General features: G+C 48.9%; 4 protein-coding genes across 4 annotated transcripts; all 4 read left to right on the top strand.

Annotated features, from left to right (window-relative positions):
• The first annotated feature begins 40,039 nt into the window (after positions 1-40,039).
• On the top strand, positions 40,040-41,182 carry LOC147984166 (uncharacterized). Its single transcript, XM_087539697.1, has 2 exons — positions 40,040-40,908; positions 41,145-41,182. The coding sequence occupies exons 1-2, from the start codon at positions 40,251-40,253 to the stop codon at positions 41,180-41,182; spliced, it is 696 nt and encodes a 231-aa protein (XP_087395823.1). The 5' UTR covers positions 40,040-40,250.
• A 12,086-nt stretch (positions 41,183-53,268) lies between these two features.
• Positions 53,269-53,694, top strand: LOC147984165 (uncharacterized). Its single transcript, XM_087540993.1, has one exon. The coding sequence runs from the start codon at positions 53,269-53,271 to the stop codon at positions 53,692-53,694; it is 426 nt and encodes a 141-aa protein (XP_087397119.1).
• Positions 53,695-54,207: 513 nt separating this feature from the next.
• On the top strand, positions 54,208-55,501 carry LOC147984164 (uncharacterized). Its single transcript, XM_087539696.1, has one exon. It carries the CDS (start codon positions 54,270-54,272, stop codon positions 55,251-55,253), a length of 984 nt encoding a protein of 327 aa, XP_087395822.1. The 5' UTR covers positions 54,208-54,269; the 3' UTR covers positions 55,254-55,501.
• Positions 55,502-59,158: 3,657 nt separating this feature from the next.
• LOC147984163 (uncharacterized) lies at positions 59,159-60,685 on the top strand. The gene is made up of 5 exons (XM_087543412.1): positions 59,159-59,543; positions 59,661-59,747; positions 59,846-59,956; positions 60,073-60,273; positions 60,360-60,685. The coding sequence occupies exons 1-5, from the start codon at positions 59,253-59,255 to the stop codon at positions 60,486-60,488; spliced, it is 819 nt and encodes a 272-aa protein (XP_087399538.1). The 5' UTR covers positions 59,159-59,252; the 3' UTR covers positions 60,489-60,685.
• Positions 60,686-72,089: the final 11,404 nt, after the last annotated feature.

Raw genomic sequence — 72,089 nt, 5'->3', positions numbered from 1 at the left:
TGATTCGACCACTGCACTTTGAGGAACTTGATCGCCTTCTGACGTGTGCGGCGTTCAGCTTGGTCAAGAATGCAGACCGGATGCTCTTTATAGGAGAGGTCCTGTTGCAATTCGAGCACTTCATGATCCAATGCTCGGATTGGATCCTTGAAGCAACGGCAGAGTTGTGACACATGGAACACATCGTGAACCTGAGAAAGGTTCGGCGGAAGCTCCAGTTGATATGCCACTTTTCCACGCCTTTCGAGAATAGTGAAGGGACCGATATAGCGAGGAGCTAGCTTGCCCTTGATCCCGAAGCGGTGAGCACCCTTCATTGGTGTAACTCGAAGATAGGCCCTTTCGCCAGGTTGATAGACCATGTCTTTGTGGTGACGGTCATACTGACTCTTCTGACGTGACTGAGCAGTCTTGAGATTCTCGCGAATAATGCGAACTTGTTCTTCGGCCTGTTGGATAATATCCGGTCCGAAGAGTGGACATTCCCCAGTTTCTGACCAGTTCAGAGGGGTTCGACACTTTCGTCCATATAGCACTTCGAAGGGGGACATCTTCAGACTAGCTTGATAACTATTATTATAAGAGAACTCGGCATATGGAAGAGATTCCTCCCATTTCTTGCCGAATGAAATTACACAAGCTCGAAGCATGTCTTCGAGAACTTGGTTGACACGTTCAACCTGTCCTTGCGACTGAGGATGAAACGTTGTACTGAACGACAGGTGAGTTCCCATAGCTTCTTGGAAACTTGCCCAAAATCTTGAAGTGAATAAACTGCCATGGTCTGAACTGATAACCAGTGGAATACCGTGAAGTGAAAAAATTCTGGCCATGTAGAGAGTAGCAAGCTGACTAGCAGTGATTGTCTCTTTGACCACCAGAAAATGTGCAACTTTAGAAAGCCGGTCAATGAAGACAAGAATAGCATCATTACCTTTCTGCGATTTGGGAAATCCAGTGACGAAGTCCATTTCAACATGGTCCCATTTCCATTCAGGAATAGAGATAGGTTGCAGAGTTCCAGCAGGCCTTTGATGCTCAGCTTTGATACGACGGCAAACGTCACACTCAGCAACATAACGAGCAATGTCCTGCTTCATATTAGACCACTAGAATCTCTGGCGAATATCCTGATACATCTTGGTACTACCCGGATGGATAGATAGAGGCGTATCGTGAGCTTCTTTCATAACCTCTTGTGTCATATCATTGTTTATCTCTGAACATGGCACCACTAGGCGGCCTTTGAAGTACAAGGCGCCATCATCGGCGATAGTGAAGAATGAGGACTTTCCTTCTTTTAGATGGCGTTTAATCTTGTGGGCTTGAGAGTCATATCCCTGAATTCTCTTGATGGATTCCAAGAGATCTGGTTTGACGGCTAGGGTATTGAGGGAACCCTGGGAAACAACACGGAGGTTTATCTTGCGGAACTTCGGGGGAGGGGGAGCGAGTGCACCAAGAGGAACAAGCGAGTGCACCAGGAGGAACAATATGAAGGTTCAGCTTTCTAAATTCATCGACAAGCGAGGGCTGAACTTTGTGAACTTGGAGGTGGTTGCAGTAAGACTTGCGGCTCAAGGCATCAGTCATTACATTAGCCTTGCCAGGGGTATAGGATATACCCACGTCAAAGTCTGCAACAGTCTGCATCCATCTCTGTTGACGGAGGTTTAGATCTGGCTGAGTAAACAGATACTTCAGACTTTGGTGGTCGGTGAAGATCTCACAACGATTACCGAGAAGGTAATGTCGCCACTGCTTCAGTGCATGAATGATAGCAGCAAGCTCGAGGTCGTGAACTGGGTAGTTTTCTTCATGAGGGCGCAGTTGTCGAGAGGCATAATTTTGGGGAACGTAGTAATTTCAAAAAAAATCCTACGCACACGCAAGATCATGGTGATGCATAGCAACGAGAGGGGGAGAGTGTGATCTACGTACCCTTGTAGATCGACAACGGAAGCGTTAACTTAGTTGATGTAGTCGTACGTCTCCACGGCCCGACCGATCAAGCACCGAAACTACGGCACCTTCGAGTTCTAGCACACGTTCAGCTCGATGACGATCCCCGGACTCCGATCCAGCAAAGTGTCGGGGAAGAGTCAGCACGACGGCGTGGTGGCGATCTTGATGTTCTACTGTCGCAGGGCTTTGCCTAAGCACCGCTACAATATTATCGAGGACTATGGTGGAAGGGGGCACCGCACACGGCTAAGAATATGATCACGTGCATCAACTTGTGTCCATGGGGTGCCTCTTGCCTCCGTATATAAAGGATCCTAGTAGGAGGCGCGCAGGAGGAGTCCTACTCCTACCGGGAGTAGGACTCCCCTCCCTTTCCTTGTCCAATTAGGAGAGGGAGAAGGAAGGGAGAGAGGAGAGGGGGGCGCCGCCCCTCCCTCCTTGTCCAATTCGGACTAGGGGGAGAGGGGGCGCGCGGCCTGCCCTGGCAGCCCCTCCTCTTCTCCACTTTAGGCCCATGAGGCCCATTAACCCCCCGGGGGGTTCCGGTAACCCCCCGGTGCTCCGGTTTTATCCGAAACTTCCCCGGAACACTTCCGGTGTCCGAATATAGCCGTCCAATATATCAATCTTTATGTCTCGACCATTTTGAGACTCCTCGTCATGTCCGTGATCACATCCGGGACTCCTAACTAACTTCGGTACATCAAAACTCATAAACTCATAATATAACTGTCATCGAAACCTTAAGCGTGCGGACCCTACGGGTTCGAGAATAATGTAGACATGACCGAGACACGTCTCCGGTCAATAACCAATAGCGGAACCTGGATGCTCATATTGGCTCCTAAATATTCTACGAAGATCTTTATCGGTCAGACCGCATAACAACATACGTTGTTCCCTTTGTCATCGGTATGTTACTTGCCTGAGATTCGATCGTCGGTATCTTAATACCTAGTTTAATATCGTTACCGGCAAGTCTCTTTACTCATTCCGTAATACATCATCTCACAACTAACTCATTAGTTGCAATGCTTGCAAGGCTTATGTGATGTGCATTACCGAGAGGGCCCAGAGATACCTCTCCGACAATCGGAGTGACAAATCCTAATCTCGAAATACGCCAACCTAACATGTACCTTTGGAGACACCTATAGAGCTCCTTTATAATCACCCAGTTACGTTGTGACGTTTGGTAGCACACAAAGTGTTCCTCCGGCAAATGGGAGTTGCATAATCTCATAGTCATAGGAACATGTATAAGTCATGAAGAAAGCAATAGCAACATACTAAACGATCGGGTGCTAGGCTAATGGAATGGGTCATGTCAATCACATCATTCTCCTAATGATGTGATCCCGTTAATCAAATAACAACTCTTTTGTTTATGGTTAGGAAACATAACCATCTTCGATTAACGAGCTAGTCAAGTAGAGGCATACTAGTGACACTCTGTTTGTCTATGTATTCACACATGTATTATGTTTCCGATTAATACAATTCTAGCATGAATAATAAACATTTATCATGATATAAGGAAATAAATAATAACTTTATTGTTGCCTCTAGGGCATATTTCCTTCAGTCTCCCACTTGCACTAGAGTCAATAATCTAGTTCACATCGCCATGTGATTCAACACTAAGAGTTCACATCACCATGTGATTAACACCCATAGTTCACATCGTCATGTGACCTATACCCAAAGGGTTTACTAGAGTCAATAATCTAGTTCACATCATTTATGTGATTAACACCCAAAGAGTACTAAGGTGTGATCATGTTTTGCTTGTGAGATAATTTTAGTCAACGGGTCTGTCACATACAGATCCGTAAGTATTTTGCGAATTCTATGTCTACAATGCTCTGCACGGAGCTACTCTAGCTAATTGCTCCCACTTTCAATATGTATCTAGATCGAGACTTAGAGTCATCCAGATCTGTGTCAAAATTTGCATCGACGTAACTTTTTACGACGAACCTTTTGTCACCTCCATAATCGAGAAATATTTCCTTATTCCACTAAGGATAATTTTGACCAATGTCTAGTGATCTACTCTTAGATCACTATTGTACTCGCTTGCTTAACACAGTGTAGGGTATACAATAGATCTGGTACACATCATGGCATACTTTATAGAACCTATGGCTGAGGCATAGGGAATGACTTTCATTCTCTTTCTATCTTCTGCCGTGGTCGGGCTTTGAGTCTTACTCAATTTCATACCTTGTAACACAGCCAAGAACTCTTTCTTTGACTGTTCCATTTTTGAACTACTTCAAAATATTGTCAAGGTATGTACTCATTAGAAAAAACTTATCAAGCGTCTTGATCTATCTCTATAGATTTTGATGCTTAATATGTAAGCAGCTTCACCGAGGTCTTTCTTTGAAAAACTTCTTTAAAAACACTCCTTTATGCTTTGCAGAATAATTCTACATTATTTCCGATCAACAATATGTCATTCACATATACTTATCAGAAATGTTGTAGTGCTCCCACTCACTTTCTTGTAAATACAGGCTTCACCGCAAGTCTGTATAAAACTATATGCTTTGATCATACTATCAAAGCGTTTATTCCAACTCTGAGAGGCTTGCACCAGTCCATAAATGGATCGCTGGAGCTTGCACACTTTGTTAGCTCCTTTTGGATCGACAAAACCTTCCGGCTGCATCATATACAACTCTTCTTCCAGAAATCCATTCAGGAATGCAGTTTTGATATCCATTTGCTGGATTTCATAAAATGCGGCAATTGCTAACATGATTCAGACAGACTTAAGCATAGATACGAGTGAGAAACTCTCATCATAGTCAACACCTTGAACTTGTCGAAAACCTTTTTGCGACAATTCTAGCTTTGTTGATAGCAACACTACTATCAGCGTCCGTCTTCCTCTTGAAGATCCATTTATTTTCTATGGCTTGTCGATCATCGGGCAAATCCATCAAAGTCCATACTTTGTTCTCATACATGGATCATATCTCAGATTTCACGGCCTCAAACCATTTCACGGAATCTGGGCTCATCATCGCTTCCTCATAGTTCGCAAGTTCGTCATGGTCTAGTAACATGACTTCCAAAACAGGATTATTGTACCACTTTGGTGCGGATCTCACTCTGGTTTACCTACGAGATTCGGTTTTAACTTGATCTGAAGTTACATGATCATCATCATTAGTCTTCCTCACTAATTGGTGTAGTAGTCACAGGAACAGATTTCTTGTGATGAACTACTTTTCAATAAGAGAGAAGGTACAATTACCTTATCAAGTTCTACTTTCCTCCCACTCACTTCTTTCAAGAGAAACTCCTTCTCTTGCAAGGATCCATTCTTAGCAACGAATGTCTTGCCTTCGGATCTGTGATGGAAGGTGTACCCAATAGTCTCCTTTGGGTATCCTATGAAGACATATTTCTCCGATTTGGGTTTGAGCTTATCAGGATGAAACTTTTTCATATAAGCATCACAATCCCAAACTTTAAGAAACAACAACTTTGGTTTCTTGCCAAACCACAGTTCAGATTGTGTCGTCTCAACGGACTTAGATGGTGCCCTTTTAAACGTGAATGCAGCTGTCTTTAATGCATAACCCCAAAATGATAGTGGTAGATCGGTAAGAGACATCATAGATCGCACCATATCTAATAAAGTACGGTTATGACGTTCGGACACACCATTACATTGTGGTGTTCCAGGTGGCGTGAGTAGTGAAACTATTTCACATTGTTTTTAACTGAAGGCCAAACTCGTAACTCAAATACTCTTCTCTACGATCAGATCATAGAAACTTTATTTTCTTGTTATGATGATTTTTCACTTCACTCTGAAATTCTTTGAACTTTTCAAATGTTTCAGACTTATGTTTCATCAAGTAGATATACTCATATCTGCTCAAATCATCTGTGAAGATCAGAAAATAATGATACTTGTCGCGAGCCTCAATATTCATCGGACCACATACATCAGTATGTATGATTTCCAACAAATCTGTTGCTCGCTCCATTGTTCCGAAGAACAGAGTCTTAGTCATCTTGCCCATGAGGCATGGTTCGCAAGCATCAACTGATTCATAATCAAGTGATTCCAAAAGCCCATCAGCATGGAGTTTCTTCATGCGCTTTACACCAATATGACGTAGTGCCACAAATAAGTTGCACTATCATTATTAACTTTGCATCTTTTGGTTTCAATATTATGATTATGTGTATCACTACGATCGAGATCCAACGAACTATTTTCATTGGGTGTGTAACCATATAAGGTTTTATTCATGTAAACAGAACAACAATTTATTCTCTTACTTAAATGAATAACCGTATTACAATAAACATGATCAAATCATATTCATGCTCAACACAAACACCAAATAACACTTATTCAGGTTCAACAATAATCCCGAAAGTATAGGGAATGTGCGATGATGATCATATCAATCTTGGAACCACTTCCAACACACATCGTCACTTCACCCTTAACTAGTCTCTGTTTATTCTGCAACTCCCGTTTCAAGTTACTAATCTTAGCAACTGAACTAGTATCAAATACTGAGGGGTTGCTATAAACACTAGTAAAGTACACATTAATAACATGTATATCAAATATACTTATGTTCACTTTGCCATCATTCTTATCTGCCAATCACTTGGGGTAGTTCCGCTTCCAGTGACCAGTCCCTTTGCAGTAGAAACACTTAGTCTCAGACTTAGGACCAGACTTGGGCTTCTTCACTTGAGCAGCAACTTGCTTGCTGTTCTTCTTGAAGTTCCCCTTCTTCCCTCTGCCCTTTTCTTGAAACTAGTGGTCTTGTCTACCATCAACACTTGATGTTTTTCTCGATTTCTACCTTCATCAATTTCCGCATTACGAAGAGCTTGGGAATCGTTTCCGTTATCCCTTGCATATCATAGTTCATCACGAAGTTCTACTAACTTGGTGATGGTGACTAGAGAATTCTGTCAATCACTATCTTATCTGGAAGATTAACTCCCACTTGATTCAAGCGATTGTAGTACTCAGACAATCTGAGCACATGCTCACTAGTTGAGCGATTCTCCTCCATCTTTTAGCTATAGAACTTGTTGGAGACTTCATATCTCCCAACTCGGGTATTTGCTTGAAATATTAACTTCAACTCCTGGAACATCTCATATGCTCCATGACGTTCAAAACGTGTTTGAAGTCCCGATTCTAAGCCATTAAGCATGGTGCACTAAACTATCAAGTAGTCATCATATTGAGCTAGCCAAACGTTCATAACGTCTGCATGTGCTCCTGCAATAGGTCCGTCACCTAGCGGTGCATCAAGGACATAATTCTTCTGTGCAGCAATGAGGATAAACCTCAGATCACGGATCCAATCCGCATCATTGCTACTAACATCTTTCAACACAATTTTCTCTAGGAACATATCAAAATAAACACAGGGAAGCAACAACGCGAGCTATTGATCTACAACATAATTTGCAAAATACTACCAGGACTAAGTTCATGATAAATTAAAGTTCAATTAATCATATTACTTAAGAACTCCCACTTAGATAGACATCCCTCTAATCCTCTAAGTGATTACGTGATCCAAATCAACTAAACCATGTCCGATCATCACGTGATATGGAGTAGTTTCATTGGTGAACATCGCTATGTTGATCATATCTGCTATATGATTCACGCTCGACCTTTCGGTCTCCGTGTTCCAAGGCCATATCTGTATATGCTTGGGTCGTCAAGTATAACCTGAGTATTTTGCGTGTGCAACTGTTTTGCACCCGTTGTATTTGAACGTAGAGCCTATCACACCCGATCATCACGTGGTGTCTCAGCACGAAGAACTTTCGCAACGGTGCATACTCAGGGAGAACACTTCTTGATAATTAGTGAGAGATCATCTTATAATGCTACCGTCAATCAAAGCAATATAAGATGCATAAAAGATAAACATCACATGCAATCAATATAAGTGATATGATATGGCCACCATCATCTTGTGCTTGTGATCTCCATCTTCGAAGCACCGTCATGATCACCATCGTCACCGGCACGACACCTTGATCTCCATCGTAGCATCGTTGACGTCTCGCCAATGTTATGCTTCCACGACTATCGCTACCGCTTAGTGATAAAGTAAAGCATTACAGCGCGATTGCATTGCATACAATAAAGCGACAACCATATGGCTCCTGCCAGTTGCCAATAACTCGGTTACAAAACATGATCATCTCATACAATAAAATTTAGCATCATGTCTTGACCATATCACATCACAACATGCCCTGCAAAAACAAGTTAGACGTCCTCTACTTTGTTGTTGCAAGTTTTACGTGGCTGCTACGGGCTTAAGAAAGAACCAATCTTACCTACGCATCAAAACCACAACGATAGTTTGTCAAGTTGGTGCTGTTTTAACCTTCGCAAGGACCGGGCGTAGCCACACTCGGTTCAACTAAAGTTGGAGAAACTGTCACCCACGAGCCACCTATGTGCAAAGCACGTCGGGAGAACCAGTCTCGCATAAGCGTACGCGTAATGTCGGTCCGGACCACTTCGTCCAACAATACCGCTGAACCAAAGTATGACATGCTGGTAAGCAGTATGACTTATATCGCCCACAACTCACTTGTGTTCTACTCGTGCATATAACATCAACATATAAAACCTAGGCTCGGATGCCACTTTTGGGGAACGTAGTAATTTCAAAAAAATTCCTACGCACACGCAAGATCATGGTGATGCATAGCAACGAGAGGGGCAGAGTGTGATCTACGTACCCTTGTAGATCGACAATGGAAGCATTAACTTAGTTGATGTAGTCGTACGTCTCCACGGCCCGACCGATCAAGCACCGAAACTACGGCACCTCCGAGTTCTAGCACACGTTCAGCTCGATGACGATCCCCGGACTCCGATCCAGCAAAGTGTCGGGGAAGAGTTTCGTCAGCACGACGGCGTGGTGACGATCTTGATGTTCTACTGTCGCAGGGCTTCGCCTAAGCACCGCTACAATATTATCGAGGACTATGGTGGAAGGGGGCACCACACACGGCTAAGAATATGATCACATGGATCAACTTGTGTCCATGGGGTGCCTCTTGCCTCCGTATATAAAGGATCCAAGGGGGGTGCGGCCGGCCCTAGTAGGAGGCGCGCAAGAGGAGTCCTACTCCTACCGGGAGTAGGACTCCCCTCCCTTTCCTTGTCCAATTAGGAGAGGGGGAAGGAAGGGGGAGAGGAGAGGGGGGCGCCGCCCCTCCCTCCTTGTCCAATTCAGACTAGGGGGAGAGGGGGGCGCCGCCCCTCCCTCCTTGTCCAATTCAGACTAGGGGGAGAGGGGGCGCGCGGCCTACCCTGGCAGCCCCTCCTCTTCTCCACTTTAGGCCCATGAGGCCCATTAACCCCCCGGGGGGTTCCGGTAACCCCCCGGTGCTCCGGTTTTATCCGAAACTTCCCCGGAACACTTCCGGTGTCCGAATATAGCCGTCCAATATATCAATCTTTATGTCTCAACCATTTTGAGACTCCTAGTCATGTCCGTGATCACATCCGGGACTCCTAACTAACTTCGGTACATCAAAACTCATAAACTCATAATATAACTGTCATCGAAACCTTAAGCGTGCGGACCCTACGGGTTCGAGAATAATGTAGACATGACCGAGACACGTCTCCGGTCAATAACCAATAGTGGAACCTGGATGCTCATATTGGCTCCTACATATTCTACGAAGATCTTTATCGGTCAGACCGCATAACAACATACGTTGTTCCCTTTGTCATCGGTATGTTACTTGCCCGAGATTCGATCGTCGGTATCTTAATACCTAGTTCAATCTCGTTACCGGCAAGTCTCTTTACTCGTTCCGTAATACATCATCTCACAACTAACTCATTAGTTGCAATGCTTGCAAGGCTTATGTGATGTGCATTATCGAGAGGGCCCAGAGATACCTCTCCGACAATCGGAGTGACAAATCCTAATCTCGAAATACGCCAACCCAACATGTACCTTTGGAGACACCTGTAGAGCTCCTTTATAATCACCCAATTACGTTGTGACGTTTGGTAGCACACAAAGTGTTCCTCCGGCAAACGGGAGTTGCATAATCTCATAGTCATAGGAACATGTATAAGTCATGAAGAAAGCAATAGCAACATACTAAACGATCGGGTGCTAGGCTAATGGAATGGGTCATGTCAATCACATCATTCTCCTAATGATGTGATCCCGTTAATCAAATAACAACTCTTTTGTTTATGGTTAGGAAACATAACCATCTTCGATTAACGAGCTAGTCAAGTAGAGGCATACTAGTGACACTTTGTTTGTCTATGTATTCACACATGTATTATGTTTCCGGTTAATACAATTCTAGCATGAATAATAAACATTTATCATGATATAAGGAAATAAATAATAACTTTATTATTGCCTCTAGGGCATATTTCCTTCACATAAGCAATCACTATGCGCTCTTGCATTAGGACACAGCCTAATCCTTGACGAGAAGCGTCGCAGTAAATGACGAAGTCCTTCTTAGTATCAGGTGGAGCAAGCACTGGGGCAGAAGTCAACTTGTCTTTGAGCGCCTGGAAACTTTTCTGACACTTGTCTGTCCATTCGAACTTGACACCCTTATGCAACAGATTAGTCAGAGGCCTGGCAATCTTGGAGAAGTTCTCGATGAATCGACGGCAATAGCTGGCGAGACCGAGAAAACTTCGGACTTGCTTGACATTCTTCGTAGGAGTCCAATCAAGAATAGCCTGAACTCGTTCAGGGTTGACGGAAATACCATCCTTGGAGATGACATGCCCAAGATAGGTTACTTCGGGGAGCCAGAATTCACACTTGGAATACTTAGCATACAGTCGATGCTCTCGAAGCTTTTCCTGCACAAGACGAAGATGTTCAGCATGTTCTTCCTTGTTCTTGGAAAATACAAGGATATCGTCCAAATAAGCCACGACGAACTTGTCGAGGTAATCCATGAATATATAGTTCATCAGACGAGAGAAGGTGGCTGGAGCATTCGTTAAGCCGAATGACATGACGGTGTACTCATATGATCCATACCGAGTCACGAAGGCGGTTTTTGGGATATCCTCTTCATGAACATGGATCTGGTGGTAACCCAACCTCAAGTCGAGTTTGGAGAACACTGATGAGCCAGCCAGTTGATCATAAAGATCATTGATCCGAGGAAGAGGATATTTATTCTGAATGGTAGCTTGGTTTACAGGACAGTAGTCTTGGACTAATCGGTTTGTGCCATCCTTCTTCTTAACAAAGAGAGAAGGTGCTCCCCAAGGAGAGCAACTTGGGCGAATGAAACCCTTGACAAGAGATTTGTCGATTTCCTCCTTAAGCTCAATGAGTTCATGCGGCGGCATCTTGTAGGGTCGTTTAGCTATAGGGGTGGTGTCGGGTTTCAAGTCGATGATGAATTCAACAGCTCTAGCAGGGGGAATCCCTAGAAGTTCTTTTGGGAAGACGTCTTGGAATTCACGAATGACGGGAATGTTTTCAATGCCCTCGAGTGGTGCAGCGTTCAACGCATTCAAGGCATAAAGAAGTGCCTCGGTGTTCTGAACTAGATGAGCTTGGTAAGCAATTATTTCATCAGAAGGGTGTAGCAGATGGACGACCTTAGTGGCGCAAACTATAGAAGCAGTATGCACTTTCAACCAATCCATTCCCAGAATGAGGTCGATGCTACAGGACTTTAGTACGATGGGAGAGGCAAGGAATTCCAGTCCTTCAATTTCAACGGGAACGTTGTGACTAACCATAGAGGTTTGACACTGGCCCACAGGAGTGTGTACCACAATCACTGTGTTCATCTCTTCGTATTTAATGCCATGCATGAATGCAAACTCAGCTGATATGAATGAATGCAATGCTCCTGTATCAAATAAAACAGATGCTGGTACTGAATTTACGAGGAGTGTACCCATCACGGTAGCAGGCTGGTCTAGAACTTCATTGAGATCAACATGGTTGGCATGAACACGACCATAAGACTTGGCATTGGTGTTGCGGGGTTGGTTGCTTCCACGGCCAGTTGCTGGGAGGGCCAGTTGATTCTGGTCCTGGTTGCATTCCCTAGCACGGTGTCCTGGTTGACCACACCTGAAGCACAGACCATTATTGGGAGTGGGAACAGGAGTTTGTGGTGGTGGAGCTGGAAGTCTTGGCTGCCTAGTTGGTGGAGCAGGCAGACAAGGTGCAGCATAGGGCTACCTTGGGGCAGGTGCACTTGGCTGGTACATGCTGTTGGGAATCCATATCTTACGCTTCTGCGAGGATGGGCCCAAAGATGAGCCCGTGTCACGGTTGCGCCTGTGAGAGCCATGGTATTCCTGCAGACCAGTTTCGACATTGATGGCCTTGTTCACCAGGGTGGCGAAATCAGCAAAGTCATGCACTAGAAGTGCGAGCTTGATGTCAGCTTGAAAGCCATCATGGAACTTCTCCTGTCTGCGTGCATCAGTTGCAATGTCCTCCTCAGCATAGCAGGACAGATCTAGAAACTCCCGCTGATAAGCTTCCACAGTTTTGTTGCCTTGGGTGAGGTTGCGGAACTCACGCTTCTTCCGGTCCATGACTCCCTGAGGAATGAAGCAAGCACGGAAGGCAGCTTGGAAGTCTGGCCAGGTGATGATTGTTCCAGCTGGCAGAGTACGCCTGTGGCTGTCCCACCATTGAGCTGCGGGTCCTTTCAGGAAGAAAGAAGCAAAGGTGACGTAGCTGGCAGGGGCTACATCAGCAGACTCCATCTCATAGGTGATGTCACGGAGCCAGTCATCAGCATCTAGAGGCTGAGTTGAGCTGCGGTACACAGTTGGGTTGAGGCGCATGAAATCCTGCAGAGTCACTTGGGTTGGCTGCTGGTTCATATTGGGGCAAGGAAACTGAGCCATAATATTCTCCGTGAACTGACGATTCAGCTCAAACTGTTGCATCATCCCAGCCATGTACTCAGGCGGTGGTGGGGCGTTGCCACCACGACCACGACCACCTGGTCTGACAATCCTGCTAATATATAACAGGGGTAGTTCAGCATTGAGAAATTTGCAAAGACAAGAATCATTCATGATGAAACATGCACAATGAAAGCAGCACGATAGATACTACATAGTAGTCGGCATATCTTACAAAAGAGATCATGCATAGAGTTCGGTACACAGAGTTCAGTACATAGACTAAGACATCATAGGCGACACGCAGGCTCGCGGGGAATGCATCTAACACTAGCAAGCAAGTCTACATCAGTCCCACGCGGTACTGCGGAGGTAGGTGTAGCCCGACAGCTGGTAGTGACACGAAGGGAAGACCTCCATGCGAGTAGCCTGGGGTCCGCGGATACTCTGGTGCGGAACCCGATGCGTGGGTGGCATGAGAGGACCAAGTGCAGGAGAGTAGCCTCCCACATCTGGCCAGCCGACGCCCTGGGGCATCACGGTCCTGGCAGGGTAGATCGCAGAACGCGGTAGCTCTTTGGATCCGACAAAGGGGTGCAACATCGTCAGAGCACGGTAAAGGTGCTGACGAGTGGTGTACAACTCGTGGCGAAGAGCTCGGCTAGCTCTATCCAGCCCATCAGCATGCAGAACCAGGTTCTGATGGTAGAAGGGCTCTCGGGTGAGAGTGGAGTAGGCAGCAGTGTAGTATCCCTCCGCACCAACATCGGATGCGATAGCAATGTGCCTGAAGAGGGAGGTGCCCAACTCCTGATACCCTCCACGAAGACGTGTCAAAGCAGCATAAGCAGCATCATGGACCGCCATATCGATAGTCACTCCAACACCATGAGCAGTGTGCAGCACGGTAGTGGAGTCATACTCCCGAGAGTAGAGGTGGACGATGGCACAGTACTGCTCCTGGTTGAAGTCCTGATACTCCTCATAGACGGTGTACTCAGGGTGCCAGCGATAACCCAGATAGGTCATCATCTCAACCAACACAGCAGGTGATCCTGAGGCACCAATGGTCATCGTGTGGCGCACGACCTGTCTCGTGGGTTCCATCTGAAAACAAAGATGTTTCAAAGGAGTCAACTGACAGTGTGGATAATGTTCAATATACTACTCTAATGAATAGCTAGGGCTTATCCAACTTTGGGGTGAACATGGTCACGGGATCCTAATGTTAAAGTTAGTAAAATCGTTTAACCCGAGTAGAAGGGAGTTCAGAGTCCCAGAGTAAGGATCGAGGAGTAAAAGATCCTAATACCACCCAGATGGCGACGTGGGCCCCTAAGGCACACAGCCATGTTAGTAAAAGTTTTTGTAATGTCTAGACTCAACTTCGGCCAAGGAGTGTGGAAGGGGGATTCCTACAAGCAGTCGGCTCTGATACCAACTTGTGACGCCCCCGATTCAATCGTACACTAATCATACACGCAAATGTGTACGATCAAGATCAGGGACTCACAGGAAGATATCACAACACAACTCTACAAATAAAATAAGTCATACAAGCATCATATTACAAGCCAGGGGCCTCGAGGGCTCGATTACAAGAGCTCGATCATAGACAAGTCAGCGGAAGCAACAATATCTGAGTACAGACATAAGTTAAACAAGTTTTCCTTAAGAAGGCTAGCACAAACTGGGATACAGATCGAAAGAGGCGCAGGCCTCCTGCCTGGGATCCTCCTAAACTACTCCTGGTCATCGTCAGTGGGCTGCACGTAGTAGTAGGCACCTCCCGAGTAGTAGTGGTCATCGTCGACGGTGGCGTCTGGCTCCTGGGCTCCAACGTCTGGTCGCAGCAATCGAGTATAGAAAGGGGGAAAAGGGGAGCAAAGCAACCGTGAGTACTCATCCAAAGTACTCGCAAGCAAGGAGCTACACTACATATGTATGCATTGGTATCAAATGGATTAAGGGTATCATATGTGGACTGAACTGCAGAATGCCTGAATAAGAGGGGGATAGCTAGTCCTTTCGAAGACTACGCTTCTGGTAACCTCCATCTTGCAGCAGGAGAAGAGAGTAGATGGTAAGTTCACCAAGTATCATCGCATAGCATAATCCTAACCGATGATCCTCCCCTCGTCGCCCTGTGAGAGAGCGATCACCGGTTGTATCTGGCACTTGGAAGGGTGTGTTTTATTAATTATCCGGTTCTAGTTATCATAAGGTCAAGGTACAACTCCAAGTCGTCCTGTTACCGAAGATCACGGCTATTCGAATAGATTAACTTCCCTGCAGGGGTGCACCACATAACCCAACACGCTCGATCCCATTTGGCCGGACACACTTTCCTGGGTCATGCCCAGCCTTGGAAGATCAATATGTCGCAGCCCTACCTAGGCACAACAGAGAGGTCAGCACGCCGGTCTAAATCCTATGGCGCAGGGGTCTAGGCCCATCGCCCATTGCACACCTGCACGTTGCGAACGCGGCCGGAAGCAAACCTAGCCTAGCAGGCGTTCCAGTCCAATCCGGCGCGCGCCGCTCAGTCGCTGACGTCACGAAGGCTTCGGCTGATACCACGACGTCGAGTGCCCATAACTGTCCCCGCGTAGATGGTTAGTGCGTATAGGCCAGTAGCCAGACTCAGATCAAATACCAAGATCTCGTTAAACGTGTTATCTTGAAATAACCGCGAACGCCGACCAGGGCCAGGCCCACATCTCTCCTAGGTGGTCTCAACCTACCCCGTCGCTTCGCCACAAAGATCCACTCAGAGGGCCGTCGGGACAAACGTCCTTTCGGACCCAATCCGTGAATCACTCGCGGGTATTCCTACGAGCCGACCCGTCTTTAGTCACCACAAGTATCATATATCTTGTATAGGTATATACCCGTGATCAACTCCCAAGTGATCACGGCCCGATAGTATAGCATGGCAGACGGACAAGAATGTATGGCCACTGATGATTAAACTAGCATCCTATACTAAGCATTTAGGATTGCTGGTAAGGTATCAATAGTTGTAGAAACAATGATAGGCTATGCATCAGGATAGGATTAACGGAAAGCGGTAACATGCTACACTACTCTAATGCAAGCAGTATAGAGGAGAGTAGGCGATATCTTGTGATCAAGGAGGGGCTTGCCTGGTTGCTCTGGCAAGAGAGAGTGGTCGTCAACACTGTAGTCGTACTGGGTAGCAGCGGCGTCGGTCTCGGTGTCTAGAGAGAGAAGAGGGGGGGAAACAATAAATATAATGCAAACAAACGCATGACGATGCATGACATGACAAAGCACGATGCTAGGTGTGCCCTAACGCGGTACGAGGTGGTACCGGTGAAGGGGGAAAACATCCGGGAAAGTATTCCCGGTGTTTCGCGTTTTTGGACAGATGAACCGGAGGGGAAAGTTGCGTGTTCGGTATGCTAGGGATGCGTGGCGGACGAACGGGTTGCATATCCGGATTCGTCTCGTCGTTCTGAGCAACTTTCATGTAGAAAGTATTTTCATCCGAGTTACGGATTAAAAGATATGATTTTCTAAAGATTTAAATCATTTTCTGATTTTAATTAGTTATTTAATTCTAACATTATCCAAAACAGTGAATGATGACACAGGCATGACATCAGAGTGATGTCAGCAGGTCAACTAGTCGGTTGACCAGTCAAACCAGACAGGTGGGTCCAGGGGGAACCACATGTCATTGACAGGACACTAACAGGGGGGTTAGACTAAATAATTGGGTTAATTAGCAGGTGGGCGCCCAGTAGTCAGTGAGAGATTAGGTTTTAATTAATTAATTTAATTAATTAGCAGCTTATCTATTTCTTTTTATTCATTTTATTGCATGGGGCCCTCATGTCAGTGCCACTGGGCTGCCCAGTCAGCAGTTGACTGGGTCAACCCAGTCAACTAGGCCACCAGGGCCCACTGGCCAGCGACACAGAGGTGGGGCCCGCCTAGCCACGACGGCGGTCAGCGCCGGAGCGACGCTGGCAAGGCAAAACGCGGCGGCGTGGCTCGGGAGGTGGTCGGAAAACCTCTACAGGGCACCGTTCGACGAGTTTTCGAGCGCGTTCGAAAGCTATGGCTGCGCCGCGTCCAACGGGGGTGGTTGTGGCGGCAGGGGTGACCGGAATCGAGCGTGGCGAGCTCATCGGCGGACGACGGAGTCGGACGCAAGAGGAAAAAACGACGCAACACACTCGCGAGCGAACGGAGAGGCCAGGCGAGACATGCGTCAGGTGGCGAATGCAACGGGCGCTGGCTCGTGACCATTTGGTCACCGGAGGCACGCCGGCGACGAGCGCGGGCGGCAGCGCGCTCGGGGCGTCGATGTGAACTACGCTAGGAGGCATGGGGAGGCTCGGGCGCAGGCTCATTGCGCTCCTACGAGCACCAGGAGTTCGATGTCGCGCTCAAGCGAGCACGACAGAGGCCATGGCCACGGCGGCGAAGCGACCTGCGGCGGTGAGCTCACAGCAATGGCGACAACGTAGCTACGGTGCGCGAGGGGTTTAACGAGGAGGAGCAGGAGGCGGGAGAGCTCACCGAGCGGCACACACGAAAGGCCCTTGGGGGATTTAGGAGCTGCAGAGTCGACGGCGCTCGTCGGAGACGCGTTGGGGATCCGAGGAAGAAGACGAGGCCGGGGCAGCGTTCGTGGGTGTCCGGCGTCCTGCGGCTCGTCGGGGAGGCGTAATCGAGGGAGAGGGAGCGAGCGGACACGTCAGAGAGGTGCCGAGGTTGCGGTGGCCGTGAGTTCTATGGCGGCGAGGCCATGGCGGTGCTCGGTTGCAGTGGGGAACGAGGGGAGGAGCGAGGTGGATCTGAGGGGAGAGGGAGGCGCAGGGACCGAGAGGGCGAGCGTGGGGGCGAGTGGGAGGCGGGATCGAGGAGGCGGGGGTGTGGCGGCCTTATCCTCTCCTCGACGCCGGTGAGGGGGGTCCGGTGGCGACGCGCCCCTGTTCTGACCCTGATCGGGGGAACATGAAGGGGACGAGGCAGGGGAGCCGGGCCGGGTGTGGCCAGCTGGGCCAGCTGGGCTGGCCGGCCTGTGAGCTGGGCCGCCTGGTCCAGGGGGGCTTCCCTTTTTTGTTTTTGTTTTTTTATTTCTTTCTTTTATTTATTTTCTTTTCTGTTTTATTTCATTTTAAAGTATTTAGGCATTTTCTAAAAATGTGTTTACTTCACCATAATTACCAGTGCAATATTTGGCACTGGCCGAACATTTTTGTTTCAACTTTTTAAAAACTTTTGTTGTTTGCCATTTTTCTGAATTGAATTTTGAACCGGTTTGAACTAACGAAAGTTTAACAATAGTAATCACAGATGACATGGCATCATTAGGAGAGTTTTACTGTAGCCTAATTACCCGGGCGTTACAGAGGTAGGGGGCGCGCCTCCCCCCCAGGCGCGCCCTCCACCCTCGTGGGGCCCACGTTGCTCCACCGACGTACTTCTTCCTCCTATATATACCTACGTACACCCAAACTACCAGATACGGAGCCAAAACCCTAATTCCACCGCCGCAACCTTCTGTACCCGTGAGATCCCATCTTGGGGCCTTTTCCGGAGCTCCACCGGAGGGGGCATCGATCATGGAGGGCTTCTACATCAACACCATAGCCTCTCCGATGATGTGCGAGTAGTTTACCTCAGACCTTCGGGTCCATAGTTATAAGCTAGATGGCTTCTTCTCTCTTTTTGGATCTCAATACAATGTTCTCCCCCTCTCTTGTGGAGATCTATTCGATGTAATCTTCTTTTGCAGTGTGTTTGTTGAGACCGATGAATTGTGGGTTTATGATCAAGTTTATCTATGAACAATATTTGAATCTTCTCTGAATTCTTTTATGTATGATTGGTTATCTTTGCAAGTCTCTTCGAATTATCAGTTTGGATTGGCCTACTAGATTGATCTTTCTTGCAATGGGGGAAGTGCTTAGCTTTGGGTTCAATCTTGCGGTGTCCTTTCCCAGTGACGGTAGGGGCAGCAAGGCACATATTGTATTGTTGCCATCGAGGATAACAAGATGGGTTTTATATCATATTGCATGAGTTTCTCACTCTATATCATGTCATCATGCTTAAAGCATTACTCTGTTCTTTTGAACTTAATACTCTAGATGCATGCTGGATAGCGGTCGAGTGTGGAGTAATAGTAGTAGATGCAGGCAGGAGTCGGTCTACTTGTCACGGACGTGATGCCTATATACATGATCATGCCTAGATATTCTCATAATTATTCGCTTTTCTATCAATTGCTCGACTTAAATTTGTTCACCCACCGTAATACTTATGCTATCTTGAGAGAAGCCACTAGTGAAACCTATGGCCCCCGAGTCTATTCTCCATCATATTAATCTCCCGTTATCAAGTTATTCCTTGCACCGTTTATTTTGCAATCTTTACTTTTTATCTTTATTATAAAAATACCAAAAATATTATCTTACCATATCTATCAGATCTCACTCTCGTAAGTGACCGTGAAGGGATTGACAACCCCTTTATCGTGTTGGTTGCGAGGTTCTTATTTGTTTGTGTAGGTATGAGGGACTTGCATGTGGCCTCCTACTGGATTGATACCTTGGTTCTCAAAAACTGAGGGAAATACTTACGCTACTTTGCTGCATCACCCTTTCCTCTTCAAGGGAAAACCAACGCAGTGCTCAAGAGGTAGCAGCCAGCCCTCTATGGCGCGCCCAAGGGAGTCCTACTCCCACCGGGAGTAGGATTCCCCCCCCCTCCTTCCCTAGTTGGATTAGGAGAGGAAGGAAGGGGAAGAGAGGGGGAAGGAAAGGGGGGCCGGCGCCCACCCAATTCGGATTGGGCTTGGGGGGCGCCCCCTCCTAGGATCCCTTCTCCTCTCTGCCACTATGGCCCAATAAGGCCCATATACTTCCCGGGGGGTTCCGGCAACCTCCCGGTACTCCGGTATATGCCCGAACTCACCCGGAACCATTCTGATGTCGAAACATAGTCATCCGATATATCGATCTTTATGTCTCGACCATTTCGAGACTCCTCGTCATGTCTGTGATCATATTCGGGACTCTGAACAACCTTCGGTACATCAAAACACATAAACTCATAATATCGATCGTCACTGAACGTTAAGCATGCGAACCCTACGGGTTTGAGAACTATGTAGACATGACCGAGACTCATCTCCAGTCAATATCCAATAGTGGAACCTAGATGCTCATATTAGTTCCTACATATTCTACGAAGATCTTTATCGGTCAAACCGCATAACAACATACGTTGTTCCCTTTGTCATCGGTATGTTACTTGCCTGAGATTCGATCGTCGGTATCATCATACCTAGTTCAATCTCGTTACTGGCAAGTCTCTTTACTCGTTACGTAATGCTACTTCCCGTAACTAATTCATTAGTTATATTGCTTGCAAGGCTTATAGTGATGTGCATTACCGAGAGGGCCCAGAGATACCTCTCCGATACACGGAGTGACAAATCCTAATCTTGATCTATGCCAACTCAACAAACACCATCAGAGAGACCTGTAGAGCATCTTTATACACTAGTAGAAAACGAAGCTTTAAAACCGGTTCGTAAGGGCCTTTAGTGTCGGTTCCATAACCGGGACTAAAGCCCCCCCCCCCTTAGTACCGGTTCGGCATGAACTGGCGCTAAAGTGCCACCACGTGGCGTGAGCTCGCGCCCTGGTATGGGGGACCTTTAGTACCGGTTGGTGTTACCAACCGGTACTAAAGGTTTTTTTTGAAATTTTTGGAAAAAAAATTTGATTTTTTTTTTGATTTTTAATTTTTCTGAATTATTTGATGATTTAGTCTCTAATCACCTCTCTTAACTGCTCAAGTGTGGATCACTCATTCCAAATCATCTATCTTCCCGACCGGTCACCCATCCCTCTCACTACTCCAGCCCAAGCACGCTTAACTTTCGGGTTCTATTCTCCTTCGTTTCCAAGTCTGCACTTGTTGTTTTCCTGACAATAGTAAGATGTCAATCCTATTAACCCTCAGGAGTTTAGCTTGAGCATGAAGTCACACATTTCACTGTTTGAGTTTGAAACTATTATTCTAAAAAACAGTAATTATTTAGTAACACTAATATTTCTGGAATAAGTTTGACCATAGTTTGACCACACTTTGACCAGATTTGACCAAAATTCAAAAAATTGAAATAATTATTTAGTAACACTAATATTCTTGAATAATTATGTAGTAACATTAATACTTCTTGAATTAGTAGTTTGACCATATTTAACAAAAAAAATTAAAAAAACTTAAATTTGACCATATCTTTTTTTCCTTTTGGAATTTGAGGATTCTAAAAAATTGCAAGCAGACCGTAGGCGGTCTCCATCGGATGCGGATTTTCGTGCTGAATTTTTTGATATATTATATGTTTTTTTCCGACATCGTATGCAAAAGTTATAGCCGTTTTACATTTTCCCTACACTTCTTGCAAAACATGTCCAAATTTAAGTTTTCAAATTTTCCTAACGTGTAGATGTAGTAATATAACTACCTCTCGAAGGATTTTATTTTTTGAAGTTTTTATCATTTTCTTTTGATTTTTTCAAAACTGAAATGGCGATACACGGGGGGGGGGGGGGGTAGAGTTTGAAAATTGCCCTATAGTGTCGGTTTGTGTCTTCAACCGGGACTATAGGTTAAGACTCTGTAGTGCCGGTTGGTGACACAAACCGGTTCTATAGGTTAGACCTTTAGTACTGGTTTGTGTCACAAACCGTCACTAAAGGTGCTCGTGGGGCCCTGGCCTGACGCCAGCCTGCCACCACCCCTTTAGTACCGGTTCGTGGCACGAACCGGTACTAAAGGTTCATTACGAACCGGCACTAATGCATAGCCATTCGAACCGGCACTATTGATCACATTAGTGCCGGTTTTTTTACAAACCGGCACTAATGTGCTTCACGTTTGACCCTTTTTCTACTAGTGATAGTCACCTAGTTACGTTATGACATTTGATAGCACACTAAGTGTTCCTCCGGTATTCGGGAGTTGCATAATCTCATAGTCATAGGAACATGTATAAGTTATGGAGAAAGCAATAGCAGTAAACTAAACAATCGTCGTGCTAAGCTAACGGATCGGTCAAGTCAATCACATCATTCTCTAATGATGTGATCTCGTTTATCAAATGACAACTTTTTGTCCATGGCTAGGAAACTTAACCATCTTTGATCAACAAGCTAGTCAAGTAGAGGCATACTAGTGACACTATGTTTGTCTATGTATTCACACATGTACTAAGTTTCCGGTTAATACAATTCTAGCATGAATAGTAAACATTTATCATGATATAAGGAAATATAAATAACAACTTTATTATTGCCTCTAAGGCATATTTCCTTCAATTTAAGAGATGTGCAGTGGTTTTGTGGGGATCAGACGCAAGGGTGGAGCACAAATCAAGGCGCAATGAAACAACTGCACAGACGATAAACAGAAGCGAAAACTTTGTTTTTGCCACTCTAGCTTTTGCCAATTTTGCTTATGCCACTCTAAAATTTGACATCTCACTTTTGCCACTCTTTGCTTTTGACAATACATCAAAAATGCCATTCTGTGGCAAAATGGATAACTTTTCATTTCACTTTTGCCACTCTTAGCTTTTGACAATGTATCACAATTGCCACTTTGAAAATTTTGCTTTTGCCACTAAATGGCAAAAGTGATATATTGTCAAAAGCTAAGAGTGGAAAAAGTGAAATGTCAATTTCTAGAATGGCATAAGCAAAGTGGGCAAAAACAAATGTGGCAAAAACAAAGTTTTCCCACTAAACAGAATGCTTCGATCAGCCACCCGATGACGATAAGTGTTTTCGATCTTTTTGGCTGGGAAAATCTGACAATCCCACTACCTAAGTTGTCGACCAAGAAGAAATTCTCTAATTGTGTGCAGATACTGCCATACTGGTCGTTGCTTTTTTAGGGAATGATGTGCTAATCATTAGTTGCTACAAGAACTCTACGACTTTTACCAGCTAAAATTTATCTCACCAATTGATTTAGTCATGACATATCACTTCTTCAGTTTGTTTGAGGGATCATTGCTAATTGTTTATTTTTCTTATTATCATTGGCCAAATTATGAGTAAATGAAAGGAAAATGATCCAATCCAACTAACCGGTTGAAGACTCGCCTTCTCACATATGAAAAGGGCCTCATATCAGGATCTCATCTCTCTCTCTCTCCCCTCTCCTCTCTGTATCCCTCTTCCAGCCGCATGTATGCATGTGTTCTCAAGCGTCCCTCCCACTTCCGAGTTTCCCCCTCCTCCTAAGCAACATCGCCTCATGCGGGTCTCCTTCCTCGAGGCCTTCATCCAAGCACCCATGGTGAGCCGGGTGCATCGTCGATGATCCTGTGTCTGCAAGAGGTGTGGTGTCTCCATTGCTGAAAGTTGGAGGTTACTACTTTTGATGTGCTGCAACACATATATAGTTTGTTGCGTGCACAATATCGTCCTATTGTAATGATTCTAGGGTGTATGCTTCAAGGTGATTTTTCTCACATTGCAAATGTGTTGTTGCCTGTGTTGTTCACGTAGGTTACATATATTGTGTTTTTTCAGGTTGCGAATATTGCAACATATATTCAACATTTGTGCCGCAATAAATGGGGTTTCCTTGCATACATCTACTTTTTTTCTTCCGCATTACCGCTTCAAAATGCTACAACACTTTTATCCTATTTTACTATAGGGCGATGGTAAATAGTACTAAAGAAGCTGCATGCACTAGAAAAGTGTTGGACGTGGAAGTTTGATGTTGCGATAACCAAAGGTCCTAAATTAATCTGCGTCTTGAAGTGGGTTTGACGGCTAGGGAGGTGGTGAATCTGAAGGTCAGAGAGGTGGCTGATTTTCCCCATGTTTCACTCAACTAGCATCTAGCATTAGCCCAAGCATAATATTGGCGGGGTCTCTTTCTCAACTCTATCCGCCACCCAGGGTCTCATGCACGTCGCCGCCTTGGACCCCTCTTCTCTCCAGTCCAGCGGCCCCGTCGACGGTCAGAGGAGTGGGGACACCGCTTGTATTGTTTTGGTTCCCTGGCGGCATTGGTAAGTTGGTGGATGCAATGACGTGTCAGATTAGGTCTCTCCGGCCTCTCACTACCTCCACGACATCTGATACATCATCAACAAAGGGTATGTGAGGGTAGATGTTGCCATATCCGTTGGTTCTCTTCGAATCTTGGTAGTTGGTGTGTGAGTCAAGTGAGGCAGCTGGCTAGGTCTTGGTATGGCGACCTCGAGTTCTTCTTTCGGCTTTTTTTGAGGCATGGCCCGATTTCTCTAAACATGTTCCTTTAGCGGTTACTAGATCTTGTTTTGTAGCGTTGTGGCGATTACAATCTTGAAAGCCTGGTACAGTCCATTGCAATTTTCAAGCTCGGGCAACGACGTACAATCAAATGAAGAAGACTACCAATATGGTTTTCAAAGTAATTTTACTTTTTACTAGTCGTATTGTATCTTCCCATTATACTGGCAACAACTATTTTCTTCAATAAATTATTATAATTAAGATGTCTTTTGGCGATGTTTATAGAAAGAAGTTTTAGAATATTGGCCCATAATTTGGTTAGCTATGGGCAGCTATGCATGAGCTCAAAGCAAACATAGTAAAGCCCTGGAGATACAAAGCCATGATAGGGATACCACGATGGAAGCAAAAGCTTGACCAAACCGAGCCGAGAATAGCACAAAAGCTGCTGTCGCTGCTGATGCTGCGCGGCCCTAAAGCCTCGCCAGGAGCATGGCTACGTGAGATAGCGGACGTCCACGCAACATGCTAGGCATTCATTCGTGCTTGCGAGGGCGTGGGCGTGATGTCTCTCTGGATGGAAAAGCGCTTGCCATTTTCGCGCAAGGAATGGGATGCTCGTGCTTTGGGTAATGCTCCTACTAATGAGGTGCAGTGGCATGCACGGTCTCTTCACTTCAGCTTCAGTGTCTTGATAGAATAACCTGCAAACACGATCCCTTCACTTTTGCGTCTGTAGGAAATAAAGGTCAGGGAAAATATGCCAGTGAACACGGGTGGAAGTGGAATGCATATGCCCAGCGTTTTGAAGAAACATGTGCACACTTTGAGTTTTTCCTTTTTGTGAACCACAAATGCTTGCAGATGATTGGTGCTTTATTAATTTATAAGAGCAACTCCAACGGGCCGATCCAAACAGACGGTGATTTCGTCTGCTTTTTGTCCATTTGGGTCGGCCGTCCGCCCGGCGTCCGCCCTGTTTTTCATATGGGTCGGCAGCGCGCCCAACGCGCCGACCCATATGTGCAGGCGTGGCCGGCTGGCCGCCCAATTTTGCATTGCATTCTCACATATGGTGAAATGAAAATTTAACAAACAAAATAGTCCGCCCAAATAAATAGTATAGTTTACAGGCCAAATAAAAATAAAAATATTTCACATAGTTTTACAAAACGAATAAAAAGATACATCTATTGGTTGCCAACATGAGTCCACATATGCTCAACCAAATCATTTTGCAGTTACACGTGAGTTTCCCAATCACGCATGTCTTCATAAAACTGAGTGAAGTGCTCAAATGTTGCCGCTACTCCATGCTCAGGCACAACATTCTCACCCTGAAACTGAAAGCCTTGATCGTACAGACGTTCCGGGCGCTCGTCTTCTACGATCATATTGTGCATGATCACACAAGCAGTCATCACCTCCCATAGTTTCTGCGTGCTCTAAGTATTAGCAGGATACCGAACGATGCCCCATCAAGATTGCAAAGCACCAAAGGCACGCTCGACATCCTTTCTAGCACTCTCTCACTCTTGGGCAAATCTTTTCCTTTTCTCTCCGACAGGGTTGGGTATTGTCTTGACAATAGTGGTCCACTGAGGATAGATACCGTCACCCAGATAATAACCTTTGTCGTAGGTGTGGCCGTTGACAGTAAAGTTCACCGGTGGGTTGTTGCCTTCGGCAAGCCTAGCAAACACCGGCGAGTGATGAAGCACGTTGATATCATTGTGTGATCCAGCCATGCCAAAGAAAGAGTGCCATATCCAGAGATCTTGAGATGCCACGGCCTCTAGTATGACAGTGCAAGCCCTGACATGTCCCTTTTACTGCCCTTGCCAAGCAGAATGGCAGTTCTTCCACTCCCAGTGCATGCAGTCTATGCTGCCAAGCATCCCCGGAAAGCCCCTGCTAGCATTCATCGCCAACAAACGGGCTGTATCTTCAGTTGTCGGCTCTCTCAAGTACTCAGGGCCAAACACAGCAATCACAGCCTTGCAGAACTTCACTAGTAGAAAAAGGGTCAAACGTGAAGCACATTAGTGCCGGTTTGAATTTGAGCCGGCACTAATGTGTGCATTAGTGCCGGTTCCAACGGCTAGCCGGCCGCTCTCATTAGTACCGGTTCGTGGCGAACCTTTAGCACCGGTTCGTGCCACGAACCGGTACTAAAGTGAGTGGTGGCAGGATGTTGTCAGTCCGGGGCCCCTCCAGCACCTTTAGTACCGGGTCGTATCATGAACCGGTACTAAAGGTCGTCCTACATAGACCCTTCGTCCACTCGATCTTGCTCTGTTCTTCCCCTTTTCCCTCTCCTCTCTGTTCTTTTCCCTCTTCTTCTCAAGCTCATCACACATTTTGCCCAAAATTTGTCAAGATTTGAAGGCCCCCATCCATTCAAATGATCACAAAGGTTAGCAATTTTGTCCTTTCATCTCTCATTGCTAGATTAGCTCGTGCAATGCTTTATATAGTGATTGATTTTTGAGTTTAGTAATTTGGGAGGAATTATAGATATGTGCTAGTATTTGATTTATATGCAATTTGAGGTCAAAAATAACACTTAGTTTGCATATGTAGGTGTGGTTTACTTAGTACCTTCTAAATCTCCGTCGTAACCACCGTCGATCGCTCGCAACGTCCCGTCGCCGGCACCACCTTGTGGTGAGCCTCTTGTTCATGAAGTTTTATATAAAAAATTGATATTTGTGTGATTTGGATATATAGTTACTCGTATAATTATCTTACCCGTACGTTGTTTGTTATACATAGTGCCATGGTTTTGATATCCGTCCCCGTCGGCCCTCGTCCGGGTTATGATTCGGATGTGGTATATTCTCTTTTAAAACTATTTATTGCATTTCGTGTTTATGACAAATTATGCCCATCAAGTTGACATAGATATTTGTATGTAGGAGGTAGTTGAACCGGAAATTTCAATCGACCCTATTGTTGAGAGGTTAAATTTAGTTGAAAGAGAAAACAAGGATTTGAAGGAAAAATTGAAAAGAATTGAGGGGGAGAAGATGGAATTGGAATTGCATGTTGCCGATGTCGTCGATGATCACAAGATTAAGATAGAGAAAATGCGCTTGAAGATTAGAAAGATTAGAAAATATGCCATTCATAGTGAGGCTTGGTATCATTATGCTGTTGGATCAATTGTTACCTTAGTTGCGATCTTGATCGCATTTGTTGTTGCATTTAAATTCTTTAGCTAGAGAGTTATTTGTTTGTTGCATTTAAGTGTTGTATGATCTTTATGTATGAACTTTATGTATTGTATTAATTTGGTGTTTTCGGTGCTGTGTATTGAAGATGAGTCGGCAATGGATGTACGATGACCGATGCTCTCCCGAGTTCATTAATGGCGTGCGTACTTTTTTGCTTGCGGCTGAGGCAAACAAGTGGGCGGATGGTTTTATGCCTTGTCCATGTGCTGGCTGTAAGAATGGTCACAATTACTCTACGTCAAGAACCATTCACGTCCACCTGTTTGAGTCCGGTTTCATGCCCCACTATAATGTTTGGACCAAGCATGGAGAAAGAGGGGTTATGATGGAAGATAATGAAGAAGAAGAGGACGACGACAGCTATCCTGGCCATGGGTTCCTTGAATACGATGATACAACAATGAGGGAAGAAGCTGAGCCGGCAATGCGGGAAGAAGCTGAAGAAAAGGCATCGGATGAGCCAGTTGATGATCTAGGTCAGGCCATTGCCGATGCAAAGAGAAACTGCGCAAGTGATTTGGAGAAGAAGAAGTTGCAGCGCATGTTAGAGGATCACAAAAAATTGTTGTACCCGGATTGCGTAGGTGACAAGAAAAAGCTGGGCACCACACTGGAATTGCTATAATGGAAGGCAGAGAATGGTGTATCTGACAAGGGATTTGGAAAGTTGCTGGTAATGATGAAGAATATGCTTCCAAAGGACAACGAATTGCCCGAGAGTACGCACGAAGCAAAGAAGGTTGTCTGCCCTCTAGGGTAAGAGGTGCAGAAGATACATGCATGCCCTAATGATTGCATCCTCTACCACAGTGAGTACGAGGATTTGAACGCTTGCCCAGTATGCGGTGCATTGCGCTATAAGATCAGCCGCGATGACCCTGGTGATGTCGAGGGCGAGCGCCCCAGGAAGAAGATTCCTGCCAAGGTGATGTGGTATGCTCCTATAATACCATGGTTGAAATGTTTGTTCCAAAACAAAGAGCATGCCAAGGCGATGCGATGGCACAGGCAAGACCGTAAGAAAGACGGAAAGTTGAGAGTACCCGCTGACGGGTCGTAGTGGAGAAAAATCAAAAGAAAGTACGGGAAGGAGTTTGCAGATGACGCAAGGAACGTATGGTTTGGTCTAAGCGCAGATGGCATTAATCCTTTTGGGGAGCAGAGCAGCAACCATAGCACCTGGCCTGTGACTCTATGTTTGTATAACCTTCCTCCTTGGTTGTGCATGAAGCGGAAGTTCATTATGATGCCAGTGCTCATCCAAGGCCCTAAGCAACCCGGCAATGACATTGATGTGTACCTAAGGCCATTAGTTGAAGAACTCTTACAACTATGGAATGGAACAGGTGTACGTGCGTGGGATGAGCACATGGGGGAAGAATTTGACCTAAAGACGTTGTTGTTCGTGACCATCAATGATTGGCCTGCTCTCAGTAACCTTTCAGGACAGACAAACAAGGGATACCGCGCATGCACGCACTGTTTGGACGATACCGACAGTATATATTTGGCTAATTGTAAGAAGAATGTGTACCTGGGACATCGTCGATTTTTTCCGAGCAGGCATCCCGTAAGAAAGAAAGGCAAGCATTTCAAAGGTGAGGCGGATCACCGGACGAAGCCTCGCCACCGTACTGGTGCTGATGTACATGATATGGTCAAGGATTTGAAGGTGGTCTTTGGAAAGGGTCCTGGTGGACAACCTGTTCCGAATGACGCTGACGGACGCGCACCCATGTGGAAGAAGAAAACTATATTTTGGGACCTGCCTTATTGGAAAGACCTAGAGGTCCGCTCCGCAAGCGACGTGATGCACGTGACAAAGAATCTTTGTGTGACCCTGCTTGGCTTCTTGGGCGTGTATGAGAAGACAAAAGATACACGGGAGGACCAGCAACGTATGCATGGAAAAGACGACATACATCAGGGTCATGCAAGCTACGCTCTTACCAAAGAAGAGAAGGAAATCTTCTTTGAATGCCTGCTCAGTATTAAGGTGTCGTCTGGCTTCTCGTCGAATATAAAGGGAAGAATAAACATGGCAGAGAAAAAGTTCCAGAACCTAAAGTCTCATGACTGCCACGTGATTATGACGCAACTGCTTCCGGTTGCATTGAGGGGGCTTCTACCGGAAAATGTTCGATTAGCCATTGTGAAGCTATGTGCATTCCTCAATGCAATCTCTCAGAAGGTAATCAATCCAGAAATCATACCAAGGTTAGATAATGATTTGGTGCAATGTCTTGTCAGTTTTGAGTTGGTGTTCCCACCATCCTTCTTCAACATCATGACGCACGTCCTAGTTCACCTATGTGAAGAGATTAACGTTTTGGGTCCTGTATTTCTACACAATATGTTCCCCTTTGAGAGGTTCATGGGAGTCTTAAAGAAATATGTTCATAACCGTGCTAGGCCAGAAGGAAGCATCTCCAAGGGCCATGAAAATGAGGAGGTCATTGAGTTTTGTATTGACTTTATTCCTGACCTTAAGCCGATTGGTGTTCCTGAATCGCGGCATAAGGGCAGACTGGATGGAAAAGGCACGCTAGGAGGGGAACAAATAATATGTATGGACGAACATTCTCTCACTGAAGCACACTACACAGTTCTACAGAATTCCGTCTTGGTGGCTCCGTATATGGATGAACACAAGAATTTGCTACGCTCCAGACACTCGGAGCGGTCTGATGACTGGATTACACGTGAACAAACCAGGAGTTTCGCCAGCTGGTTGCAGACACGTACCATGCATGACGCCTCTATTGAAGATGACCTGTACTTGTTGTCCCAGTTACCATCTTCGAATATAATGACTTTCAAAGGGTACGAGATAAATGGTAATACATTTTACATGATCGCCCAAGATAAGAAGAGCACCAACCAAAACAGTGATGCCCGCTTTGATGCAGAAACCAAGACGGGAAAGGAAACATATTATGGTTATATACAGGACATATGGGAACTTGACTGTCGACGTGGTTTGAAGGTCCCTTTGTTTCGGTGCAAATGGGTCAATATGACACGAGGCGGGGTAACGGAAGACCCGCAGTACGGAATGACAACAGTAGATCTCAACAATCTTGCGTTGTAGACGAACCATTCGTCCTAGCCAATGATGTGGCACAGATTTTCTATGTGAAGGACATGTCTACCAAGCCGAGAAAAAGAAAAGATAAGGAAGCAAATGCATCGTACGATGAGCCAAAGCGGCATATAGTTCTTTCTGGGAAGAGAAACATCGTGGAAGTGGATGACAAGACAAACATATCAGGAGATTATGAAAAGTTTGATGAAATTGCTCCATTCACAGTGAATATTGACCCGAGTATCCAGTTAAATGATGAAGATTTTCCATGGCTACGGCGCAAAGGGACACACGCGAAGAAAAAGTTTCACACCCAAAGATCTGGGATGTGATCGGCTTCACTATCACCACTTTCTTCTGTGTTTCACACCCAGGAGGGAATCTCTGTAATAGTTAGGGTAGCTAGTTATGTGTTTTGGCATTTGAAACGCGAAGAAATTTTATGTGCAAGCAAATTCTTTCATGCATTTACTGATTTTTTCTAGCTAAATGACCATGAAATTGAAAAGCATTTCAAATGAACTCAGAAAAGGTTGAAAGTTGGCATGGTATCATAATTTCACCCACATAGCATGTGCAAAAAAGTAGAGAGGGTTACCGCAAAAACTGGATGCACTTCGTGTACAAAATGGACAATCTCTTTCGAAGTATCAAGGTTTCAGACGAAAACTCATCCGTTACAAAGGCATTTCATTTTTTAAATAACCTAAGCATTATCAAATTGAATATAATGATAAAACACACTAATATTAAACATAAGAAAAAAGAATCACTGAAAAATCTATTTTCAAAGTTAAGTTATTCACAAACTAGTGATTCACACAAATTTCAAATAATTCAAAATTTAAACTATTCAAATTTGTAAACTACCGGTACTAACAGAAAGTTTGTAATGTTTTGTACCTAAAGCAAAAATATTCACAAAGAAACTCTAAATACAGAAAAAAAAACAACTCAAAAATAAATAAAACAAAAATAAATAAATAAATAAAACCCACCTACTGGGCCACAGCGGCCTGCATACGACTAGAAACCCAAATTCTAGTTGGGCCAGGATGCAGGCCCGCTAGCCCAGTAGGCCCAACAGGGCATCGCAGCAGAGGTAGGCCCAGAAGGCCCGCTTAAGAGAGGAGCTCGAGACAGCAGTGACGGCGGGGCTTATAAGTAGGTGCGAGTGCCCCTCGGCTAGCGAGGTGGGACTAAACTTTTGCGCCCCTCGCCTGGCAGCGCACACCCTTTAGTACCGGGTCATGGCTCCAACAGGTACTAAAGGGGGGGCCTTTAGTACCGGTTGGCGCCACGACCCGGTACTAAAGGGGGTGCGGTTCCCGCCGCTTCGCCTGGCCAAAACAGACCTTTAGTACCGGTTGGTGGCTCCAACCGGTACTAAAGGTGGGTTCTATATAAGAAAACACTTTAAAAAAAATTGTCAGTTTCTCATCTCTCCCTGCTTCTTTCTCCTCTGCCCCGTCGCCACCGCCCCTCGTCACCGCCCCCATCGCCGTCCGTCGCCGTCGCCGTCCCCGTCCCCGTCGTCCCCGTCGCCGCGCCGCGCCCCGCCCCGTCCTCCCGTCGTCCCCGCCTGGCCCGTCCCCATCCCCGTCGTCGCCGCCCCATCCCCGTCGCCGTCTCCGTCTCCGTCCCCGTCCCCGTCGCCGCCCACCGTCGTCGCGCCTCGCCGGTGAGCTCCTGCCCCGGCTGCCAACCACACACACACACACACACACATTGTTATAGAATTGTTAGCAATCTTTCTGTTTTTTAGTTATAGAATTATTAGAAATGTTAGTTTTAGTTATAGAAATGTTAGTTATATAGAAATATTAGAAATGTTAGTTATATAGAAATGTTAGTTATATTAGAAATGTTAGTTATATAGAAATGTTAGTTATATAGAAATGTTTTTTAGTTGTAGAAATATTAGAAATGTTAGTTTTAGTTATAGAAATATTAGAAATGTTAGTTTTAGTTATAAAATTTAGAATTTGCATATATTAAATCACAATCCATCATTTAAAAAATGTTACTTTATTTTTGCGGCATATAGTATTTGTTGTCGACGATGCCCGGCCCGCATCCTCGTCGTCGACCTGTTCGCGACGACGTCCTGCTTCAGAGGATCCATGTCCGAGACTGGGCTCCGTCGGGCTGGCACTGGGAGGTGCTACCTTCAGGGGCGCGATGCTTGGTGAGGAACCCGGCCCCGGGTCCCGTCATCGACCCTCATCTCCTTTGGTGGCGTTCGCGTGGGCCACTTTCGGTGCGGAGGGAGCCGGCCCCGCCGGAGGTGGTACGTCGCCATGTCAAGGAGGAGGACGAGCACGTCCATCGCTACATGGCTGCTATGGACGTCAGGTTCTCCAATACCTGACAGGTTCTTTTGGGAGATCACCCGAGCTATGATCCAGTGATGGTTCCTTCTTTTTGGGTGTCCACCGCCCGCACCTCAAGAACCGTGAGTGGCCTAGATTACTCTGTAGTATTCGATCTTTATTAGCTTGCTAGCTAGCTAGCTAGCTAGTGATGTATTCGATATTATATCTATTATTCGAGACGATGTATTCAAGATTATATCTATTATTCGAGACGATGTATTCGAGATTATATCTATTATTCGAGACAACGTATTCGAGATTATATTCGATGATGCTTATTATGTACTATGATTGATTCAGTTTTTCCTTATTAATTGATTGCATCCATGCATTATAATTTGAATATATTTCTTTTGAATTAGTTAAACAAAACCTATGGCGGACAATACCGGCAGAGAGGGAGAAGAGGCCCTGTTCAATATCATGCGCAATCCTCGCGGGCCAGATGATGATCAGAATGAAGAAGATTATGACGGCTCCGAATATCTAAAAAACACCGGGGAGGGTGATATGATATTCGATCGCGACGACCGAATTGATGAAGTCATGAACTATGAACATGACGAAGAAAATGTTGATCTTGAAATAACAAAGACCGGCGAGGTATATATATTTATATAAGCAGGCATCTGGTGATCATCACATGTTTTAAATGACTTGAAGATATATTAACGAATCGATCTTTCTTCTTTTAGCCATCCGGATCGAGCAAATCTTCAGGCAACAGGAAACGAGGCCCGAACAAAAAGTTGAAGGAGGGCGTAAAGTACAATATCGAGGCCATCAAACCTAATGGCGAACCATTAGCGCCTAAGAAGATTGCGGACAAGTTCATTCGTCAGTGCGGAGTTCTTGTGAAGGACCAACTCCCGATCTCCCTTCAAGAATGGAGAGAGACAACAAAGCCACGTCCAGGAGTTACTTTTGTCGACGACAGACAAAAACTTCTGCTTTGGGAAACGCTCATGGAATATTTCACCCTACCAGATCATTTCACAGATGCAGATGTGGAGAAAGTCAAGGACGCTGCTCTTAGGAAGATGGCGCTTGCATTCAAGAACCACAAGATTCGTGAATGGGCCAAGTATGTCAAGGGAGGAAGGAAGACTCCAGTATTCGAGGGAACACTAGAGAAGCAAAGTGCTCATTGGGACGATTTCGTGAAATTCAAGGATTCGGAATTATCTAAGGAACCGTCGAGAATAAACAAGGCCAATGCCGCAAAAAAGGATAAGTTCCATAAGCTGGGGCCAGGTGGCTATGCGGTGGGAATGCCTAAGTGGGATAAGTCTGAGAAAGAGATGCTGGATGCAGGTGTCACTCCAGAAACATTGAGCTGGCCCCCCAGGTGCAGGACTTGGTTCTATGCGCATGGGGGGAGTTGGACCCGAAGACAGGCAAAGTTTCGAAGAAGGCATGTCTGGACGGAGCCGAAGATAAGCTACTTATTGCAATAGAAGAGGCTCGATCGGGGTTGTTCGAGCCCAACAGAGAGAACGACGAGCTTACGCGTGCCCTGGGAAATCCTGAACACCCGGGAAGAACACGAGGCATGGGCACTATTCCGTGGTATGAGGGGTTTTCGGACTGGAACGCTGACTACAGAACCCATGCGAGAAAGAAGATTGCGGAGGAGAAGAAGAGGAAGATGGAGGAGGAGCAGAGGAAGCTAGACTATGAACGCCTTCAAGGCCTAGAATCAGCGCACGCGGACTTAGCAGTCAAATTCCAGCGGCAGCAGGAGCAGATCGACTCACTTAGCCAGCAAAGGGGGTCTCAGCAGCTAGCCGATGATCCACCATTGGATAGCACCGTCCCATCCATGCCGAGAAGCAGCGTGGGTTCCGCTCCGGGCGACGCATTGCTGGATAGCTACCCAGTGGATGACATTATGGAGAACACTAACTGCGAGCTACACTTCAAAATGAAGAACATATCCATGAAGGTGGCAGACGCCCTTGCTTTTATAAATCCCACCGAGGCAACCTTCCATTGCAACCCGATTCCAGCGGGCTATGCTCGTGTCTTGGTTGATGAGGTGGTGGACCAATATTCGGGGTTAGAGATTGACATTCCTGGAGGTGACGATGAGCACACACTGGGAGAGGCCAACCATCGTATCATCCTATGGAGAAAGGATTGCATCATCTTTCGAAGGCCACCGACACCGCGTCATCCGACTCCTCGTCGAAGTCCGCCACCGAGTCAGCAGACTCCCGCTCCTCCAAGTCCACCAATGCGTCAGGCCACTCCTCCTTCAAGTCCGGCACAGATTCAGGCCACTCCTCCTCCTCCAAGTCCGGCAAAGCGTCAGGCTACTCCTCCTCCAAGTCCGGCACAGCTTCAGGCCACTCCTCCTCCAAGTCCGGCACAGCTTCAGGCCACTCCTCCTCCTCCAACTCAGCCACGTCAGCCATCTTCGCCGCCTCAGCAATCACGGAAGAGAGCCGCCTCAGCTATGGTGCGTAGCGGTACAAGTCGAGGTAGTACTGGAGGTACAGGCGGAGGCAAGCGATTTCAATATGGTCCAAGCCTCACGCCTCTTCCACAGAGGCCTTACGACAAGTCCGAGGAGGAAAACGTATCCATATCAAAGGCCGAGGTGGAAGCCCATTTTGCACCGAAACCGCCACCGCCGCCAAGGGAGAAAGTGCATGTGGAAAAGATTGACCACTTCATTCGTATGGCTAGAGCACCAGCTCCCAATCTTGTTGACACAGACTATGGGCGCACATCAAGAAGTTAAATCGAGCACGTCTACAGAAAGAGGCGAGCTCGAGCTCGAGCAAATCAGCTGGCAAAAGGAGCGGTAAAACCGTTCCCCAGCTGGGAGAACAGGCGGCGCAATCAATCCCCCCGCTTGTTGTGCCAACAACACATGAGAGTAGGCACGCCCAATATTATTGTGCGCAAACCGTTAACGTTCCCGGAGTGGGCGATGTGGTAATAACCGAGGAGCATATTGCGCAGGCTCAAACGATCGGGATCACTGTTGGACAACTCCTCGATATCGAGCCCATGTCTCCAACTAGAGAGTAGGAAATAAAACGGAAATATGTCCGGGGCCAACCTTTGGTCGAGCCAGACGAGGTCAATAAGCTCCCAACGAGAATGTATGAATTGCATCAATGGTACATGGACATTACCAATATTTCCAATCGAGAGTCCCTCATGGTGAATGTCAAGAAGGATCATTACTACCATGAGAAAGCTGTGACCATTGAGTATTCAGAACTATTTCAGCTATACAATCAAGATGCACTCGACAAATCTATCATCAGTTGATATTGTCTGTAAGTGATTTTTTTTGTAATTTAAGTCTCAAGCTAGCTGTAGTGATCATTTTGATCAATCATTACCTGTAATTATCCTCACTATATTCTTTTCTGTGGTATTATGTAGGATGAAGATTTATGAAATGAAAAAAGATGGATGCTATGGCATTGGGTTCATTGACCCAAATATCATTAATGAATACACATGGAAATTAGATCCATATCACGAAAAAAGTGTAGAGGAAAGCATGCTAGAGTTCTTCAAGCACCTTAAATACAATGAAGATATACTACTTTCTTACAACTTCCAGTGAGTCACACTGTCTTGTACTACAAATTCTGTTTTTGCCTACTAGCTAGCTACATGTTTTTGCTTACATATGCCCGCTTAATTAAGACATGCAAACGTGTGTGCATGCAGATTTCACTGGATCTTGTTAATCATTAAAGTTGATGAAGGAACAGTTGAAGTACTAGACTCACTACTTAAGAAAGCAAGTGACTACACCATCGTGAAGGGGATAGTCAACAGGTAATTTCAATCATTATTGACTATATCTCGGCCTATTTAATTAGTTCGTCATTTCCTGATAACAACTATTTAATAACCCATTTATTCATTTTCTTTGTCGGCGGGCAGGGCTTGGGCAAAGTTCATCAGGGCCACTCCAGGCCCATGGAAACAAAATCTGAAATGGTATCGACCCAAGGTAAGTAATTAAGTAGTACTAGCTAGCTGCCATCTTTTTAATTATCATGCTTGATTAATTATTATCTAATCAAATTCCATTCTCTTAAAGGCCCTGAAGCAGGCGTTGGGGAATGATCTATGTGCATACTACGTTTGCGAGAACACTCGCATGATGGCGTCCGAAAGGAGCAGATCTCAAAGACAGGAGTGGGTACGATTGTCAGAACACTATTCACAATTTTTACATCATTATTGATATCTAGTCACACAACTAATACAAATGCATATTGATCTCCTTCTTAACAGTTCAAAGAGGTACAGGACAAGCTCCTAACAGAGGACCGCATAGAAGCAATTCAAGAGGAAATAGCGGGATTTTTGTCCGACCAGGTCATAGATCCCAAAGGAGAATATTATTACCCGCTACCGCCCCCATGAACCACTTCCAATTGTTATCATGCTCCGAAGGCACCAATTAGACTAATGCCACTGGCTCCGAAGGCACCAATTAGGAGAGATATTGTGTATATATATATACATGTGTGTATATATGTGTGAATTAATTAATGGTGGTTGTGAGACATTCGATGATATATATATATATATATATATTATGATCGGTTCTACTAGAAATTCTATTTATATATATATACATAACGTGTACAATATGTAGTATCGTAAAATACCAGCAAACGAAAAAGAATTAAATGGAAAACACAAAATTAAATGAAAAAGAAATCATAAACTCAAACCCCCCAACCTTTTAATACCGGTTGGTGACACCAATCGGTACTAAAGGGCTCCCTGCCCCCGAAGCTGGCTCATGCCACGTGGTTGCCCTTTAGCACCGGTTCGTGCTGAACCGGTACTAAAGGGGGGGGCTTTAGTGCCTACAATTTAGCGCCGGTTACCAAACCGGCATTAAAGGGCCTTACGAGCCGGTGCTATTGTCCGGTTCTGCACTAGTGCTTATACAGGGACTCTAGGCATGTAGACTCGCTCATACGGACGTACTCGTCAATGAGATCACCGGGCACTCCGTATGCAAGCATTCGAATGGCGGCAGTGCATTTCTGATAAGAGGAGAAACCAATCTTGCCGACGGTATCCTCTTTGCACTCGAAGTAGTCATCATAGCCGACCACTCCCTCTCTAATACGGTTGAAAACATGCCTACTCATACGGAACCGGCGGCGGAATTTGTGATGTTTGAACAACGGGTTTGTTGTATCAAAGTAGTCCTTCCAGAGAAGGAAATGTCCGCTCTCCCGGTTACGATTCAACGCCGGAAGGTCGCCCGAAATGGAGCCACGGAACAACGGCCGCTGGTTGTTGAGGTGGTGATGGACCAACACAGCAGCCAATATCTCCTCCTCATCGTCGGACGAATCGTCGAAGTCGCAAAGGAAATTGTGGAAAAAGAACTCGTCGGCGGAGTCCATTTTCGTACCTTGGCAAACTGTCGAACAGCTTCGGGCGTTGAAGAAGGAGACGGCCGGCGAGGGGAGACGCGGCGCCCACAGACCAGCTAGCTGCCCGGCCGGCGTCCGACAAGGGTGACGGCGTCCGACGAGCGTGTCGGTCGTCTGTGGCTAGGGCGGCGAGGCGTCTTCTTGGTCGCGGGGCGGCTGGGCGTGGGGGAAACAGCGGCGGGGAACCAGCTTGCTCCCCGGCAGAAAAACGGCGGCGGCGGGCCAATGGGGGCAGGGGCGGCGTTGCTGGGCGGACGTGGAGGCGGCGGTAGCTGGAAGAGTCGCCGGCAAAATGGGCGGCGCCGTCGCGGAGGAGGCGGGGGCGAGGGTTGCTTGTTGGCTGGGGGAGGGAAGGCCAATGTGTCATAGACGAGCGGGCCCGGGGACAGGAGTAGGCGAGTAAGCGCGCGTCCGTCGCGTGTCCGCGCCGACGCAAATCAGGCTCAAAAATGGGCCGGGAATGGGTCGCCCGCGGACGTAAAACGGACACGCGTCCGTTTGGGTCGGCGCGTTGGGCCGCCTTTTCTGTCCGCGCCGACCCAAACAGACGGCCACGGACGAAATGAATCGCTCCATTGGAGTTGCTCTAAATGCTTGCAGATGTTGTATGTGTGTGGTCAAGCAAACTTTTGTGATACTCATTTGTGAATCTGCGAGAAAAATGCGGTTATTTTGTACAAACAATAAACATGCATCTTGCCTTTATATATCACATGGGCGAGGTTGGGGAGCCCCGGCTCCCTGTCTAGTGTTGTTAGGTCTACGCTTCGTGTTTCGGGCGACGACATTCCATCGGTGCCGACTAGGCCATCGTGAATAAGGTTTCTTGGGTCACCGTCTCGACGGCGTTTAACGATGGTGTTGAAGAGCCACAGATTTGTGTCATGACAAGGTCTTCAAGGCGGCGGTGAAGGTCTCACTACGGGTCTTATTTCTCCGCCTTGGTCTTCGTCGCGCCGGCGATTTGTTCAGCTGCGGCGCGGAGCCAGAAGTGCTTGTGGCAGAGATGACCAACGCTACACCGATGGTCGTGTCTAGTTTTTTAGTGGAACATGGCTAACGTTTCTGTTAACGTATAATTTTGTATAGCTAATCTCACGTATTCCGTTTACATACGATTGTACATACATGCTTATAGGGTTTATTTTTTGGTCTCCAAAACTTGTAACTCTGCTATAAATATATGAGCCGACCGCCCTTTGAGAGGTGTCTTCCCTCAAACTGTTTCACGTTTATATGGTATCAGCCCTACATCCTAAAACCTAGCTTCCGCCGCCGCCATCCTCCCTCCGCGCCGCCGCAGCTCCTTCCTCCTCCCCAGGCCGCCGCCATGTCGACCTCCGCCTCCACTTCCTCTACACTCGGGGCCTCCACCTCATCGACGCTCGCGACACAGACCGCCGGGGCCATGATCCCGTCCATCGCGTCGCCGGCGTCCCAGGCCGTCCATGTCGCCAGCGTCAAGATGCATGTTCCCATCGTCCTCGACCTCCAGAAGTCCAACTACGCCAAGTGGCGTATGCTCATCAACGTCCTCCTCGGCAAGTACGACCTCACCGACCACATCTCCGACCTCACACCGCCGGATGCCCGCTCGGCGGACTGGCAGCGTCAGGACTTCGTCGTGCGCTCGTGGATCTATGGCTCCATCTGCGAGGACATCCTCGACACAATCATGGCCCAAGATTAGACCGCGTAGGAGGCCTGCGCGCTGATCCGGAACCTCTTCCTCGACAATCAGCTCACCCGGGCCGTCTACCTCGAGGCGGAGTTCCGGGCCCTCGTCCAAGGCGACCTCACCATCACCGCCTACTGCCATCGCCTGAAGGCCCTCTCCGACGCGCTCGCGGACGTGGGGCAGCCCGTGACCGACCAAACCCTGGTCCTCACCTGTCTCCGGGGGCTCAACCCCCGCTTCTCCGACATCACCACCCTCGTCACGATGCAGGTTCCGGCCCCCACCTTTCTGCAGACTCGCTCCATTCTTCTCCTCCGTGAGAACCAGCTCGCCAACATCGCCCCGGGCGGCCCCATGCCATCCCAAGTCGCCCTCTACGGCAACACCACCGGCTCCTCCACCGGTGGCAATTCTGGCGGCAATGGCGGCCAAGGCGGCTGCTGGTCCAAGAAGAAGAAGAACGGCGGCGGGAGCGGCGCCAACTCCAACCATGCCTACCTTGCCGCCGCGCCCGGACCGTGGATCTGCTTCAACCCCTACACCGGGCAGACACAACAGATGCAGCCCACCTGGCGCCCCTACGGCGCTCCGGCTGCTCCCGCCGGGGGCGCCGGCCTCCTCGGGCCAGCCCCGCGGTCCACTGCCCCGGCACCGCCATCCCGTCAGTCCACCTGGGTGCCCCCTAGCCAGGTCACTTACACGACCCAGATGGCGCCCCTGCATGGCCAGGCATGGGGCACCAACCCGCCTCCACCCGCGGTGCCCTACCACCCTGCCGGCTCCGCCCCGGCTCCTGCATGGGACTGCTCCGCCCTCGTCGCCGCCCTCAACGCCACCGCTGGGCCCTCTGCCGCCAGCTCCTCCACGCCGGGTGCTTGGGTGATGGATTCCGGCGCCACCTCGCACATGGTCTCCGACCCCGGTATACTCTCCACTTCCTCCCATCCTCCTCCCTCTCTTCGAGTCACTGTCGGCAATGGTGTTCCCCTTCCTATCACCGCCACCGGCCATGTCACTCTCCACACACCTAGTCACACATTTTATCTCAACAATGTTCTCGTTGTTCCAGATATTATCAAAAATCTCCTTTCTACTCGTCAATTTACAATCGATAATTCTGTTTCTGTGGAGTATGGCCCATGTGGTTTTTCTATTAAGGATCTGCACACTCGGCGCGAGATCATTCCCTGCAGTAGCCCAGGACCGCTCTACGAGTTCAACGCCAACACCAACCCCACCACCTCCCCGTTTGGACTCGTCGCCACCACCACCACATCGGAGCTATGGCATCGTCGCTTAGGACATCCCGGTCATGACTCTATGTCACATTTATCTTCAACATTTGCTATTCCATGTAATAAAAGTACTCAAGTGTGTCATGCATGTCAACTTGGCAAGCACGTGCGTTTACCCTTTTCTAGATCATCAACAGTTTGTGTTGCTCCGTTCCAATTACTTCATTGCGATTTATGGACCTCACCTGTTGCTAGTAATTCTGGTTTCAAATATTACCTTGTCATTGTTGATGACTTCTCTCATTTTATGTGGACGTTTCCCCTTCACCGGAAATCCGACACATGTGATATTCTCATCAACTTTGTTGCATACGCACGCACACAATTCAACCTCCCCGTCATATCCTTCCAGACCGATAATGGTACCGAGTTCGTTAACTCTACCTTCATCGAGTTCCTTGCACGCAACGGTATACACCCCCGCATGTCCTGCCCATACACCTCCCCTCAAAACGACAAGGCCGAACGAGCACTTCGCACGCTCAACGACATTACCCGCACCTTGTTGTTCCAAGCTTATATGCCCCCTGCGTACTGGGCCGAGGCCCTTGCCGTCGCAACCTTCTTGCTCAACCGTCGTCCTAGCCAAGCCTTGGACTTCCGGATCCCGTATACCCTCCTCTATCAAAAACCCCCCTCCTTCTCCGACCTCCGTGTCTTCGGGTGCCTATGCTACCCTAACCAGTCCGCCACGGCACCTCATAAACTCGCCCCTCGCTCCACCGCATGCGTCTTTCTTGGGTACCCTGCATCGCATCGCGGCTATCGGTGTCTCGACCTAACGACATGCCGCATCATCATCTCGCGACATGTCATTTTTGACGAACACACCTTTCCTTTCGCCACCACTCGAACCACTCAGTCTCCGGATGATCTCGATTTTCTTCTCGACTTGGTCGCCAAGCAGCCTGCTCCCGCGGTCGTCGTGCCTCCCGCAGGCCAGCCCAACATGGCGCCGGCCTCCTCGGCCCAGCCCGCCATGCATGGCTCGGGGCCTTCCACCCCGACGTCGATCGCCACAGCGCCCGCCTCACCCGCGCCGCTCTCGTCTGTGTCACCACCTTCGTCCCCCTCTCCACCACCACCACCACCCCCTTCTCGTCGCTCTCGCGACAGCACCACCTCCACCACCAACACTCACACCATGCTCACTCGCGCCAAGTGTGGTATTTTTCAGCCCATTAATAAACTTAATCTCTCGGCTGAACACTCCTCTCTCTCTCCTATTCCCAAAACATATCGCTCTGCTCTCCAGGATCCTCTTTGGCGTGCTTCCATGACTGAGGAGTACGATGCTATCCTTCAGAACCACACTTGGACTCTTGTTCCTCGACCAGTTGGTGCTAACATTGTTTCAGGAAAGTGGATCTTCAAGCACAAGTTTGATGCTGACGGTGCTCTCGCTCGGTACAAGGCACGGTGGGTGGTCCGTGGATTCTCGCAGCAGCCTGGCATTGACTACGACGAGACCTTCAGTCCCGTCGTCAAGCCGGCCACGATCCGCGTTGTGCTCAGCATCGCCGTCTCATATGCTTGGCCGGTTCATCAGCTGGACGTCAAGAATGCCTTCCTCCATGGCGATCTCGACGAGGTGGTCCACTGTGAGCAGCCACCCGGCTTCATCGACCCTACACGTCCTCACCATGTCTACCTGCTCCACAAGTCACTCTATGGACTCAAGCAGGCGCCCCGCGCGTGGTACCAGCGGTTCGCTCATCACGCTCATCGACTGGGCTTTGTGGCTTCTCAGAGCGACGTGTCTCTGTTCGTGCTACGGCACAGCTCTGAGATGGCCTACCTACTCCTCTACGTGGACGACATCATCCTCACCGCGTCCAGCGCCGCGCTTCTCCAGCACATCACCGACCAGCTTCACCGGGAGTTCTCCATGACCGATCTCGGGGACCTGACTTACTTCCTCGGGATCTCGGTCTCTCGGTCTTCTTCCGGGATGCTTCTCTCGCAGCGGCAGTATGCCATCGATCTTCTTCAGCGCGCTGGCATGATGGACTGCAACCCGTGTGTCACGCCCATTGACACCCGTTGCAAGCTCTCCGCCGACGAGGGTCCTCTCGTCACCGATGCCACGGAGTACCGGAGTTTTGCCGGGGCCCTTCAGTACCTGACGCTCACTCGCCCCGACATTGCACATGCTGTTCAGCAAGCGTGCCTCTACATGCATGCTCCCCGGGAACCTCATCTCAACCTCGTTAAGCGGATTCTTCGCTATGTTCGTGGCACCCTCGACCTCGGTCTACAGCTCCACTCCACACCGGCCGCCTCCCTCACTGCATACTCTGACGCAGATTAGGCCGGCTGCCCCGACACTCGATGATCTACCTCTGGCTACTGTGTCTACCTCGGTGATAACCTGGTGTCTTGGTCCTCCAAACGTCAGGCCACGGTGTCTCGCTCCAGTGCCGAGGCCGAGTATCGCGCCGTGGCCCATGTCGTGGCTCAGTGTTGCTGGCTTCGCCAACTTCTCCTCGAGCTTCATCGTCCTCTTCCATCCGCCACCGTTGTCTTCTGTGATAACGTCAGTGCTGTTTACATGGCATGTAACCCGGTCCAGCATCGCCGCACGAAGCACATCGAGATCGACATCCACTTCGTCCGCGAGAAGGTGTCTCTCGGTCAGATTCGGGTTCTTCATGTGTCATCCTCACAGCAGTTTGCCGATATCATGACGAAGGGCTTACCGGCTCAACTCTTCTTGGACTTTCGGTACAGTTTATGCGTTCGACCGACGCACAAACTGCGGGGATGTTAACGTATAATTTTGTATAGCTAATCTCGCGTATTCCGTTTGCATACGGTTGTACATATACGCGTATAGGGTTTATTTCTTGGTCTGCAAGACTTGTAACTCTGTTATAAATATATGAGCCGATCGCCCCTTGAGAGGTGTCTTCCCTCAAACTGTTTCACGTTTATAGTTTCACGATCCCCTTGACAGCACTGCGACTTGAGGACTTCAGATTCGCGATCCAGTAGGGGTAAAGACGCAGAGTGCATCTTCGGCCGACGACCAACAACGACGACATGTGCGGCGCCTTGAGCGGCGTCATGGCTCTTTTCACACCTTTTCTGCTATGACCTTCTATTTGATCATGGCTTGTCGGTGGCATTTTCTTCTTCTCTCACGTGGCCCCTTGAAGTTTATGTCGTTCCGTTGGTGGTCGCAGGGACCCAAATAAAACTGCACTGGTAAAGGTTCCGTTGGTGGTTGCATGTCTCCTTCTAGAGAGCATGATACATCCGACCGAATTCTCCGGTTCTGCACCGAGACAATTAGTATGTTTTCAGAATCCAAGGATTCCATTTGCTGCATGCACTTGGATTAGATTAGACTTTTTTGGCTTTTGTGGACTCGGTCCATGCAAATCTCAGCCTCCCCTTTCCGGCTCTCTGCCCTTTCTTTCCTCTTCCTTTCCTATCGCGTCGCTTGTGAGTGCGAAGGGCAACGACAGTGAGATCGATATTGCTTTCAGGACGTCACAGGATTATAACTATGTAATTGTATTGACTCGTGTTTTGTTTTAGCATGATCGACATGCCACAGCACATAGCATTATCCTCGAAGACCTCAGCGACAACTTCTCCATTTTTTTTCCTTTTCCATATATGAATTTCTCTCTGTGTTGGGAGTTGGGACACGTTGCTGAGCTGAATGCATAATCTAAATTGAGTCCTTATCCAAGCCACAGCCCAGTTCAATACTGCGACTTGCACTCCAGATGAGCATTAAGGCCAGGGTCAAGTGTGAGACGGCTTAGCGATAAGGACAGACTGGGTGACGAGGCGAATGAATGGCAAGGCTTCATTCAGATTACGATTTAACCAAATGCTGCGAGTGACCCGGCTTCGAAACGAAGGAAATCGGAGGATGGCGTGTGACTACACACACCACTACACGGCTCGCTTTGATTCATTAAACAAGGCGGATATGTTTGGTCATGGATTCACTTTTATCTCTCCAGACTATATGATCCTAGGATCTACCCCATGTATTTGCTGTTCCCGTTGTTTTCTGCTTAATATATGAATGCCAGCAGCGCTAGATCTTTCAGAAAGAAACTTTGATCTCTCAAGAACAAAAATGGGAGGCCGAGAAAATTCTGCCCATTTTCATTTTGAGAAAAATTCACTATAAGTCATCAAATTTGCATTGGCGTTAGCTTTAGTCCTTGTGGTTACAAATACCCGCATTACGGTCACCAAACTTGCTCTAGGGGTCATCTACGGTCCATTATACGATTTTCTATACGTATGCGCTGAGCTGGCCTTGGTCAACGGCTGCCAACTGTGCGCTGACTGCCACATGCACTTGCTCGCTTGAATAGTCAGCTATGCAGGGTGTTTTTTTTTTGCAAAATTGCCAGTTATTAAATTGAATAGCAGCTTCCCCCACCTGGTCGGACCAAGCCACCCGCCTCCTCCCTCCTCTCTGCTTCTCCCTGTTCGTCGTCGCTGCCGAGGAGGTCGCTGGCGTGGGCGAGTGTCGCGACCGCCGCCATGAGCTCGTCGTCGGACGCTGACCGTGCCGTTTGGGAGGGGCCCGCGTGACGTCCCTCTCGCTCCCACGCTCCAGCACACGGCACACCACAAGCAGCAGCAGCCGCCGTGTGGACTTGGCTCAAGTACTCACGCCGTAGCACTTCCCTCTGTAGCAGCTCTCGCTCGGATCAACGCAAATGGCGACGGCGGTCCACCAGCTCTCCTTCTCCGCGCCGAGCGCGTGCGGCAGACGCGGGCGTCCGCGTCCGCGACGGACCGGCACGAGGTGCTGTCGCCGAAGCGTCGACTGCCGCTGCGGAAGGTGCCGGGCGAGCACGGCCCGCCGTTGCTGGGCGCGCTCAAGGACCGGCTCGAGTACTTAAACGGGCCAGCGTCCGCGCGCACTGCTCCACGGTGGTGCGCCTCAACATGCCCCAGCGGACTCAGGAGGTCACAGCCAAAAAGTGTTCTACCCATGTTGTAGAGTGCAATCACAGGAAGTTGCCGAATGGTGTGCCCAGCTTTATGCTTCAACTGAATTTTATCTGGAGATGTTTGCTTGCTGTTGCCTCATACTGTACTACCAGGAGATATTCCTACCCTGAGTCACCCGATAATGCAATTTATGGGCAATCTGTACCTGAGTGATGTGGAAGGGCAGTCAGCTATCTGTTTTGTGCAGTTCTCTTGTCAACTTCATGCTCAAAATGCAGAACAAATGTTCAGATTCAGTCCACAAAATGTTCAACCGAAGCTACAATATTTTGCCTGCGATTGTCGAGCAGTACGTGTGTGGTCCGAACTACTCAAAACTGAGCTCTCTGATAAAATTTGGAACTTATCCGAGCATCGCATTCTGGATCATGCTACTGTATGTAGTGTTCCTATGAGCGACAAATTGCAAAGGAATATTCAGCTTATAAGCTTGTCGGTGCACCAAAAATATTTGAGCCAAGAGGAATTTAATGGAAGTATCCATTTCACTCGATGATGCAATTCTGACCATCATGGCGATTGTTTCATGATGTTATTCTCAGTGTATGCAACATATATATTCCTGAATCCTCATTCGCCAAATTTCAGGCTTTAAAAAAACGTGATTGTGAGCATCTTATATCAACCGGGGCTTGTAATCTATTTATTCATGGACAAGGGATGTCTCAAATGTCGCATGGTTCATAAAGAAAGTGGTTCAACAATGCTGCAAACACCAAGGATTCAGTGTGTACAGCCGAGATGCTACTTTGAGGTTGGCTCTACTCAAGCATATCTGAAACTGAAGGTAGTCGACGGCGCTGTTATTTACATGTTCGAGCATAGAAACAATTGGGATTGGGAGTTGCCTATCCGTTTCAAGCGTCCACCAGCAAGTATTTGGGAGTGCATCACTGACCGACGCTTTCCTCAGGACCAAAATTTACTGATGATTTTTCATCCATGGCCTCGCCACACTGCATACACATGCAGGTTATATGGCCTATCTGAATCTTATCAACAACACTTGATGGGTTCAGAAGCAATACATGGGGTGCGTGTGAACTACAAGAGCATACAATGTTACATATCCTATATGGTGCATCAACTAGAACGTGATGAATATTTTACCCATGGTCTTGCCCACTGTGAAATTTATTTGGAGAAGTTTGCACTGTTGTGGAAGAAGGAGAAACACATTTCAAATAATTCAGTTGTTACTGTCATTGCTTCCTTCAGACATAGCAACAACATTTGTTCTTTTCAGAACGTCCTATTACTTACCTGGGTGGATTACTTGGAAACTTTCTCTGTCCTTGCACATTTGAATCTGGATACTCATTGGTGCAGGGGAACAAGCGTCGATCCCAGTACGGTGGATGTGTATCAAGCTGGATATCAGTCCTATGAGCTCCATTCAGATTATCTTCTCTTTTGTGCTATCGAGTTGTTTGGGTCTCACTGGAGCATCTACCAGCTGTTAACACCTTGGGACCCTGGAGGGATTGCATTGTGGCTGTTATTGAAATGGACTCGACAAACGGTGTTTCAAGGCGGGCGGGGTGTCATTGCTATCATTGTCAGCTTTCCGCCAGGCTCCGACTTCGGCAACTACAACGACGCCGCCACCTTCGGCTTCCTTTGCCGCGACCCCGTCGACTCGCCGCTCCGCGACGAAGGGCCCAACTCCCAAGCTGATCGCCAAGTGGGTTCTGTTCCAGCAGCCCGCCTGCTCGGCCTCGGCCTGCCCAACTACGGCCGCCTCGCCGACTTCTTCCGCGACGTCGGCAAGGCGGTGATCGACGAGGGCGAGCGGCTGGGCATCGCGCGGGAGGAGGCGGTGCACAACATCCTCTTCGCCATGTGCTTCAACTCCTTCGGCAGCATGAGGATCCTGTTCCCGTCGCTGGTGAAGTGGCCGGGCCGCGCGCACCCGGCCGCCTCGCGATGGAGGTGCGCGCCGCCGTGCGTGCCAACGGCGGCGAGGTGACGATCCAGGCGCTGGCCGAGATGCCGCTGGTGAAGTCGGCCGTGTACGAGGCGCTGCGGATCGAGCCGCCGGTGGCGCGCGAGCGCGAAGTGGGACATGGTGGTGGAGAGCCACGACTACGGGTACGAGGTGCGGGAGGGGAGCTGCTATTCAGTTTAATAACTGCCAGTTCTGCAAAAAAAAAACTGATTCCCTACGTATTCAAGCGAGCAAGCGCATGTGGCAGTCAGCGCACAGTTGGCCGCCGTTGACCAAGGCCAGCTCAGCGCGTATGTATAGAAAATCGTATAATGGACCATAGATGACTCCCTAGAGCAAGTTTGTGTCACACCTAACCAGCGGATTAGTGTGTCCTAGAGTTGGCGGGTGGGCCCAGCCAGCTGGCCGACAAGTGGCTGCGTGCGTAACGATAAAGGGTGGCCGCCTGTGGCTGTGTGGGGGCATGCGTGTGTTGACAAATCTTGTACCTGAATCCTCTCTATGCAATTCATCCCTCCTTCCTCTCCAAGTCATTCTTCCCCCTCTCGTCCCGATCTGGATCCCCTTCTCTCCTCTTCCTTCTTGGGGTGTTACAGTTGGTAATCAGAGCTATTCTCCGCCGAAATTTTTCTTCCTTGCATGTTTGGGAGTCGGTAACATCCACCGCGCCGGTGTGGGTTGCTCCGGTGAGCCGCACGAAATCCGTCGCGGGGTTCGACGCCCTTTCGAGCAGGACAACGGCTCCTTCCAAGGCCTCGGCGGCGACGCGGCAAGTTCTCGCCGCCACGGACGAAGGGAACACCAACATCACCAAGATGCTGGAGACTCTGCTCGCCAGAATCGACGACCAGAAGATGGCGCAAGAGAAACAGATCGAGCTCCAGGCCGCCTTCAACGCGCAGATCTCGCAGGAGATGTGCGGCCTCTCGCGGCAGCTTGATCTGACCCAGACGGACCTCGACCTCACGCGCAAGACGGTGGAAGGATCTGCCTCTCCGTCAGGCTCGGTCACCACGCATCTTCACCAGCCCGCGCAACAGCAGCAGCAACCTCCACCACCCCCTCCTCCTCCCCCGTCGCCGCGCCCCGTACCAGATCCGGCACGTCCGTCGTCTTCGCACGCGCGTCTGGGCGACCACTGCCCACCTTTCCTTCCCGTGCCACCACAGGGCGGATTTCTCGCCGCGCCGACTGCGTCTCCGACGGGCCACAACACCAACGAGTACCACAAGCCCCCGAAGCACGATTTTCCCAAGTTCGACGGCACGGCGCCATATTTGTGGCTGGACCGTTGCCTCGCCTACTTCGAACTCTACAAGGTGGCTGCCCACCAGTGGGTCGCCACCGCGGCGCTCTACATCGACGGCCAGGCCGCGCACTGGCTTCAAGCGTTCCGCCAGACGCATCGCAACATCACATGGGACGTCTTCATGTTGGCGGTCCTGGAGGAGTTTGGCGCCGACGAATTTGAGGTGGTGATGCACAAGCTGCTCCAGCTCCGCCAAACAGGCACCGTCGCCGAGTACCGCGCCGCGTTCGACGAGCAGATGTACCACTTGCTCGCGCTCGATCCATCGATCAACACCAAGTTCTTCGTGACGCAGTTCCTCCTTGGCCTCAACGACGAGCTGCGTGCCCCGGTGCGTCTTCAGGCACCCTCAAGCATCACGCGCGCCTCGGTGCTCGCGCGCATCCAAGAGGAAGAGTTGGGCACGACCCGCGCGCGACCCCGCATCACACCCGCGGGCCGACCACCACCAACGACAGCCGCCGCGGCACTGCCACAGCGCGCCGTGGCCGCGCCGGTTCGCGCCCAAGGAGACGAGTACGCGCAGGAGCGGCAACTACACGATTTCCGTCGCGCGAACAATCTCTGTTTCAAGTGCGGCGATCGCTACTCCAGGGAGCATCGCTGCGCTCAACCCGCGCAACTGCTCACAATCAACGTGGGAGACCATGGGGAGGTGCTCTCGGATGACACCATCCATGCCCTGCAGCTGCTCGACGACCCGGGCCCGGTGGCGCAACCCCCTGCCTTGGCCGCGAACGCACCAGAGTGTTGCCTTCTCTCGTCGCAGCGCTCGACGGCACGGACTCGGCGATGACGATCAGGTTGCGCGCCTTGGTGGGAAACCAAGTCATGCTCCTGCTGCTCGACTCGGGCAGCACCCACAGTTTCGTCAACAAGGCGTTCGTCGATCGCCTCGGCCTCGCCACGGAGGAAATTCCGCCGACCGAGGTGCGAGTGGCCAACGGCGACAAACTCACCTGCAACCGCATCGTGCCCGGCCTCAAATGGTGGATGCAGGGCCACACCTTCGAGACGCCCATACGTGAGCTGGAGATTGGCGCGTACGACGGCATTTTGGGCATGGACTGGCTCGCCCAGCACAGCCCCATGACATGCCACTGGCAAGACAAGTGGGTGAAATTTCTGCACGACGGCGAAGAGGTCACGCTCCACGGTGTTCCAACCAAACCGGCCACCACGCTCAAGGCGGTCAGTCCCGAGGAGCTGCGCAGGATGATCGCCAGCAACGATGTCTGGGCCATGGCCATGGTGGACACCTGCGGCCCTCCAGCGCGCCAGGTTCGCAACGGCCCAAGTCAAACGCCACTGGCAGATCTGCTCGAGGAATTCGCCGACGTGTTTGCGGCACCGCAAGGCCTCCCTCCCCATCGCCAATACGACCACGCCGTCACACTGGTGGAGGGCGTGGTCCCCATGAACACGCGCCCGTACCGCTACTCGTCGCTTCAGAAGGACGAGATCGAGCGTTAGGTCAAGGAGATGCTGGACTCCGGCGTGATCACGCACAACGTCAGTCCCTACGCCGCGCCAGTGCTGCTCGTGAAGAAGAAGGACAGCACCTGGCGATTCTGTGTCGACTAACGCCGCCTCAACGATGCCGCTGTCAAGAACAAATTTCCCCTCCCCATCATCGACGAGCTGCTGGACGAGCTGGTCGGCGCTGCGGTGTTTTCCAAACTGGACTTGCGGGCGGGCTACCATCAGATCAGGATGCGGGAAGAAGACGAGTCCAAGACGGCATTCAAGACACATCATGGGCATTTCCAGTTCATGGTCATGCCGTTCGGCCTCACAAACGCACCCGCCACCTTTCAGTGTCTAATGAACGCCATCTTCGGTAAGTATGTCCGCAAGTTCGTCATCATATTCTTGGATGACATCTTGGTCTTCAGCGAGACGATGGAGGAGCACTTAGAGCACCTGCGCATCGTCTTCGAGCTGCTCCGGGCGCACCAGCTGTACGTCAAGGAATCCAAGTGCACGTTCACCTGCGATCACATCGACTACCTCGGCCATGTGATATCCAAGGAGGGCGTGGCCACGGACAAGGAGAAGACGCAGGCCATGGAGCAGTGGCCAACGCCGACGAACGCCACGGAGCTGCGCGGGTTTCTGGGCCTCACCAGCTATTACAGAAAATTCGTGCCACACTACGGCATCATCGCCAAGCCGCTCACGAAGCTGCTCACCAAGAAGGGCTTCTCCTGGACCGAGCAGGCGCAAGCGGCATTCGACATGCTCAAGAGCGCCATAGTCACCACACCAGTCCTGGCGCTGCCCAACTTCGAACGCCCGTTCATGATCGAGACGGACGCCTGCGACACGAGGGTTGGCGCAGTGCTGGCGCAAGATGGCCACCCGGTGGCCTACTTCAGCAAGGCGTTGGGCATGCGCAACCAGAAGCTCTCCACCTACGAGAAAGAGTTCCTCGCCGTGATGATGGCCGTCGACAAGTGGCGCCAGTACTTGCAGCGCGGCCCCTTCGACATCGTCACAGACCACAAGTCCCTCTGCAATCTTGGGGAGCAGCACCTGGAAACCGAGCTCCAGCGCAAGGCCATGGCAAAGCTGGCAGGACTTCAGTTTCGCTTCTAGTACAGACGCGGGCTAGACAATGGCGCCGCCGACGCGCTCTCCCGCATGGGCAAGCAATTTGAGGTGGTCGCGCTCTCGGCGTGCCAGCCCGCGTGGATGCAGGAGGTGGTCAACTCCTACGCCACCCACGTGGACGCACAAGAGCGGCTGTAGCAGCTCGCCCTGCACAGCCCCGACGAGCACAGCTACGAGCTCTACCGTGGCACTATCTGACGCCAAGGTCGCCTCTGGATCGGTGCCAACGCTGCTCTGCGCACCAAGCTCATCGCCGCGCTGCACTGCAGCGCCGTGGGAGGCCATTCTAGCAGCACTGCCACCTACCAGCGCGTGCGCAAACACTTCGACTGGCGCGGCCTCAAGCGCGACGTCGACGAATTTGTGCAGCAGTGCGCGGTGTGCCAGCAGGCCAAGCACGAGCACGTCAAGTCGCCGGGGCTCCTGGCCCCGCTGCCAATTCCGGCCGCGCCTTGGGAGGATCTCACCATGGACTTCGTCGAGGGCTTGCCGCGCTCGGAGGGCTGCGACATGATCATGGTGGTCGTCGACCGCTTCACCAAATTCGCGCACTTCGTCCCTCTCCGCCACCCATTCAACGCCACACAAGTAGCGCGGGCATTCTGGGACAACGTGGTGAAGCTGCACGGCATCCCCTCCTCCATCGTCTCCGACCGCGACAAGATCTTCACCAGTCACCTCTGGCGCGAGCTGCTCGCCGGAGCTGGTACCAAACTGCTCTACTCGACGGCCTACCACCCCCAGACGGACGGCCAGAGTGAGTGCGTGAACCAGTGCATGGAGATATACCTCCGTTGCGCGGTCCACGACTCGCCGCAAAAATGGCGCCGATGGCTGCCCATGGCAGAGTTTTGGTACAACTCGACATTCCACGCTTCTCTTCAGGGTACACCCTTCAAGGCCCTCTACGGCAAGGAAGCAAATCTGGGCGCAATGGCGTCCTGGGAGGCATCGACAGCCGCCGGCGAGGAGATGGACTGGGCGGCGCACAACGCGCACATACGCGCCCAGTAGGAGCGCGCGCAGCGCCGGTTCAAGAAGAACGCAGATCGCAACCGCACCGAGCGCCACTTCCAGGCAACGTATCAAGTGCTGCTCAAGCTCCAGCCTTATGCGCAGCGCTCGATGGTCAATCGCCCGTGCGCCAAGCTGGCGTTCAAGTTCTTCGGGCCCTACAAGATCGTCGAGAAGACCGGCTCGCTCGCGTACAAGCTCGACCTGCCACCAGAGAGCCAGATCCACCCCGTCTTCCACGTCTCACAATTGAAGCCCTTCACACCTGACTTCACGCCGGTGTACAACGAACTGCCCAAGGTGTCCGACCTCTCCACCACCGGCCTCTCTCCCACTCGCATCCTGGACCGGCGCATGATGAAGCTGGGGAACGCGCCGGTGGTACAGATCAAGGTTCAATGGGGAGCGGGGGACTCTGCACCAACGACGTGGGAGAATTACGACGTTCTTCGTCAGCGCTTTTCATCTGCGGAGCTCTGGGAGGAAGAAGACGCGGGCGACGACGTTGAAGACGAAGATGACGACGCCCAGTCTTAAGGAGGGAGGAATGTCACACCTAACCAGCGGATTAGTGTGTCCTAGAGCTGACGGGTGGGCCCAGCCAGCTGGCCGACAAGTGGCTGCGTGCGTAACGATAAAGGGTGGCCGCCTGTGGCTGTGTGGGGGCATGCGTGTGTTGACAAATCTTGTACCTGAATCCTCTCTATGCAATTCATCCCTCCTTCCTCTTCAAGTCATTCTTCCCCCTCTCGTCCCGATCTGGATCCTCTTCTCTCCTTTTCTTTCCTGGGGTGTTACAGTTTGGTGACCGTATTGCGGGTATTTGTAACCATAAGGACTAAAGCTAACGCCGGTGGAAATAAATGGACCTGTAGTGAATTTTTCTCTTTCATTTTCATTCAGGGGAAAGCAGAGGTTATGCTATCCGGCGCAAACCGCACGTTAATGCTTGCCGGCATCACCGGCGTCTCCTCGGCCCCCTCCCTCCCCTCAAAATTCAAAAGATAAAGCCCGAGGGAGAATCTGGCGTCGGTTCCTTTCCTTCCGCCTCGTCGTAACCACCGCACCCTAAGCCAAAAGCCACACAGCAGGAACAGATCTAGCCCGCCGCAATGCCAGCGCCGCCGTCGGGATCTCCTCCTCCGACGCCAACCACGGAGTCGGCGGCCGCCACGGACAAAGCCGACTCGGGTCAAGATGATCAGGATGGCTATTGTTTGATCGATCCAGCCGACGCCCTCAGGGGCCTCTACGCGATGATGGCCTCATGGTGTGACCCCATTCAGGAGCCATGGGATCCCGACAGCCCCGTTCCTCCCTTGCTGATGATCCACTTCCCCCGCCTCTTCGAGCGCGCGTGGGGATCCGATCGCCTCTACCCTCAAGCTCTGGACGACTGGTGCCCGTACCGCGCCTACCTCCACAAATTCTGCGGCCGCAACGCCGCTCTTCTCCGTCCCGGCCCCGACGCCTACAGGCGGTGCATGGAGCAGGAGATCAACCTCAAGTCCCAATGGCTGTCCCGGCGATACATCGTCTCCCCGGACGAGGTCAGTCTGAGCGACGACATCCACAGGTGCGCCCTGAACCTCATCCTCTCCGACGGCGGCGGTGAAGGTTCTTCCATCGCCATGATCGCCGCCGCGTGCGTCGCCAAGGAGACCGAGCTGATCATCGAGAGGATGGGCTGCGACCCCGGGCTTCTGGACCCGGAGGAATCCCCCCACGAGAGCACGCGGGTCCGGAAGCTCGGCCTGAGCTGCATGCAAGGTCCTCATCAGGATTGCTCTGATGCTGCTCTTCTGGTTCGGAAGGCTGCCCTGCTGGGCATCACCATTGAAGCTGGCTTGATGGCTCAGGACCTGAGGGACAAGTATTATGACTGCAACAAGTCCTACACGAACAGATTGATCCGGGACTTTGCCCTGGAAGTTGTGACTCGAAAGTTCGATGGATGTGTTATTGCTCCTTCTGCTCATGATGATTTTAGGTACGCTTTCGTTGCTAAACTTGAGGAAGATGCTGAGGAGATGCGTCGCAGGGACGACCTTTTAGGCTCCAATGATCCAGCTTCTCAGGAGGCATCTGGGGTTTGATGAAGACTCTGAAACTGGGGAAAGGAAATGATGCATCGTGTGCCTCCACACGGGGAGATGAAAGCTGGGAAATGGATGATGCCATGAAGGAGCATGGATTAGGGATGATGCATGGATCGTGATTTTCGTTTATGCTCCCTTTCGAGTGGTGTACTGTACTTGTACTGCATGCAGCGGACATGCTTTTCAAACTATCTGTTGGGTCTATGTTTAGCTGTGTGAACCATAGCTTTACCAATCTAGCTTATATTTTTGGACAATAAAGAAACGCTTGCACAACCCCTTTACTCGATGTAGAACAAAAGATGAGGAAATTTTCGCATAATCTTAGAGTAGCTCTAACAGATGCGTTATGTGTAGCCAATCGTCATACTAACAACTACTCCATAGTATGATATTTTTTGCAGATAGCAACTACGGAGTAGTATGATATGGAAGAGCGCTGCTATACACACGACGCCATGCAGACGACTTGTGCACGACAGCACATCTCGAGTCGTTCATGGATGCTATCCAGCGCATATCAACGGCTGGACTGCCAATCGTTCCAGTGTCGTGCACACATCCATCGTCTATATGGCAGTTTTGTATGGAAGATGCATTATATGAAGTAGTACACTACTTCACATAACGCATCTTCCATATTACAGAGCTTGCTCTAGAAAAAAAATTAACATCGTAATATGGATGTTGGGAGGCCTGATTTGTAGCATGCTCTATTACCATACGGGAGAAAAGCTTCATCTTGTCACACCACCGGCCCATAGAATAACCGGTGATGGGGCGGCCTGACCGCTAGCTGCTCGCCCTAGTCCATTTCTTCGCATACTCGAGGCAGCCCGTCATTGATCGCCACACAATATCATCTCACGCTGAGCCGTCTGCCTCCCCCGACAATATAAGCCAGGCGGCGAGGCATCCCCATCGAGTTAGCCCTAGCTAGCTCCTCCTCCTAGCCGCCACTGCCTTCTCCGCCTCACCTAGCCATCACCGATTCTCTCAGAATCTTGAGAATCAGACCTCCCCATAGATTCTTCCAGAATTTTGAAGTCATGTTTTTAACAGTCATAACTAATTAGGGTCTAAATAGCTAGGATTGTCAAGATATGGATTCAAAATTATGGGATAGTCTAAGAGAAAGTCTGATTCTCAAGATTTTGAGACAATCAGCCAAATGATCTGAGCCTATAACTGTTTTCAGATCGATCTGATCAAGAGTCTCCTCTAAACCTCCCCTCTCCCGCAATCCATCCCTATCCTAACTTTTAACCCTTTGGCATGACCCTTGCCACAGCTGCGAATTATCAGCAACGCACGGACACGAACTACATGGAAGAGCAAGCACAACTGTAAATCTATCTCACAATAATTAACTAGCCATGACCATCTATATCCTTGATTTTTCCTATATTAGCAAAAGAAAAATAAATGTCTATCAATCATCCAAACAAAGTGCTAAAATTTAATAACCAGGCTTTACAATGGATGTGAATTAAGAGCAACTGCAATAACTTCCATATGGCGAACGTTTGCTGGAAAGGATTGGCATTTGTGAATGTTTTAGATGGCAAATTTAGTTGTATAGGTTGGCAATTTCTGAAAAGAAGAGAAATTTTACGGCGAAAAAAGGATGGGACTTGTTATCTCCTACTAGGTAAAGTTGCGACAAAATTGTTTGTCAGTTATCATTACCGAAAAGCTATCATTTATGGGGAGTCCAGGCAACAGTTTTGGTAATCCTGATTTTTTTACGGGATCTTGTATACCCCTTCCCCAACTCCCCTCACGTTTACGGGGATATGACCTTTCCCGTATAATTGGCGGACAGGAAACCACTTAAATTTCATGAGAGAAGACTCTCACGCCGCCGCCACGCCAGGCCACCGACACCACGTCACCGCGGCACCGCCCCGCACCTTCCGGCCACCATCGCACATGTCATTGACTTGCAGACCCTATGCCATTAGTTAGGCTTGTTTAATTAAAAAAAGGATATAATGTTTACGAGAAATAAGAAAATAGTCATCAGACAACTTCCCCTTAAATATATTTTTAGTGATATGGTATGTGAGGAGGTTTTAAAAGGATGAAATGAGGCAATGCGATGGAACCTAATTGTATCCCATTGAGGTGTGGAGAGGCCTCGGAGACATAACGATAGTATGGCTCATTTTTCGGGCAAACAAGAAAGGTGCTCCTATCATCACAGGTTCCCCGTGCCCCGGCCAGGATAGCATCTCAGGCTCGGTGGCGCGACGCGAATCCAAGACCCGCTCCGTAACCACTGACCTGACAAGTGACACGCCACGTTGACTGCCGAGCAGCCGCGGCTCACGTGCTGTCACCAGGTTCATAGATCACCGCTGTCCCTACTCCCCTACCCCGTCACACGGGGAAAAGGAGTGGTCTCCGTTGCCGCGTGCTGTCACTAGGCCGGCCCATGCAGTAGGGACCTCCTATACCGTGTGTGCTCTGTGCGCCGGGAGAAATCACAGCGCACTTGTTTGGGTCGGCCCATGTCCGGGCGCCCTGTTTTTTAATTTTTATTTTTTAATTTTTTCGTTTCCTTTTTATTTTCTACCTTAAATTATTCGGGACTTAAAAAGTTCCAAAATTTTAGAAATGAAAATTTTGAAATAATTCGTTAATAAATCATAAAATGTTTGTGGATTTAGAAATTGTTCATGATTTTGTAAAAATATATTTGCTTATTCAGAAAATGGTCGAAATTTTGAAAACATATGTTGGGAAATCTAAAAATGTTCATGATTTTTTAAAAAGTTGTGTATTAAAAAATTATTAATGACATTGAATTTTTTTCGTCAATTCAAAAAATGTTCATGAATGGAAAAATATGCCAAAAATTCAAAAATTGTTTGTGACTTAAAAAATAGTTTATTCATTCATAAAGTATTGGCTGATTTTAAAAATGATCATGCATTTAAAAAAAATTAATTAAATAAAAAATGTTCGTGAATTCCAAAATATGTTCCACCAATTTATAAAAAATGTTCGTCGATTCTAGAAATGTTTGTCGATTCAAGAAAAATGTTTTTAGAAAAATGTTCACAATTTTTAAAAAATGTTTGCAAATAGTCTGAATGTTCATGAATTCAAAAATATTTTTGATTTTAGAAATATTCAAAATTTATAAAAGTTTTCATGAATTAAAAAATGTTCACAATTCCAAATATGTGCACAGTTTTTTTAAAAAAATTGTGATTTCAAAAATTATTCATGATTTCACGAATTTGAGAGTGATGGTGTATCTCGGTGATGCTTGGTCATGGCCATCGGATATTATGATTATTTTTTTCTCCCGTTGCAATACACAGACCATTTTGCTAGTATCTAGTATAACAACTTCAATAATCTTAAGATCTGTCGGCTCAATCTCCCAGGGATTGAAACCAAGTACGCGCGTTCATAAGGGCGAGTGTCTTTGGGTATATGATTGTTTACTTTTCTTATTGTGTTTTTATTTTATTTTTAAAAATCGTTAGACTGCATTTTCTGAAAAAAGGTTCAAACCAAACACCCAGCAAAAACATCCAAATGGACCGAGGCATCCATGTACTCCCTCCGGTCCTTTTTAGTCTGCATATAAGCTTTGTCTGAAGTCAAAGTATCTCTACTTTGACCGTATTTATAGAAAAAAAATAGTAACATTTATGATGCCAAATCAATTTTGTTAGATTCATTACGAAATGTAGTTTCATGGGATATATATTTGATATGGTAGATATTGATATTTTTTAATATATATTTGATCAAACTTTATAAAGTTTGACTTGATCCAAATCTAATATGTGGAGTAAAAAGGACCGGAGGGAGTACGTCACGGCCACTAACCAGAAAGAAAGGTGCTCCCATCATTCCAGTTTCCAGTGGCCCGATCAGGATGTCACCAGGGTCATCGGCCACCGCTTGTCCCTACTCCCCCTACCCCGTCACACGGGGAAAAGGAGTGGTCTCCGTTGCCGCGTGCCGACCTCAGCCATGGGCATGGGCACGGCACTACAGCCGGCCATGGCCGCCGCGGCCTCGAACACGGCCCACCGGCCGCGGCCGCTGCCTGCCGCGAATCGCGGCACCAGCCGCCCCACCGCCTCCGCGCCGCCCGTGAGAGCGCTGGTCTGCTCGGCTCCCCCTCAGTCGAGGTCGCTGCGGCACGCCGTCTCGACCACGGCCCGGGCGGCGGAGGCTGGGGCAGCGTCGTCCACCTCGCCGGACGCCGTCACCTACTCCTCCAGCATCGACACCGACATGCCCCTCTACGAGCCCCCGGGGGTAAGCGCTGACATCGATCGATCTCCGCATTCGGGGTTTGGAATTCGATGGAATCACGGCTCGAATTGATTGATTGATTCATCGCGCGTGCGCGGACGGGTTCTGTTCTGCCTGCAGGTGTCGTTCGACGAGTACCTCCAGGACCGGCCCCGCGTGTTCCGCGCCATGTTCCCCGACGAGAGCCGGAGCCAGCAGCTCAGCGATGTAACTGAATCGATTATTGAATCTATCCTGTCCCCGAAGAGAGCAGGTGTCGTTCGACGGTGGCGTTGCGGCTAATCGATCGATTATTTGTTGCGCAGGAGGAGTGGAGGATCCAGATGCTGCCGCTGGAGTTCCTCTTCATCACCGTGCGCCCCGTCGTCGTGATGCAGCTGCGCAACCGCGCCGCCGGCGGGCTCGACCTCCGAATCGTGCGTTTCCAGTCCCCCCCCCCCCCCCCCCCGCTCACGCTACCAATTCTTTTCTATCTCTATCCGCACGACTGCAGGTTTACAATGTGCTGCTCTTGTTTCGGCTCTGAATGCAGACCGAGTGGGAGCTGAGGGGGCTGGACAGCGGCTACACGCCGGCGAGCTTCGACCTGGGCGTGCGGGGGTCGCTGTACGCGGACAGGGGGCAGCGGCGCGGCAGCCGGCTGAGGGGCCACCTGGAGATCTCCATCACCGTCGCCCTCCCGCCGCCCATGCGGATCGTGCCGGAGGCCGTCCTCCGGGGCGTCGCCGAGTCGGTAAGCCTCGCCTTGTGTTGTGCCTAACGAAATCTCTGCTCTGTTCTCGCCGAGAGAATGTGGAACTGAAAGCTTGGGGCGTGCAGGTCCTGTCGACGCTTGCCGAGAGGATGAAGCGGGACGTGGACGTCGGCCTCGTCGCCGACTTCCGGAGGTTCCGGCTGGAGAAGGCGGCGTCCAGAGCGGCGGTGACGAGAGCAGACAGCAAAGCCTGAAGGCTCGCTCGTGTTTTCTTCCTTCTGACCGTAGAGTTGGGGATTCGTTCCAAAAGGATTGTTTTTGTAAGATCCTGTGATGTTGCGTGCGATACATACATATGCATTCCCGTGTATAGAGTTTGATTCCAAATACCTGTAGGCCCTTTTTCTGGTGTCAAAAAAACTTGAACCAAAGTTGATGATCCTTTAAAAGATGTCCGACTTTCCCGGGCCGATGTGGACTAACATGACCCAAGCACGAATCGCACCCATATGAGTGTTGATGCCTGAAGGTGCAGCTTCATCGGTTCGCCCTGGTGAAATCGATGTTGCGGTAAGTAACGACGAAATCGATGTTCTGATAAGTAACGGCGAAATCGACCCTGCACCTTACCTAACAACCCGAGAGTGGAGGGATGGATGTCGGTTGTGTGCTTCTTAATGTCATGGAGACGACGGCATGACCTCGCCCATGTCGGTGACCAAGGGGACGAGTAGCCTGAGATCTTGGTCCGCACTATTGGTAAGTCGCCGCTGCCGATGCTGACAACTGAGGCTCGAGTTGTCTTCCCGTTGGAGGTCGGCGAGTAAAAGGGGCTGCGACTGCAGATTTCGTGCCATCCCGCGCCTGCAAATTTTCATATTCCACCATCTCCATGTCTGCACACCCGCGTACCCCCCTAACAAGCCAGGATACCATCTCAAAAAAAAAAGGCCAACATACAGGGTGCTTTAAGAGCATCTCTAGCAGACCCCGTAAAAAGACCGAACCCATATAATTTCGGCGAGTATGCGGGTTCGATCCGTTTTTCTTGCTACAACAGACTCCGTATCCTGGGTCCGACACGCAAAAAGTTTACCGTGGCCCAGAAAAAGACCCTCTCCATTGCTATTTATGTGGTTTCTCCGCTTGGATACGGGTCAAACCCTATCCGCCGCTCCGCTGTGATCCCCCTCCCCTTCCGCCCCAATTTCTCGCTGCCGGCGAGCCTAAAAAAAGACCTAGCGATCCTTCCGGACCCATGGACGGCTACGAAAGTGGTGGGGATGAGCGGAGCGCCGCCGCCGCCGCCCGCAAGCGGGGGGGGGGGGGGGGGGGGGGGAGTGGCTCAACTATGGGAGCCGGCCGCCGCCGGCGTTCGAACACCGCGAGCTCGACGAGTACGAGCGCGAGCTCACGGTCCGCCGCCGCACCTCCTTCGGCTCCTCTGCCGCTGGGAGCTCGTCTGCGGGCGCCTCGAGCTCGTGGCTCACTCCGGTCAAGAGAGAGCCAGAGGAGCTCGGGCCACTCGCCGTCAAGCTCGAGGCCGACGCGGACCCGCCGCGTCGAGGTGTCATCGGCACCGACGACTACCTCCCCCGAGGCAGGAGGACCACCTCGAGCGTGCCATCATAGAGCGCTCGGCGAGGGAGGAGGAGGCCGGCGTGCGCCGCTGCCGCGAGCTCGAGATCGAGGAGATCTTCCTCGAGCAAGGCGTCGCGGCGTCGCAGGCGCACGCGTCCAAGGAGGTGGACCTGCGCGTCATGAAGGCCGAGCAGGCCAAGGTCTGGATCGACCTCGACTCCGACGAGGATTGAGCTCCCCGGGCTCCTCCGCCGCATTGTCGTTGCCGCACTTGTCGATTTTGGTAGCCTAGGCTCGGGTACGCTGCACGACCCGCAAACCCTCCCCTCTATGTAGTACTATAATGTAGTATGATGAACAACTATCAATGATGTAATATGACGATTAACTATGTATGATGAATGTCGTTGCAAGTTTCTCCCGTGATTTTTTTAATTTTATAGTTTCATATACGGGGTCTGATCTGCAGCGCACGAATTCGCCCCGCAAATCTGATCTGCAGCGAACTGTAAACGTGCTTTTTGGGTTAGCTTTTACGGGGTCTGCTAGAGATGCTCTAAACCAAACACACCCTGAAACTTTCAGGTAAGCTACTCAAGAAGGATAAACATGTGGCGTGATTTGTTACCTTTTGAACTCATACGCTATACATTTGCTTTGCAAATAATAGTTTTGTTCCACTTTATTGTGGTGTTTCGTTCTTGTCAAATGGAAATCATTTTAGTACTGCTGAAGCTAGGAATTTTTCCTCCGAACAAAACATAATCATATATTTTGATCAGCTGAAGTCTAATTTCAATATTTGAAAGCACCATTGTTAAGTCATTCAGTTTGTCACAACTCTGATTGCTTTCCATACATCCAAAATGAAAAAATAATGCTCATAAATCTGGACCACATATATTTTGCAGAAAAGAAAATATTTGGTATGCATGTGGACTGTAAATTGTAATGTATGCTGAGAAATTAGTTCATATCAAGTCATACTAAGCAATTTTAGTAATATACCTTTCTGCAACTAATTGGGATGACATATAACTTGGAAGACCCCAAAATATATGTTCTGTGTTCCTCGTTCATTGGCTCTTGTACAAAGCTTTAATAGAAACACCTCCAAAGTATTCAACAATTTCTTTTGGTCGATTTATATTTCTTATTATTCTCCTTTTCGTATGATTCGCAACACTAGTTAGCATGATGTGCTTAGGTGTTCAATCTATAAGACAGAAGAATTATTTATTTTAATAAATTGGCTCAAGTGACATGGATTTGGAAAGATAGGACTTCATCGTGCTTTATGTCAGATAGCTATACTATGATATAAGGTTCTTGGCCTCTGGTTGTTTATCTAATCTTTGAACTGGATCATAGCATGTTTGTTTTTCAATTCTTTGGCACCAAGTATACTATAAGCAGCTGCTAGTAGTGTTTTGTTGATTTTTATTATGGTACATAAGTATATGTTTTGGTATGAGACATTTTTTTTATTTTCTTAAAGTACAATTATTCAGCAACTACAAGTTTTTCATAACAAGAACGTAGCTAAGTAGCATGACATGCGCTGCAGTAAATTTGATGGGGTAACGGAAATCAATCTAACCTTCCCCAAGGTCTATTCTTGAGTCTCAGTCCACAATCCCTTGTTTCTCCTATGTCCATCTCATTCGGACATCGCTATTTAGTATTCCTCCGCTTGGTGATTTACTGTTTATGGTCTAGGTCAACACACATACAACTAGGAAATAGCCTCATTGTAAGAAACCATGGTGGCAACAAGGATGCTAGCTACAATGTCCTACTTCTTGTCCAGTAGGCTAGTTGGGTGAAGGAAAATTCTCATTTGCAATCCGGGTATCTTCTCCATGATGGATATTTACTTTGTGACCTCTGTTGAACTCAAGGACTTCTCCAAAATTTCGTGAAAACTGAATATTTGCTTATATTAGTCATTTGAAATGACATGAATGTTGGATCTTCCTCACTTCTTGTAGGATATTTATGGATAAGCAAAAAATATCAGGACAAATTACATGACTGATCTTACCTCCATTATGTTTTTATAGTGTGTGATTTGACTATGTGCGGTGCTCCATAAATCTAACTTTGACCAATAACTTGCGAGAAACAAAATTAAGATTACCAGACGGTATTCCCCGATAAAAATCCAATTGTATCACTTGTTGGTCATGGACTAACTAATACTTGTGGACTGATTATTACAAAGTTTGATTACTAAAATGCATGCGTAATTTCTCAACTAGCAATGAATTTTGAGGCACTATTATATATCTTGAGGATGACTTTCCTTGCATCTACTTTTACATCGCCCCCAATTGTTTTTCTGTGTTTTATAGTTCTGGGATTACTCATGTACCATAGTTAATTTTTTAAAATGTGTTGTAAGAAAAAATATCAAACTTTCAAGTAGAATTTGGAATATATTGTATTAGTTATGCATAGAAATAAAATTGGATTTTTCTTAACTTTGGGTACATTTAAATAGATTTTGATGCCCAATTGACTTAAACACATTGTATCGACACCAAAGTGAATTCATAATAATTTTAAGTGCCCCTTGCCTTATTTTTTTTCAATTATTGACATATTTGATTTAGGAGATTAGACACCACTGGAGGAGCTAGAGAGGAAGTTCACCCGGGGGTGGGGGATGTCAAAACATTTAGATATGAGGGGACCAAATACTAAGTTTTTTCTCATTTAAGCCCTCTAAAAAAAATCCTTCCTGCCTTTTTCCCAAGGCTAGGGGGGCGCATGCCCCCCGCCCCCGCTAAACACACATAGATCCATCATTCTGAGAACCATCTTTAGAATACATCGTTGTTCAAAACTACCAAAACTATCAGTATAAGATTCCCGTAAAATTCTCGAGCCAAAAGATGGATGCATACGTTGTGTTTCATTTTGCTGTATAAGATACCCATTAGGCCGCATGTTACAACAACGACATGAATTTTATGCCAATTGGTTAATGTCTTGTATGTTTGTCAATATTATCATATATTGTCCATATGGAGGATATGTAGGAATGGTTCTCATGGTGCCAATAAAATTATCGAGAAAGTTGAAAAAAAATCAAGTGGCTCAGTATCTCTCATGACACCAGCTGTTCTCGCTTTGGGGTCTATTGATTGGCGTCCTAATTATATCTTGACGAGTCTAGAATTATGGTTTTCCTCACACTGGTGGTTGTGCTACCGCAGGTTATGGCAGTCTTACTTCTGAATATGAGCCGTAAAAAAATAGTTGAACTAATCAATAGATCTTGTGTCTGAATGTTGTACATCTGGCAAAGGTTATTGTGGCTCTATGTTTGGTTGGTGGTATTTGGACGATATATATACATTCATATGTTATCACGACGTTCGATTATCTTGCCCTTCCATTATCTATGTTGGTGCTAAAAATTTGTAGTCATAAAACTCTTGAAAATTGTTTCCTTTCCCATTGGATTGACATTGGGGTGGTGATTTGATTGATTGCCAAATTTATGTCAAAATTGTTATCACTTAGCTCGGTGGGAAGAAGTTCTGCACAGTTCATCGTTTCACTGATTGGATACTTACAAGTTCCAACATGGATCACATGTATTGTGGTCTCGGCATTCGTCTGCCACAATTCATATGTTAGCAGAAAACTTGTGCTGGTAGTTATGATTTTCTACTACCTTGTTCTTTCACAAGGAATACTTTAACTCGTGGCATGCTTTCCAAAAGTAGTATCAATCATTCTATGAAGATGCTTGGTCTGTCGTTGTGGATTCAGTGCGAGTAGAGAATCCAATTTGTGGAGCCATGAAAGTGTGCACATGGGCTTACTCAAGATATGAGCATGAACTCGAGGTGGGGGTGAGGGAGTCCGGGATTAGGGGGTCTCTGGACAGCCGGATTATATCCTTTAGCCGGACTGTTGGACTATGAAGATACAAGATTGAAGACTTCGTCTCATGTCCGGCTGGGACTCTACTTGGCGTGGAAGGCAAGCTAGGCAATACGGATATGTATATCTCCTCCTTTGTAACCGACCTTGTGTAACCCTAACCCTCTCCGGTGTCTATATAAACCAGAGGGTTTTAGTTCGTAGGACAACATACAATCATACCATAGGCTAGCTTCTAGGGTTTAGCCTCTCTGATCTCGTGGTAGATCAACTCTTGTAATACCCATATCATCAAGAATAAATCAAGCAGGACGTAGGGTTTTACCTCCATCAAGAGGGCCCGAACCTGGGTAAAACACCGTGTTCCCTGCCTCCTGTTACCATCCGCCTTAGACGCATAGTTCGGGACCCCCTACCCAAGATCCGCCGGTTTTGACACTGACATTGGTGCTTCCATTGAGAGTTCCTCTGTTGTTGGGGATATTACTGCTGGAGGTAAACCGGCCTTATGTAGCTGGGTTGACTCCTTGAAGATTAGAAGCCCATAAAGATGCAAGGATGATGGCGCTTCATGGAGGCCCAAGGCCCAAAGGCGGGTTAAAGCCTGTAAATGTAAACCGGCTTAGTCATGTAACTTGTATTATAAGATAGGAAGGATAGAGACCGAACTGGATACGTTTATGATCCGGCTTCGGGACTTTGTAAACCGGCGGGCGTCAACCTATGTATATAAAGGGACGACCCGGCAGCGGTTTAGGGAGAGACAACAACTTGAGAGCTAGACAAAGCGGATTCGCTCCCTGGCCTTCGAAACCCTAGCAATACCAATCACAACTAGACGTAGGCTTTTACCTTCCTCGAAGGGGCCGAACTAGTATAAAATTCCCCGTGTCCCCTTGTCCGGTTTAACCCCTTAAAGCTAACCCGTAGCGATGGCTCCACGACTAAGTCCTTTCACAAGGACATCTGCCGTGACAAACCCACGACAGTTGGCGCCCACCGTGGGGCTATCGCACGATGGTTTTGAGTTCTTGAAGGGCAGCTTTGATGGGCTTAAGGGATACTGAGGGAGTCCTGGATTAGAGGGTGTCCGGATGGACGGACTATACCTTCAGCCGGACTCCTGGACTATGAAGATACAAGATTGAAGACTTCGTCCCGTGTCCAGAAGGGACTTTCCTTGGCGTGGAAGGCAAGCTTGGCGATACTGATATATAGATCTCCTACCATTGTAACCGACTTTGTGTAACCCTAACCCTCTCCGGTGTCTATATAAACCGGAGGTTTTAGTCTGTAGGACAACATACAGAACAACAATCATACCATAGGCTAGCTTCTAGGGTTTAGCCTCTCCGATCTCGTGGTAGATCTACTCTTGTACTACCCATATCATCAATATTAATCAAGCAGGACGTAGGGTTTTACCTCCATCAAGAGGGCCCGAACCTGGGTAAAACTTCGTGTCCCTTGCCTCCTGTTACCATCCGGCCTAGACGCACAGTTCGGGACCCCCTACCCGAGATCCGCCGGTTTTGACACCGACATTGGTGCTTTCATTGAGAGTTCCTCTGTGTCGTCGCCGTCAGGCTTGATGGCTCCTACGATCATTAACAGCGATGCAGTCCAGGGTGAGACCTTCCTCCCCGAACAGATCTTCGTCTTTGGCGGCTTCGCACTGCGGGCCAATTCACTTGGCCATCTGGAGCAGATCGAAAGCTATGCCCCTGGCCGTCAGGTCAGATTTGGAAGTTTAAACTACACGGCTGACATCCGCGGGGACTTGATCTTCGACGGATTCGAGCCACTACCGAGCGCGCTGCACTGTCACGACGAGCATGATCTAGCTCTGCCGCCGAACAGTGCCCTGGAGGCCGCACCCGCATCGGCTTCGACCCTTAATTCGAAGCCAACTGCGCCGATCGAGGATGGGTGGTTGGACGCCGCCTCGGGGGCTGCGATCCCAATGGCGATCGAGCCGAACACCGGCCCCGCACTCTGCGAGACTCGTGACTCCAAGGAGCCGGACTCCTCTCCGGACTCCGAACCTTCCGCGCCCCTGCCGATCGAATCTGATTGGGCGCCAATCATGGAGTTTACTGCCGCGGACATCTTTCAGCACTCGCCTTTCGGCGATATTTTGAAGACACTAAAGTCTCTCTCTTTATCAGGAGAGCCCTGGCCGGACTACGGTCAGCAAGGTTGGGATACGGACGATGAAGAAATTCAAAGCCCACCCACCACCCACTTTGTAGCCACTGTCGATGATTTAACCGACATGCTCGACTTCGACTCCGAAGACATCGACGGTATGGATGCCGATGCAGGAGACGATGAAGAACCAGCACCTATTGGGCCCTGGAAAGCCACCTCGTCATATGACATATACATGGTGGACACCCCAAAAGAAGGAGATGGCGATGGAACAACGGAGGATGACCCCTCCAAGAAACAGCCTAAGTGCCAGCGTCAGCGGCGCCGCTCAAAATCCCGCCAAAGCAAATACGGTGTTTCCAGCACGGGAGATAATAATACTCCGGAGAGTGCCGAAGAAAACCCCCGCCAGCAAGATTCAGCACGGGAGGATGGAGAAGCCAGCCCTCATGAGAGAGCGGCAGACAGAGAGGTCGAGGACGATAATTATATGCCTCCCTCCGAAGACGAGGCAAGCCTCGACGATGACGAATTCATCGTGCCAGAGGATCCCGTCGAGCAAGAGCGTTTTCAACGCAGGCTTATGGCCACGGCAAGAAGCCTCAAGAAAAAATAGCAACAACTTAGAGCTGATCAAGATTTGCTAGTCGACAGATGGACTGAAGTCCTTGCGGCCGAAGAGCATAAACTCGAACGCCCCTCCAAGAGCTACCCAAAGCGCAGGTTGCTACCCCGATTAGAGAAGGAAGCACTTAAACCTACATCACCAGCACTTGATACGACCGACCGGCCACCTCGTGGCCGCGACAGAGAGGCCTCTCGGCCCTCCACTCAAGCTGCACCCCGTGCCAAGGCATGGGAAAATGCGCCTGACCTGCGAGACATGTTGGAGGACAAGGCAAGGCAAACAAGATCGATCTACGGATCGCGTGGGCGCCCCACGACTCGAGACGGTAACCGTCACGCCGGACACAAATCCGGTAGGGCCGAGCACAGTAGACAAAGCTCATTGGAGCTACGTCATGATATAGCCCAGTACAGAGGCGCCGCACACCCACTATGCTTCACAGACGAAGTAATGGATCATCAAATCCCCGAGGGTTTCAAACCCGTAAACATCGAATCATATGATGGCACAACAGATCCTGCGGTATGGATCGAGGATTATCTCCTTCATATCCACATGGCCCGCGGCGATGATCTCCACGCCATCAAATACCTCCCACTCAAGCTTAAAGGACCAGCTCGGCATTGGCTTAACAGCTTGCCAACAGGATCAATCAGTTGTTGGGAGGACCTGGAAGCCGCATTCCTCGAAAATTTCCAGGGCACTTATGTGCGACCACCAGACGCCGATGACCTAAGCCACGTAATTCAGCAGCTAGAGGAATCGGCCAGGCAATTCTGGACACGGTTCCTAAAAAAGAAAAATCAAATAGTCGACTGTCCGGACACAGAGGCCCTAGCAGCCTTCAAGCATAATATCCGTGACGAGTGGCTTGCCCGGCACCTTGGACAGGAAAAGCCGAAATCTATGGCAGCACTCACGACACTCATGACCCGCTTTTGCGCGGGAGAAGACAGCTGGCTCGCTCGTAGCAACAATATGACCAAGAACCCTGGTAATTCGAATACCAGGGACGGTAGTGGCAGGTCGCGTTGCAACAAGCAGGAGCGCCGCATTAACGGCGACAATGCTGAGGATACGGTAGTCAATGCCGGATTCACAGGCTATAAATCCGGTCAACGGAAAAAGCCATTCAAAAGAAATCCTAGGGGCCCGTTCCGTTTGGACCGAATACTCGACCGCTTGTGCCAGATACATGGCACCCCCGAAAAGCCGGCCAACCACACCAACAGGGATTGTTGGGTGTTCAAGCAGGCAGGCAAGTTATATGCCGAAAATACCGGCAAGGGGCTGAATAGCGATGACGACGAAGAGCCCCGACCGCCGAACAACAGTGGAAAGAAGGGTTTTCCCCCATAAGTGCGGACGGTGAACATGATATATGCAACCCACATCTCCAAGAGGGAGCGGAAGCACGCGTTAAGGGACGTATACGCGGTAGAGCCAGTCGCCCCAAAGTTCAACCCATGGTCCTCCTGCCCGATCACCTTTGATCGAAGGGACCATCCCACTAGCACCCGTCATGGCGAATTCACCGCATTGGTTCTAGACCCAATTATTGATGGATTTCATCTCACTAGAGTCCTTATGGACGGCGGCAGCAGCCTGAACCTGCTTTACCAGGATACAGTGCGGAAAATGGGCATAGATCCCTCGAGGATTAAGCCCACCAAAACGACCTTTAAAGGCGTAATACCAGGTGTAGAGGCCAACTGTACAGGCTCAGTCACACTTGAAGTGGTCTTCGGATCTCCGAATAATTTCCGAAGCGAGGAGTTAATCTTCGACATAGTCCCATTCCGCAGTGGCTATCACGCACTTCTCGGGCGAACCGCATTCGCCAAGTTCAATGTGGTACCACACTACACATACCTTAACCTCAAGATGCCAGGCCCTCGAGGAGTAATTACGGTCAATGGAAACACCGAACGCTCTCTCCGAACGGAGGAGCACACGGCGGCCCTTGCAGTGGAAGTACAAAGCAGCCTCTCCAGGCAGTTCTCCAATCCGGCCATTAAACATCCGGACACCGTCAAGCGCGCCCAGAGTAACCTACAACAAGACCGCCTGGCGCGTTCCGAGCAGGCGTAGAAATGCGGCCCCAACCCCAGCCCTCGCAAAAATGCGACACCAGTGCTTCGCGTACATAACTACGCTCTAGAAATACCATGGGTATAGGGGGAGGGGCACCATCACGGCACGCCCGAAACACGGCTTAAACCGCACCAGGGGCTGCTGATTTTTTAATTTTATCTTACTTTCAGGACTCCATTCTTCGGAAGGCCTGTTCGGCAGTTCAATTGCCGCATAAACGATGCAAGAACCAGGGAAGCAGACAAGCCATGCCGCATTACGGAACTCCCAGGTGGTCTCTATCATGAGCAGTATACCTATTTTGCATACCATTCCGCAGCCTGCCCTTGGAACGGACATGTTAAATAGTCCAACCTTTTGCTTATCGCATTATTTGTATTGTTCTACTTTGATTGCAGCCCTTTTTAATAAACAATGCATAGCTTCTGTCTATTTTTGCATTACTTTTTTTACAAATATATGTTCCTTAACGACATGTTGCACCCGTACACTTTGGTACGGCCAAAATACGCCAGGGGCTTTAGTACCCCTCAATATGGTGTGAGAAGTCCGAACACTTTAACAAGTGCGGCACCCCGAACTTATAGCATTATATGCATCGGCTCCGAATCATGTCTTGGGTCAATAGTTGGGTTTGCCCGGCTCCTATGTTTTGGTGCCTTACGTTCCGCTGTGTCGGCTAAGGTAGCACTAGGAGAACTACTGCGATTGTGCCCCAGTTGAGCTGGGTCGAGCACCTCAGTCGAGAAAGCTAAAACTGACTGTCATGATGAAGCGATAGCTGGTCGCTGTTCGAGAGGTTTTTCGAGTCCCTAAAGACTTATGCCGCTTAGAGCGAGGAGTCGGCTCTATCCGGCCAAGGCATGGATAGCGCCCCGAACTCGGTCTTCCGAATACCAGGGGCTTCGCTGAAATTTAAAATTATAGAATTCTATGGCTAAGTGAGAGTGTTCACACATTATAGTCCGATTGCCTTGTTCGTTGTGCTGAGCGCCTCCCTCGAAGGACCCAAACATGGGAAAAAGAGCGCTCAGGTTTATCCCCGAACACCCCAGCACTAGCGGCACGGGGGTAGAAGCCGATGACTCGCCATCTCTCAGAATTGATAAACAGCCACACAGAAGGTAATATTCTAAATTCCAACAGCATTGCTTAGCGCATATGAACAAGTTTTCAGCGCACTGGACAAAACGAGCGAGTTTTACTCAAAAATTACATCCCTGGAACATTCATCCGCCACAAGGCGGGCACCCTTCAGAACATCTGTATAATAATTCTCGGGCTTGCGATGCTCTTTCCCCGGCGGTGGCCCGTCCTTCACAAGCTTCTCAGCATCCAGCTTGCCCCAGTGCACCTTAGCACGGGCAAGGGCCCTACGGGCACCTTCAATGCAGACTTCGAGCCTTGGACAGGCCCCCACCAGCCACCGCACCAGCCCGAAATAGCTCCCAGGCAGAGCCTCTCCAGGCCACAGCCAAACTATGAGGCCCTTCATGGCCTATTC

Source organism: Triticum urartu, chromosome 2A (assembly GCF_056163025.1).
Source record: "Triticum urartu cultivar PI428250 chromosome 2A, HENAU_Tu73, whole genome shotgun sequence".
Classification (NCBI taxonomy): domain Eukaryota; kingdom Viridiplantae; phylum Streptophyta; class Magnoliopsida; order Poales; family Poaceae; genus Triticum; species Triticum urartu.
Note: the sequence above shows the minus strand (reverse complement) of the source record. Positions and strands in the feature narration are given on the sequence as shown.

Excerpts from the sequence above, each read along its gene's own strand:
- LOC147984166 (XM_087539697.1), top strand. The coding sequence starts at position 40,251 with ATGCAGGTTCCGGCCCCCACCTTTCTGCAGACTCGCTCCATTCTTCTC. Across the intron at positions 40,909-41,144 it reads GCACATGGTCTCCGACCCCG|GATCTGCACACTCGGCGCGA; the intron begins GTATACTCTCCA and ends TTTTCTATTAAG.
- LOC147984165 (XM_087540993.1), top strand. The coding sequence starts at position 53,269 with ATGGTCAATCGCCCGTGCGCCAAGCTGGCGTTCAAGTTCTTCGGGCCC.
- LOC147984164 (XM_087539696.1), top strand. The coding sequence starts at position 54,270 with ATGCCAGCGCCGCCGTCGGGATCTCCTCCTCCGACGCCAACCACGGAG.
- LOC147984163 (XM_087543412.1), top strand. The coding sequence starts at position 59,253 with ATGGGCATGGGCACGGCACTACAGCCGGCCATGGCCGCCGCGGCCTCG. Across the intron at positions 59,544-59,660 it reads CCCTCTACGAGCCCCCGGGG|GTGTCGTTCGACGAGTACCT; the intron begins GTAAGCGCTGAC and ends TTCTGCCTGCAG. Across the intron at positions 59,748-59,845 it reads GGAGCCAGCAGCTCAGCGAT|GAGGAGTGGAGGATCCAGAT; the intron begins GTAACTGAATCG and ends TTTGTTGCGCAG.